This window comes from Abrus precatorius, unplaced genomic scaffold (genome assembly GCF_003935025.1).
Source record: "Abrus precatorius isolate BTA unplaced genomic scaffold, Abrus_2018 Scaffold9, whole genome shotgun sequence".
Classification (NCBI taxonomy): Eukaryota; Viridiplantae; Streptophyta; class Magnoliopsida; order Fabales; family Fabaceae; genus Abrus; species Abrus precatorius.
In genome coordinates, this window is record NW_020874439.1 from 16,372,572 (window position 1) to 16,444,660 (window position 72,089).

Sequence of the window (72,089 nt, forward strand, 5' to 3'; positions counted from 1 at the left end):
TTTAGGTTAGAAGATTATATTGAGATTGTAGGAGTTGGGCTGAGTCCGAAGGTGTCCGACCTTCGACATATTATACTGATTGTATGGTGTGATATTGTGTGGTAATCTCTGTGCTAAGTTTAATGAATTGTATTGATTGCATGATGTGATATTGTATGATAACTTTATATGTTGGACTGGCATGATGCAACAAGTATATATATGATTTGATAGCTAAAATGTATACAATATGAGCAGAATCATAGGAATGATTGAAGTGTTGGTAGATTTTGAAAGCATGTAATATATGAATGAGTAATGGGAATATGACTGAGAAAGAATATGATGCATGATTATAATGCATGAGTCCAAGTAACTTGAAACAGGGTGATTACGATATAAATTATAGCACATTGAAGGGCGTGTTATCATATATGTTGTAATCCATGAATTTGTATAAATTGTGACTCATGAATCATCACATGCTGATTGATAGAAAGAATGGGAAATGAGAAATATTGAGAAAGAGAAAGAGAACAAATATAGATAGTACAGTGATACACTGAGGTATAGAGTTAAGGAGAAGATTTAGAAAATCTTGTAGAAATGAGGATGGTGAATGTTAACAATAAAAAGGGTGCATAATAAATTATTGAAAATAAACATTTACAGGCCACACTCTAAATAGGGATTTATGTGAAATGTTATATTTGAATGTGTGTATATATACGTATGTGAACAATAGGCTTGCTAACATATGTATGTGTTTATCTAGATAAGAAAATGACGAGTAGAGATAGATCAGTTGAAGCCACTGCTAAGTCTCTGGCGAATGTAGCTCAAGTGTTAGAACCCTTAATGTATGATCAGAATGTAGAAGTAGCTAAAGTCATGGATTACCGACGTTTATGAAGCATCGTCCTTCAAAGTTTGAAGAAGAGTTTGACCTAGAAGGAACCTGGAAATGGATTGCAGAGATGGAACGAGTCTTTAGTACAATGGATTGTCGAGAAGAACATAAAGTTGACTGTGCTACATTTATGCTTATTGGAAAGACGGAAGATTGGTGGAAGATCATAAGTGAAACTTTGCCAAAAGAAGGTGGATTCATCACTTGGGATGCATTTAAGACAAGTTTCTTGGAGAACCATTTCCCAGGAGATCTGAAGAAACAAGAGGAAAGGGAATTTCTTAGATTAAAGTAGGGAGAGATGTCAGTTAAAGAGTATGCCATAAAATTTCATGAACTGATGAAATATTAGATTTAATTTCAGCAAGAGAATGATGACAGAGATTGGTGTAAACGATTTGAGAATGGACTAAGGAGTGACCTTCGCAAAATAATCAATATCTTTCAACTAACGGATTTACCAACATTAGTGAGCAATTGTATAATGTTGGAAGATAGCTAGAAAGAGGAGTTAGTAAATGATAAAACCGAAGAGTTACTTGAACAAGGAAAGAAGTTTGTTAGATTTCAGAAAGAGTCTTACTCGAATACCACTGAATAATGGGTAGGGAGAAAGACACCTTATATTAGCAATCACAATAACTCTAAGAACACTTATAGCAAGGCTAGATGTTTCCGATGCAAGGGACCTCATATAGTCAAAGATTACCCACAACCACCTGCTAAGTGTAATTATTGTGGAAGAATGAGGCATAAGGAAAGTGTTTGTTGGCGTGCACCTCAAAGAAGTGGAAGCATTGGTGAAATTAAGAAATCCACATCTAAGGACACGAATCCCTTAGATTCAATAAAATGTTTTAGATGTAGAGGATCACATTGAGTAAGGAGTTGTACACAACCACCTGTAACGTGCAACCATTGTGGAAAGACAGGACATTCAACGGATGCTTGTCGATTTGCATCATGAAGAAATGAAGGTACAAGCAGAGGCAACAAGCTAGTGTCCAAAAGTCAATAATTCTCTAGGTTCAGGAAATGCTATCCTTGTAGAAAATCTCGTTTAATGGAGCAAGGTACAAAATGAAATTGTGTTGCTACATCAAGAGAAGTAGGGACGTGTAATTTAGTCACTATGTATGTATCGACGTTATTAGAATCCTGTCGTTTTGTTGTAACTCTAAATTCTGTATATAAACTCCTTCATGGCACAAGAACTTTTCTTTTGTCTGTAACTTGTGACCATATAATATCCTTGTAATTATCCTCCTCAATGAATCAATTGATGTTTAAACTCCTGATCAATTATTCTACATCCTTTCAAAGTGAATCTTTACTGCTAATTTAGATCGCCAACCTTTTTCTATTAAATCTTCATGTAAGGAATGAATCAGTTTCGTTCAATCATGTCCTTTGATACAAGGATAAATCCTAAATTCTAGATACTTATGTATCAGTAGCTTACAAACTTTTGTTTAAGAGTTATTTCAAAGAAATATATGAAAGATCGGAATATTTGTAACCTGTTTCTTCTTAAGGATGAAATCTTTCAGAATAAAAGTACTTTGATATAAGAGAAATTTCTAAGGTTGTTTTGGGAAAAGTAATGGAGCTATTGTATAAGGATAACTCGAACTCGTTATTGATTTTATGATAGGATTTAGTCCGATGATGACAGCATAACCTCGTATTTCAACTGTGAAGCATTTAAAGTAAGAAAATAAGAGGGAAGCATTCTTATTGGAATGGTTAATGGTAGTGATGTTCAACATTGGACTTGCCTAAACTTTTTAGTTAAAATGAATGGAAATATGTCATATCCCTTTACCGATGAATTGGTCAAAATGTGTTCCAGTAAGTGAATAACATAAATTGAAGTCTCTGGTTAGAAGGAAATTGTCTACATAAATGTCAATTTTGAACCTTACTGGACTTGGAAATAGAAGTGTTAAGACAAGAAGTCATTAAGTATGTTTTGGGTAAATAAAACAACATGAGGAAAATCTACTGATGCATAATTGAGATTTAGTGATAACAAGGCTTGTACCAAGGTTCATGGGCGTTGCATTGATAGAAGAGATCGATAATCATAACAGTCTAAGTATATGTGGGTAATACAAGATTGAAGGAATGGTGAAATAAGTGAATAAAATTTTGGGAACAATTATGACTTAGAATAATCGTATCAATCTGATAAGGCAAAGGTTGTAAAGGTGATGAGAAACGAGAAGTGAATATATGTCTAAGTAATGGCACCAAAGGAAGTGTTAACTGAGGAAGAATTTGAAAGTTTGAATCTAACAATAGGAGTGTGGTATGTTTTTCCTTGAAGTTACATAGGTAAGTAAAATCATTTCAGTGCAGTTGGAAATATATGTATGATGTTAGGTGGTATGAAAGGAAAATAAAGGACATAAGGTCCTAGTATAATGTTAGTCGACTCATCAAATTCACCGGTAGAATATGTAGTCTTTGGTGTGGAAGAAAAAGGATAAGTACAATGTTGGAAAAAGTTTAATAAATAAACTGGAATTTGGTATTTCAAGAAAGGTCTTATTAATTATTGGATATGTTAAAGTTTTGAAATTTTGAGAAAATTCGGAAATATGGGTATTAGTAAGTGAATTTCAAGGATGAAATTCCTAAAAGGGTGGAAGAATTATAATACCCTCAATTTTATTACTCTTGGATAAAGGATATCTCACTTAAGTGATATAGATCTCGCTCAAGCGATGTAGGATTCCCTAATATAGAATGATCTGGAATCCCTCGCTCAAATGAGATGAGTCTCGCTTAAGTGAGAATGAGATAACGTTGCCCTAACGGTCCTCTCGCTCAGGCTGGGAACAGCTCGCCCAGGTGAGATAGAGCTCACTCAGGCAAGATTGTATCTCGTTTAAGTGAGAGTGTTCTCACTCAAGCGAGAATATCAGAAAAATGGGTAATCTCACTGTCTGGTTGTCTCGCTCAGGCGAGGAAGGCTCGCCCAAGAGAGGATAAGAGCTCGCTCAAGCAAGAATTTTATTGCTCAAGTGAGATTGTGCGAGTTTAGAAGGATATTTAAGGAACCTCGGCCTCAGAAACGTTCATTTTCTCACCAAACAATCTTCTCTCTTCATTTTCTTTGTCTTCTCTCCTTCCTCTCTCTAAAGAGAACTCTCTAGGACTTTGAATCTCTTAGAGATTCGAGCTCAAACATCGATTTCATTCGAATCTAAGAAACTTCATCTTTCGGACGATATCTTTGTGGATACCATAGAACCTCTCCGTAAATCTCTTAGAAAAACTAGTTTTGAGGAACTGCTATCAGGTAAGGGGAGTATTCTCGAGTTTTAATTTTATATATACATATATATATATATATATATATGGTGAGCTTAAGAGAATCTAAATAACCTATTTTGGTAATAATCTATAATTTTTACGAAATCATATGGTGAAAATGTATTTTTGGTATAAAGAAAGGTTTTGGGTTCATTTGAAAATAATGAAATCAGATTCATAGAAAAAGATATGGGTTAGAATAGCTTTAATAAGTTTTAGAACTAAGTTCCTTAGAATGATGATGAGTTAAGTAATAAAGGATATAAAATAATGAACTTTAAGTTAGAAGACTATATTGAAATTGTACGAGTTGGACTGAGTCCGAAAGTGTTTGACCTTCGACATATTCTACTGATTGTATGGTGTGATATTGTGTGATAATTTATGTGCTAAGATTGATATACTGTATTGATTGTATGGTGCGATATTTATGGTAGTTTCTATGATAGACTGACATGATGCAATAAGTATAGATATGATATTGATAGCTGAAATGTATCCAAATTGGATAAATTCACATGAATAATTGAAGTGTTGATTGATTTTGAAAGTATGTGATATATGAAAGAGAAAAGAAAATATGTTTGAGAAAGAATGAAAGGCATGATTATGATACGTGGGTTAAAGTAACTTGAAAAGGGTGATTATGATATATATTATAGCACAATGAAGGGTGTATTATAATATCTATTGTGATGCATGAACTTATATCAATTGTAACTCACGTATTATGACATGTTAATCAGTAAAAAGGATATGGAAATGAAAAATAATGAGAAAGAGAAAGAGAATAAGTATAGATAGTACAATGATACACTGGGGGAATAGAGTCCAGAGAAGATTTGAAAAATCTTAGGGAAATGAGGATGGTGAATGCTAATGATAAAAGGGTGCACGATAATTTATTGAAAAATAGACATTCACAAGCCACACCCTCATTTCCTGACAAAGCTCTTGACTATACCTTTGCTAAAAGAGGTTGAGGCGGCACACGTGTATCTGTGATGTTGCAGCCCACCAGCAGCTATCTATGCTATGAAGTCCTCAAAAGATCCCAGGGACAATTATTATGAAAGTGTTATAGATATGAAATGGTATAGAATTTGTATGATTATAATATATGTATTCGTAACAGATTGATTTATGTTGTTATGATATGTGTGTTGCAGTACATCGACGAGTGTGACTGGAACACATGTATTATGACATATTAATTAAGATGATATGATACATGTATTATAACATACAGGTCAACATAGAAATGTATGTATAATGAATGGATTGTTGTATATGCTCTGATTGATGGTTATCTTATTATATGTGCTTAAATATTATGAGTATAAATGTGAATTCGGTACTATTTATAATGAATTAGATTAGGATATTAGGTAATAACTTTAGTTTCTTTTGAAATAATTTATAATAAAATAGATTTAGTAAGCAGGAAATAATCATTATTACTAATATATTTTAGGTAATGAAGAAAAAGAAATAGAGATGGTTGATCTGTTTTAGGGTCATACTCGTCTATAATTAATTTAATATATTAAATATACAATTTTATCTATGTAGTTATATTTCATCGACAACGAAATGTTAATTTGATAGATTTTGTAAATTTTACAAAATTTTATTAATGTGTATACTCGAATTGTATCAATTATTCAAAGTTGTACAATTTTTACAAATTTTTCTTAATCGTGTTTTTAATAATATAAGTTATTAAAGTAAATTATTTATATAAAGAGAAGGATGTTACATTGATCTCTGCTCCTACGTATTCCTTAGCACTCTAAGGAAATCAGAACTACTTTAGTTCTGAAGAGAATATATATATATATATATATATATATACACACACACACCTTTCTTTCTAAAAGGTGTTTGAAAAATAAAAGTTATCCTTTGAGAGTGTTAAAAAAATTCAAAGAAAGACTTATTTATAGCTTTATAGAAATAAGTTGGAAATTTTTATTTTTATGTTCTTATGCCTTGTGAATGATAGAGTAATCTATACATCACTATGTTTAATTGTTGTATAATAAAAAAATTATTTTTAGAAAAAAATTATAAGAAAGGACAGGCATGCATTTATTATTTTAAGAATTATAATAATTCACATGTACAAAATACTATATAATGTAGCTAAACTTGTACTCTTACGATTTATAACATGCAAATGATAGAGTAGTCTATACATTGCTTATTGTAAATCATTAAGTGAATTAAAAAAATAGTAATATGTATTTTATTATTTCTAAAATAAAATATTGAAGAATTTATAATTGAAGACATTTATTTAAAACAAAATTTGTTTATTCCATTTTTGTTGTAAACATTTGAGAAGGAAAAAAAAATTACATGTTCAAATTTATAAAATATGAATGATGTGCTAATGTATATATAGGTACTAGGAATTAAAAAAAATAATTTTCCTTTAAAAATATTAGGAAATTATCTTCTTTTAAGTCAACTTTTGTAGGCTGTAAATGAATTCGGTATTTTAACGTTAGATTATGAATTTTAAACTCATCTATTAGATAACAATTTATAAACGAGAGATTAGAATAACAATTGTAATAGACTACATTGATTACCTATTTATTATTATCCTTTGCCAGAATTTGATTTCAACTTCCTTTTTTCTTTTTTATGAACAATAATAACTTTTGATCTATAAATTCCTAACTATGTAACATACTACCTTGTTATTGCGGTGTCTACCAACTAAGTCGTGAATTAGTTCGAATGGGCCAATGGAGGAGCAAATTAAGAGTAGTGGAAAAGATTTGATGCATCTAGACTCACTATAAAATTTGAATTCTCGATCATTCAATATTAACGTGGTTTACTTAGTGCTTATGCTAAGGGGATGACTTGGTTGCCCCTTTTTTATATGCCTCTAAAATTTTCAATAGATCCCGGAATCAATACAATAAAATGGTTTAGGTTTTATTTTATTTTCCTTTTAACTTAAGTTCGTATTTTAAATACCAAAGCAAGTTAACTTGTAGATCATTTTTAAAAATGATTTATATTTTCAAATATTAAAATTTCAATTTAACTTGTAAGAAAAATTAATTATTTTATGCTTTCCAAAAAGAAAATTAGAATAATTACTTACAGATTATTATTTAGAGATTATTTTGTACTTTCTAGAAATCGAATTATGTTACCTTATTTTCAGGTTTCTTTAAAAAAAAAATTACTTCTGAAAAGATATTGATCGCAATTTGAAAAATTAAATTCTTAAAGTTGTGTTTTAATACGATGATATGAGCAAGGAACCTTCAACTTTTTTTTTTTTTTTAAATCTTAAATCACATCCTTTAAAAGTATGAAAACAAAATAGTTAACCATGAATATAGTATAATAAAGACGGAGAAGATGCGTTCGCTCCCTGAAGCGTTTCTTGCAGAGATTTAAACAAGGGATTGTTCAAGTGCGAAAATTAATGTGATATTCTTCTGTGAAGGTTTTTTGAATAAGGTCACAACAATTGCAACAAACCCAAAATCAACATTGCAACAAAAGCTAGAGAAATCGCTACAATTACTTACTTAGATAACAGAGAACGGTGACTTTGTTAAGAAGAGCAAGAATCTTCTTCCCTTGCAAGTGTATTAGATGCGAAGTCCTAAAAGAATACCCAAGATCCCTCCATATCCGTGCAAGAAAAATAAGCCAGCCAAAAACCTCAAGAAAACCCCCCTTCTAATCCTCTCTCTTCAAGAAAATTCCTCTCAATGTAAAAAGCCTGCGAGACAAGAAAAGAAAATATTCCCAGATACCAGAAACCGTCTTCTTTTTTTTTTCTTAGGAAAGTCCTCAAAAGCTCTTTTATATAATTTTTTTATTTAAAAAATTATTTTTCTGTTATAAGATGAAGAATATATTATTCTATTATATTATAAATAAATTTATTAAACTCGATAGTACTGAATTATTTTTTAGAAGAGAATTTTTATTTCTATTTTATTTTTTATGTATTTTATTTAGTATTTTACTTATTGTAATTTTATTTTCTTTATTTTATGTCATTTTAAAAATTATTTATTTTACAAGTTTTATTTAAAAATATCATTTTTATTTTGGACTAACATACATATCTAAAAATTATATTTAAACATTTAAATTAATCAAATGGATAAAATAGTGTATTCACAACTCTATTGTTGTGACTAACATTAGAGATTGAATTTTAATTCTAATGACCTTTTAAAATTACAAATATTTTTGATAAGTCTTTAAACATAAAAGAAAGTCTATATCCTTAGGATAGACCTATAGATAACTCAAAATAAGACACAAACGGGGTGTATTTTTTTATCATTTTTTTTAGAAATGATGTGAATTATTAGTCCATAATTTTATATTCTTTTTAAAGAAGAGAGATTTTGCTATCAATTAGAATAATTTTAAAGGAGCCTATGATTCAAATGATTCTCTATGTCAACTATCATCACATACTATTACTTTCATTTCATACATCATTGCATAGTATTTTTCCAAGGGACTTGCTTAAAAGTAAAGTTAGGATAATGGTTCCCATATTTTTTACATTATCATATATTTATATGAATCTTTATCTTTTTAGGTATTAATTTTGGTTTTAAAAAAATGGATAATAATTTTCAACAAGACCATTAAAGAGGTAATGATTGATACTTTTCTTGCATCATTATGCATTCTTTTATATATTTTTTCATTGCTATAAGTGTCTTGTCAATTATTGATCAATTTACAATCAATGTTGATTGTTCATGGGCAAATATATCCGTCAAAAAGTAATAAAGTAGTTACAAAATAAGCATTGTTTCTAAATGTTAAAAATCTCTTAATTCAATTGTTTACACTTAAAAGATATGAAATCAAATAAAATAAGAATTCAAATATGAAAGTAATTAAAAAAGAATTAAAATAGTGCAACCTTTAATTAAAAAAAACTAATCGAGAATAACTAAGGGCATATGATTTCACTTTTACACTTTTCTATGTTTATTTTTAGATTAATTTTAATTTTGGTTTGTAACACCCTACTTTATAAACCATCAATTAGAGAATTAGTGATTTTTTTTATACTAATAATCTTCTCCTCTTACATAATATATCGCAAAAATAAACTTTAACAAGCAAATTTTCAATAACACATTTCAAAATTTTGTCATTGGACAAAGTACTTAAGGTAATCTTTCATAAGTGTTTAGATATCCTTTTATAGTAATACAAAGGGCAAAATGGTCAATAAGTTCCCCGCATTACACAGCACTGTATACTAGAGAACTCAATTACCATTTCACCTAACAACATAATTACATACAGATAAAATATTAGTTACAGTTCTTCAAAATAATAAGGGCGACACCGGGGATGACTTCCTACAGAGCAGCACAAGTATAAAGGCCTATGTACAACAAAAGAATGTCTATGACTAACCTTTGCCATTATACAAAAAAGAAAGTGTTATCAGTCCTACTTCGAATCTATATCTTCAGACTCAAGAGATGAATCTCCCTCATCTGACTCCATCTTCGAGTCGCTAGACTCATCAGTGTTTAAAGGATCATAATCCTCCAGAATATCAATATCCATTTCCTCCTCCTCAGCTGGAGGGGGAATTGGTGGTGGTATGGGCTTAAAAGGATTATGGTATGGGCTTAAAAGGATTATTATTATCTAAGTCAAGGGTTAGTCTAGTCCTTATGGAAATCCACCCACGGCATTGTTGAGACTCGCGCTCAAATATGAACCTAGTAGCTCACGGACCATGATATACGGTAAGAGCACAATCAGGTACAGGAGAGTTTGTACAGTGGGATCCTCGACGATAGGTAGCAAGCCTGAGTCTTTTAGGGCTTCCAACCACTACCCTTCTTATCCCCAAGTCCTCCCTCAGGGCCTCCCAATCGTATTCCCAGAGTCTATAGTCTCTTATTCTCCATTTTGCAAAAAATACCATTTTCGGATGAGTAATGTATGAGTTCCTAAGTGGTTTTTCTTAGAAAAGTCTCATATTCCCAAATTCCTAAATTTGTTTGAGAATGATTAAAAAATTTTCTAAGTCTGAATATTTTTCAAAATTTTAACAGTTTCCCCTGTAATACGAACTTTCCAAAATTTTCCAAATACCTATTACAATCAGAAAACTTCCCAATACAGTTTATAAAGGTTCTTAATCCATCATTCAATCATTTCAATTTATTTTCACTAAACTTCCCATGAAAAACTACCATGCACATAAATGCTCACTCAAAGACAATTCATATCATATAACACAATTTATTTCTTAATGAAGTATCAAACATATATTTCCACCACCAAACACATAGGCAAACCATTATCAAAATTAAGCATATAAGGAAATCACAATCATCAATCATAACAAAATTTAGACAATTTCAACAAATAAGGTTAAACAAGTTTATGATGTAATCCTTACTACATAGCCCACCCCTTACCTGTTACGTCCACGTTTATTCTCTCCAACGCTTTAAGTTGATTTTTGACGAAATCTATACACGTAATGAAAAGCTAGTTAGAACCTTATAATTCTCTGATTTTATCTCGTGGGAATTTAAACTCATTTTGTTTTGTTAGTCCATTTTTGGTAATATGTTAAGCTCACATTCACCTTGCACTTAACTTAAAAAAATCATCCTAGGTGGTACACACTTAGAGTAGGAAGAATCCTAATGGCGAACATAGACAAGGTTCAGTATTTTTGAATTTTTGAGAGTTATATAGACTGTTTTGGCATGAATTCAAAGCCCAAATTTTAATAACGTAATTATCTACAATATTGATGAGAGGTCAAAGACTAATTCGAGATAGATTGTACAATAAAGTTGGTCAAAGTCATCACAGGAAAATTTTCAAGTAAATTGCACATGGTTCAGTGTTTTTGACATAACTCAAGATATACTTAATATTTTAACATGAGACTAGTTTCTAAATTTCAAGGATTCATTTATCTACAACTTTTATGAAGGAATTAAGTTCAAATACCCTATAGGATAGTGTCAGTTTTCAGTGGCTGTTTCTGACAGGGCTCAACTACACTAACACTCTGACCATACCTTAGTAATTCGACCATATCTCATGCTACACATAAGCTATTGACATGAAACCAATTTATAAATTTCAGGCATACAATTTCCTACAACTTTTATAGAGGAGTCAAGTCCTAATTTTACACTCATCAGTCCCAATAAATCAAAATCCGTGACTGTTGGAACAGGGCAACAGCCTAAGGTGACAGCTAGAACACCTGTTAGTAAAATGGACATAACTTGAGTTATAAATATCCGTTTGAGGTGAAACTAGTGGCTAAATTTCAAGTATTAAAAGGGCTACAACTTTCATGAAGACATAAACTCCCAATTTGTAACATCCTACACTTTGATTTAAATAAAATGAGATTTATTAAAGTATAATTGGAATAGATTTGGATGAAATTTACAAAAAAAAAAAAAGTATGATGTCATCAGTAACGCACCCTGATGTCATGCTGATGTCACATACGCATATAGTACATGTACAATCCGTGTACACTACGCGTGCAATATTTCTGGTATGAACAGTAAGGCGGTAAACAGTGTTTCTGACGTGAACAGTAAATTTTAAAAAATTTCTATAAAAAAGGGGATTCATATGAAATTTTCATTTCTTCACTCCTATCCAAGGTTCTCAAAGGTTCTAAGGCTATATCTCACCATTTTCTCTCATACTAAACCCTTCTAAACTTAGATTACCCTTCAGATCTGTGATTCTACGTTCGTTCTAAAAGGTTTCAAGTAATTTTCTCTAAGTTTGAAGTTAGATTTACCGTTCGTTTTTCCTTTTCTTCTTTTTCTTATAGATGTTCATGGTGTTCTTAGAAAAAACTTCGTTCTAGAGTTAAATCTTCGGTTAAATCTTTGTAAAAGCTTTATTTTGAGGTAAGAGGGCTCTACTTTATCATTTTCCTATGTGAACTACTTGTTTTGTGGTAGATCTGGTTGTATTCTAGAAGATCTGGGTGTGTTCTTATAAATCTGGATATATTTGAGGTTGTATATGAAATACTTGTTGATTTGATGAGATTTTAATCGATAAAATATGATTTTAATCGATGAAATATGATTATATTTGATATAGTTGATGATGTTGTATTGTTTCCTTCAAAATAAACGGTGAAAAATATTATTAATCACTGGAATATGTGTTATTTATCTTGTTGTGATTATTGTGATGAGTTTGATGAAAATAAAAGATGATAACAAGATATACGTGTGATTTGCTATGGTTAATGAGATTTGTTATAATAATATTGAGATATGTTATTGAAATGATGAAAGAAAGTATAAATATTCCATGGTTAATATGAATATGATGAGAAATATATGTGAAAAATGGGGTATGGCATATGTAATTGTTATTGTGATTGAAAAGAGTTGAGCTATGAATAGTTATAGAGATACACTGGGGTGTAGAAGATGAGGGCAATGTGAAACATCTTAGGGAAAAGATGGGTGGCAGTGACATCAACAGTGAGCGTGGGTGCACCATACGGCCACACACACTTTTCCTGACTCGGCCTCTGACCATTACCTTTGCTAAGGGAGTCATGACTGCACACATTGTATCCATGATGTGGGGCCCAACTAGCAACTATTTACAGGATTGAAACTGTGTAAGACCCGAGGTTGGGGCATCAGTGAAACTGTGATCATAGTGTCACAGTGAACGTGGCTAAACGTGCAGTGAGCGCACGTGTGTGAATTAAATGTGCAGTGAGCGTACATGTGATGGAATTTGTGATATAAATATTTATGATGAAAGTTGTTATATTATATATATACACGTTGCAACATGTGAGAAACTGTGATAAGATGCAGAGATTTATGATAAAATGATAAGTATTCTATCGTAAAAAAATATGTGTTATGTGCCAAGGTAATTGTATGTGATGTATGTGTGGTAGGGTAGAGACTCACCCTTACATAATATTTTCAGGGAACGAGGATGATCAACACTCAACTCTGTGAGTTGTAATAGATGGAGAACTTCTATAGGACTTAGCTGTGTTTGAAATATGTATTTATTGAAAGTTCTATAGCATTCATTTTGAGTAATATTTTGTAATCGTATTTATTACTTGAATCTTTAGTAAAAGCATTAGAAATATTATTTATGAAAGCTTTTTATAATGATACTTTGTATTTTTAAACTGAGTTATTTTTCAATTATTCTGCATTTGAAAATATTTTCAAGATTCTTTCATTCTTTTCCCTTATTATTTTCAAAATTGTTGTATAAATAGAATATAAAAATAAAGTGTTACACAATTCAGTCCATACAAGTCCCATAATTTAGTGAACAGTGACATGCAAATTTGGGTTCTTAGGTTTTAGCTCAAACACTTCTAATCCTCCATTTCAAGCATGATTCTAGTATCCTAGGTGTAAAACCACAACAATAAAAGCAAGATAACACCATTCTCATTCCTATCCAAGTTCATCCAAGTAAGAAGAGAAAAATTAAATAAGCACCATTTTGAAAAATAAAACCATACAAGTGTAGAGGAGAATCAGGGTAACTGACAACCACGTCGTAATAGTTTCAAACAAAACTAGATTCCTCAAACAAGCATGCAATATAAGGAGCAAACCTAGGTCATCTCACAAGGACACAAATTCATTCTATTTCTAATTTTGAACATGCAACGGTGATTAATTTAGAGGTTTGTGATTTAACGATGAATTAAAAACAAAAGTAATTCAAATGAAAGCGGATCAAGACAATGAAAACAAATCTAAAAATAAATTTGAAAAATGAATTTGAATTTAAAATTTGGAAAGAAATCTAAAATGAATAATTGAGAACAAAAATTGAAAAACAAAAATTGAAAATGAAAATTGAAACAAGAACAATTAGAACTAACACGAATTAAACTCACGAACCACAGACGCAAACTAAGATTACTATACTGAATTTATCCAAAACTCAAATGCAATAGAAAACAATCTATCGATATTACATTCAAGAACAAAAACCAAATTCAATCAAATTATGCATGCACAAATCTTAATCAAGAATTGCGGAAGGTAAAAAGACAAACTCAGAGCGCTCAATCGATATAGCAATCCACGCTTGAGACGAAATGATTTGCGATACCAAATAATTAAGAACACAGCAGGATCCGAAGAGCGCAAGCGAATGGAATAAAACAAATTTACTCTAAAAAATGAAAAATTGTCTTTACAGAAAAACAAAATTATTAAAAGGATACAAAGAAGGGTCCAAAATAAACCTTTTGACCCCTATATATACTGATCTTAAATGAAAACAAAATTAAATGAGCCAAGGCCTCTGCGAAAAAAAAAAAAGCCCTTAGTAGAAACCCTAAATATAAAAGGTAAATTTTAAGTCTGAACTTCAAAAATTAATAGAAAATAGCTCTGAACTATAAACAGCATGATCCATATGTCCAAATTGAAGTCCAAAAAGTCAGGAATCTATTGCAAAAAGAATCATCCAAAAATAAGGTCTGTAGAAAAAGTTATGACCAAAATAGTGGACAAAGGTCATAATAGAAAAAAATACGAAATATAAAGTAAAGATGACAAGTATTCATAAAAACTCTAATTTAATGCAAGAAATGCAAAAACATGCTAAATGCAATAATTAAAGAGAGAAAATGTATTTTAGAAGATGTCATAAGGCTATAAATGTGAGTATAAAATACGAATCATCAATAACAAATTTACCTCTTGAAGCTTCTCAAGAAAATCAAAGTTTGACCCTTAAAATCAAGCTTGAAAGTGAGCGTATTTGAGAGAAAAATAGAGGAAAGAACTTGCGGGAAGCTTGTTGGAGAAGAAGATTATTTTCCATGCATCTTCTCTCTCTTAATCACTTTATAAAGTCAAAATTTAATTACTTTATCAAATTTTTTAACTTAAAAATTACACTTTCGTAAATGTAAATTTTTTTTTCAGTTTAATAGGTAGGGAAAATTTTTAAAATAAGGTAGTAGAATATTTACAATAATACTAGGATGGTCACTAAAATTTTAAGTCACTCAAATTGCTCTCGGATCGGTTCGTTTCTTGTCTGCTAATTAGACATGCTGCAAAATAGAATTTTGAAATTTATCAAATTTCATTGTAAAAATTTACTTTCCAAGATCTTTTTAAGATTATTAGGCTCTTGTAAAATTTTCAAAATTTTACGGCTTTGTTTGTTATATAATCAGATTCAATTTGAAATTTATTTATTTTTTTCGCTATGATGCCCGCAAAATAGGCCAATTTTGAGTATTTCCTAAAAAATTCCTGAAAAATTCCTGAAAATCACAAATTATCTAATGAATATAAAACTCTAAAGTCACTTTAACTAATTCCTAATAATTTATTTTTAAAAAAAATTTTGACAAAAGTTTTGTCAAAATTCAGCAGATCAGGGGTACTGAGAATTAGGATATTACAACTCTCCCCCCTCAAATAAATTTCGTCCTAAAAATTTACATATTTGATGTAAACAACTGAGGATGATATTCCTTCATCTTTTTCTCTAATTCCCAAGTAGTATTCCCATCTCCCACTCCATTCCAAATAACCTTAACCAAAGCAATTTCTTTTCCACAGAGTTGTTTAATTCTTCGATCAGAGATTTGGATAGGCTGTGCTTCATAAGTAAGATTGTCTCTAATTTGTACAATGTCTGGCTCAAGTATATGAGAAGGGTCTGAAATGTATTTTCATAATTGTGACACATCGAAGACATTGTGGATGTTGGAAAGAAAAGGGGGTAGAGCCACTTAGTAGGCTATTGGACCAATCCTCTTCAATATTTGTTAGGGGCCAACGAACTTGGACGTGAGTTTTTTTAACTTCATTTCCCGTCCAACTCCAGTTGTAGGTGTGACTCACAAAAACACGTGATCTCCTTCTTAGAACTCCATAGGCTTTCTCCTTTTGTCATAGTAGCTTTTCTGTCGACTTTGAGTTGATCTCAGTTTCTCTTGAACTAATTTAATCTTCTTCGTGGTCTGTTGTACCAATTATGGACCTAGGAGTAAGTTTTCACCTGTCTCAAACCAACACAATGGTGTCTGACATTTCCTCCCATAAAGAGCTTCAAATAGGGCCATCCCAATGCTAGCATGAAAACTATTGTTATATGTAAATTCAATTAGTGGCAAGAACTTATCCCAGCTTCCTTTGTGATCCAACACACAAGCCCGCAATAAGTCCTCCAAAGACTGGATGATTTGTTTTGATTGTCCATTAGTCTGAGTATGATAAGCAGAGCTTAGCCGAAGCTTTGTTCCAAGGGGTTGATGTAAACTTATCTAGAACCTTAAGGTAAAACGAGGGTCTCTATCTGATACAATACTAGCAGGTATGCCATGCAATCTTACCACTTCCTTAATGTACAACTGAGTTAGCTTCTCCAAGGAATAATGAACGTTGATGGTAATAAATGAGCACATTTTGTCAATCTGTCAATTATTACCCACACAGAATCATGACCAGTTGGTGTTCGAGGAAATGAAGTTACAAAGTCCATAGCTATGCTATCTCATTTCCATTATGGCACATCTAATGATTGTAACATCCCTAAAGGTCTTTGATGTTCTACTTTCGCTTTTTGACACACCAAGCAGGCTGCAACATACTTTGCCACTTCCTTTTTCATTTCAGGCTACCAGAATAGTTTCTTCAAATCTTGATACATTTTTGTTGCTCCGGGATGAATGCTCATGTTACTCTTATGTGCTTCCTCCAAAATGGTCTTTCGTAATTCCTTACGAGAAGGAATACAAAATCTTCTTTTAAAACTCAAAATTTCATCTATTCCTTCCACAAATTCTATTTCCTTCTCTTGTTTAGTTAATTCTTTCTTCTCACAGAGAAAAATGTCCTCAGATTGAGCTTCTTGTACTTGTCGTAGAAAATCATTAGTGATAGTGAGAGTACCACACACAACACTTTTGGGACAGAACTTCATTGCTAAATTTAGACTTTGGAATTCTTCTATCAATTTCATTTATCCTATCATCATAAATGCTGCATGTAAAGATTTCCGACTAAGTACATTCGTAATTCAAACTCAGTCCTTCAAGAATTCCATTCACCGTCTTTGACGCATATTCCATTCCTTTTGATCAAAGAGATATTTCAAGCTCTTGTGGTCACTATACATTATGAATCGTGCTCTATACAAATAGTGTCTCCAAATCTTCAGAGCAAACACTACTGCGGCTAATTCTAAATCATAGGTGAGATAATTTATCTCATGTAGTCGTAGTTGTCGAGAGGCATACGCAACTACTTTTCTATCTTGCATCAGTACGCAACCCAATCGTAATTTAGATGCATCACAATACACTTCAACGTTCTTGTTAGGTTCTGGCAAAATTAACACTGGTGAGGAAGTAAGACGACTCTTCAATTCTTGAAAGCTAGACTCACATTGTGGGGTCCCTTTCGTGTTAACTTGGTAAACGGGTAGGCCAATCAAGAAAAACCTTCAATAAACCTTGAATAATATCCTGCTAATCTCAGAAAAATCCTTATTTCAGTGACTGTCTTTGGTTGTTCCTACTTCAAAACTGCCTCAACCTTAGCTGGATCAACAGTTATTCCTCCTTCATTAATGCCATGTCTAAGAAAATTCACTTTATTTAGCCAAAACTCATACTTGGACAATTTTACGTACAATTGCTTTTCCTTCAAGATTTGTAGCACAATTCTTAAGTGCTCAACATGCTCCTCTGTGCTCTTGGAGTATATAAGGATTTCATCAATGAATACAACCACAAACTTATCCAGAAAAGGATGAAAATTCTGATTCATATAATCCATAAACACAACTAGGGCATTGGTCACTCCAAAAGGCATAACCAAATACTCGTAGTGTCTGTAGCGTGTTCTAAAAGCAGTCTTTGGTATATCCTCATATCGTACTCTAATCTGATGATACCCTGATCTTAAATCGATCTTTGAAAATATTGTTGCCTCGCGTACTTGATCCATCAAATCGTCTATTCTTAGCAATGGATATTTATTCTTAATCATCACTTTATTTAGTTGTCTGTAGTCAACACATAGTTGCATGCTCTCATCCTTCTTTTTCACCAACAGTACTGCTGCTCCCCATGGTGACACACTCGGCCTAACAAATTGCTTCTCCAAGAGTTCTTTTAGTTGCTTTTTAAGTTCTGATAGTTCCAACGGGGATATTCTATATGGGGCTATAGAAATAGGTCTCACTCCTGGTACCAAATCAATGCTGAATTCTAATTCTCATTCTGGAGGTAATCCTGGAATATCATCAGGAAAAACATCAGGAAATTCTCTCAATACTGGCAAATCATCTAACTTTTCTCTCTTTCCTTCTATCAGTAAGGACATTACAAATCCCCGAACTTCTTCCTTTAAGGAAAAATCTTTGTAGTTGGCACTTTGAATCCTTAACTGCTCAGAATTGTCGTGTTCAAAATCTCTAAACACAACAGTCTACCTATAACAATCTATGATGACATGGTTGTCAAATAACCAGTCCAATCCCAAAATAACCTTCAATCCTTTTAAAGGAAGACAGAAGAGATTCACTACAAAGTTTCTACCATCTATACTAATAGGACACTCCCAGCATGCTTTGGCAGTCATAACAGGGTCATTACTCAGGGTATGAACAGACAAATCAAATGGCAATGCTATGGTAGACAATCTCAAACGTTCCACACAACTACTAGAAATAAATAAATGTGATGTGCCTGAATCAAACACCACAAATAAAGGGGTGTCTCAGATGATACATGTACCTCCAATCATCGTGTCAGAGTAAGATACTTCTTTTCCGCTCATTGCGAAAACGTTACCATGAGCCTTTGGCCTGCTAGCTACCCGTCCACTAGGATTTCGATTGTGATAGTTTCGATTGCCTCCATCCCCTTCCTTCTTCACCATTGGGTGGTCACGAGACATATGCCCAGGCTTGTTACAACTAAAAGCATATTAACAGTTTTACTGGGCAATCTTTCCTGTAGTGTTCTTGTTTGGAGGGCAAGTGTACCCATCGAGAAGTAATAAAGGGTTCTTAAACTAAGTTCCGAAAATATCGTCCCACAAGGATTATTTTTCAATTACTAAGAATTTCCTAATTCAATTGTTTAAGCTTCAAAGATATGATATTAATTAAAACAAGAATTTATAAAATTAATTATAAACTAAGAGTAAGGAATACAATGCACGTCTTGGTTAAACTTATCGGAGAGAACCTAGAGCATATGAATTTTCTCATTTAATCCTTTATGTTATTCTTCTATTTAACTCTAAATTTGATTTCCTTGTGATTACCAATCATTCATATGAATACTATGAATATCCAATGGTCATGCAATATTAATATTCTTTTCTCTAAATTAACATCTCCAATGGTCATGCAAGACATCAATTTAAGAAAACTTAAGGAACCTATGAACTTGTTAATTTAATAACGATTAGAAGAGAAATATTGGTTTGGTCCACCTAATCCTTTGTCTCGTTTTACCCTATAAATCTATTAATTTACCAAGGTACGATCGCCTAACGATATAATCAATTAGGATTAAGAAAGGAGCGCAATAGGATAAAATCTAATCACAAAACGGAAATCAAATTTAGATTTAAACATCAAAATTTCATAAATTCATGAACAATAGTTCCCATAGCCTTAGCTATGAACTCAGTTACTCATGCTAAGAAAAGAACTAAAACAATCATAAACAAAGTCATAATCAAAAGAAATAGCAAACTAGAGTGTGAGATGTGTTCCCGGTCTTCAAGTACGATCGCTTGAAGCTCCAAGTGTCGCCAAGCATGTGCCAAGGATCCCGTGCAAGAGAGACGAGATCAAATGTATTCTAGAGCCAAAGCGAAGATGTAAAAACGGTTCCCTTTTACGATGCTTGAGATCTCCTTTCAATAGAGTTTGAAAACCCTAAAGACTCTTAATAATAGGGTTTCTCGCAGATGAGCACAGCCTTGAGCACGACCGTGCATGGACTCGAAGCACCCCGTGCTTGTTGGAAGGGTCTAGGCGTGCTGGTTGCTGTGAAACTCTAATCTTTTATTAATTTGGGCCCAAAATCCACTTGCGGCCTCTTTATACCAAACTACACAATTAATAAATTAGTGTAAAACTCAAATAAAATAAAGGTCAAATATGACTATATGGGCTGTAAAAGAGGGCCTAATTACAAACTTATCAACTCCCTACACTTATCTATTTGTTTGTCCTCAAGCAAAGTGCTGGTTAAGCGAATAACATAATAACTTTAAACATAATACCACACATGGAACCCGAAACAACGAAGATAGAGAGAGCAACAAGAGTAATATCAATGAGGCTAAGCAATAAAAGGATTCCCAATTAGAATCTTACAATTCTATACTTTTCACTCAAACGTCAAACTAAGGTACTCTAATTCTGTCTCTCACTAAGGGACAAAATGAGATATCACTCAGTTCTCCTAAAGAAAGTGTACTACCATAGGCTTGACTATAAACCAACTTTCTACTAAATAAATTAAATGCAACTTAAAATCATGAGGTCTTTTTTAGGTTATAATGTGGTCAAGGAGTTATAATAATTGAGGTGAGATAAATGAAAGGAAGGGGATATACAAAGGGGTAATAAATTATAAAAATTATAAACATCCCCTAAGTTTACAAATAAAGCTCTTGGAGTAATTTTTATATTTTTGTATATAAACAATATCTTTACTCCTCTCTCCTTTCAATCATATATAACCCTTTTTCTTTTCTTTTCTTTTTTTCTATTTTTCATTTTCTTTTTCATACTTTCTTTCTTTCATTTTGCACATGAGAGATATAGAGGAGAATTAATCAAACAATTTAATAACTCAATTGCTCCATTCATAAACTCAAGGTCATCAAAATATTTTATAAATTTAATGCAAGGGACCAAGAAAATCAATAAAGCTCAAAGTGGACAACTAGTTGTATCTCAAACATGCTGAAGGCCAAGAATAAAAATCCTATTATGCCTCAATCATATTAAAAACTGTTGTTAGCAATCTACACTAGCAAATGCACTAGGATTGCAGCAAGTGATGAGTAAATTTAAGATCCAAATATCGTCTCCACAGGGAATTTAGATTCAAGTATCACTTCATAGAATTATAACCATTTAAGCTTTTTCGAAATTGTAAAGAGAGTGGTAACATCTAATAACAGCAAACTGGAACAATTAAAAGTAAAATGAACTTGCAGAAAACAAAACAATGAACACACAGTTATGTGATAACAGAGGGAGAAACCATAGCTAGGGAATTGCTTCACCAAAACTCCAATGTTTAATCAATAAAGTTCTGAATTAACAAGCAATTGGAAAGAATGACAATCAGTTTCACATTATAATATTCAGAGGTTAATTCCTTAGCTCAATGAACCTAACATTCAATTAAACCATTCTAATTCCTTAGATCTAATTCAATTCAATGTTGCTTTAAGTGTAAGAAACCAAAAGATTGCAAGATCAAAGTTCCTTATCCCTAAGAAAACTAAAATCTCGGTGATTGGTTTAGATCTGAAGAACAAATTCAATTTCCATTGACAAAGGTTCCTCTGAATTTAGTTAATCAAATTTCCATTCAATTCACACGTGAAGTTCAGAATCAATCACTCAATCTATTCCAAAGCTTGAAATCCAGATCCAAATCAATTCAACATGTTCATTTCAGATCTACAATCCCTAACTATGAATGAATTACACAACCATGGCAGCAGAAGAAGAAAAAGAAAGAGAAGAAGAGAAGAAGAAACTCAGAAACGCCATGGAAGCTTGCTCCACTCCAATTCCTCTTCGTGAAGCTCCAAGATCTGAATCCCCACTCCTCTCTCTCACTTCCTCTAACCAGAAACTAACTAAAAAAATTGAAAATGAACAGAATCCCCTTTTTCCGGATCGCTTCTGGTATTTATAAAATTTCCCAAATCTTCACGTCATCACTTTTATGAGAAATAGTAGTTACGCAGAGAGTTTTTGGTTGCGCGTTAACACTTTTCCCAGAAATAGTGGCCACGCGCATTTTCCTGATATTGAGAGCTCTCTGGAACTATCACTCTTGATGATAAAAGTGACAACGCAGAGCCAAGGTAGTTGCGCGTTATCACTTTTTCTGATAAAAGTGACTACGCGCAGCTCGCCAAGTTGAAGACTCTCTGGAACGATCACTTTTGATGACAATAGTGGTTACGCAGAGCTTTCTTGATATTTTGCCTCTATGGAACTATCACTTTTAATGATAAAAGTGGTAATGCCCAGGCTTCACTTCTTCTTTGAGCTCTGAAGTGATCACTTTCACTGACAATAGTGATCACTTCCAGTCTGCAATTTCTTATTCTTGAGTTTTTGGAGTCCAGACTTGCTTCTTTCCTCTTCCTTGTCATCAAACCTCCATGAATATGATCCTTGCTCAATTTATTCCTACAAAAACAAGATTAAAAACTTAATTCCTAAGCAAAAATTTTACAATTGCTAAAATAACTACATATGTAAACAAAATTCAATTCCTTCTCTTTTTCTCAGTTTTTCTGCTTCCTTTATACATTTTTCTTATCATTTGTGTTAGAATTATGCTAAAATATCAGTCAAAATATGGATTCATCACTACCCCAAACTTGAATTTTTGCTTGTCCTCAAGCAAATCAAATTAAACCAAGGGTAATTCTTCCACTTTCAGAAACCATTTCATAACTGCTATATCAGAATTTTTCAATTTGTAATTCTGTGTTTTCTGCAAAATTTTCAATCAAGATATTCATCCAATTACTCATCATTGCAACCACAATGCATTCATCAAATTTTAAGCAAGAATTGCTATCTAAGTGAATATATCAGCCAAGTTCATGTGAGAAACATTAAAATCATGATCACTTCTCACTGGACAGTGTTTCCCTCAATTCTCATCAGTGTTTAAGTACTGTTTTCTCTCTTTAATCATCAATTCAGCTACACTCTACCATATGCTTGCCCAATTTCTCTATCTCCTCTGCTTAGTACAGTCAATCACACATCAAGAGGACTTTTTACAGTTTATAACAGGGCTTAGGTTAAGGTAGATACTGAACAAAATAAGAAACAAGTTGCAATTTTAAAAGATCAGAAGCATTTTGAGTGAATGACTTTAAAACTAGTCTGGTTTAGCATCAATTCACATTAAATTCCTCAGTTATGTAGCAGACTAATCGTTTTTGTGCAGCAGAATTTTTATTTTCCTTTTTCTTCTTCTCTGCAACAGTTTACTGCTAATTTCTTCTGTTTGATCTCCATTTTGCTCTTTTCAACTCAGATTCTATTTTTGGACTCATGTTTAACTCTTCCATAGTTTTGCTGCATAATTTTTAATGTTTCTGCAGCACTTTTGTTCTTTTGTTCTGACTTTTTGAACTCAACTTAGATAGCTTGCTACTCCCTTACCCCAAACTTAAAATTTTGCTTGTCCTCAAGCAACTTAATTTGATGCTACCCCAAACTTAGTTTTAAAACTCATTCTTGATTAAACTCACAATGCCTTTGATCAATTTGAATGGTAAAATTGGTTTTTCAGCAAGGCGTGTAAGGAAGTTAACTCAAGAAAAGGGAATATTAAGCTCAAAAGGGGTAAACTAGGGCAATTAATCATAAGGGAAGGCATTTTAGGCTAACTAAGTATATCAAACATGGCCTCTATCATGTGTGTGAGAACTATAACATGCATATTCAATTAAGAACAAGGGCAAGTTCTAGAGAATGCAGTAAAATCTGATTAATCACACAAGGAAAGAAGTAGGTAGCTCAAGTCTCACTAGGCCTTTATAAGTGATCATGTGAATTAATGAAAACACAATGCACTTTTCAGAAATATATGCACCTAGTGGCAACTGCCTCATTTTTGAAAATACAAGTGTGATCTCATTTTGAGAATGGGAAAAACAACTTAAAAAGAAATTCACACTGAATTCACAGCCAGCAGTTTATTATCTATTCTAGTATTTTGGTGTTTTTCAACAACAATTCAGTGTAATGTGAGGCTACACATGAATAAGAGGTAGAGAATGAAACCCCCCTTTCATGGCAGCTTGTGCAAGAGTCACCATCCAATGTGTGTGAGTGTTGTGTGTGATATTCTCTGCACAAAAACACCAGATTTCCATTAACTCGCAGCAAGATAAAGGTAATTAGTTAAGAAGCTAATATAATTGCAAAATAGGTAAGTGAAAATTAAACCAAAGTGTACCAATTAGTGATTACAACCCAAAAAGTTTAAACTACCAGAAATTTACAAGAATCTAATAACAGAATTTAAATTCCTAGACTAATCTTCTGCTGCATCTTCTACCTCTGAGCTTTCCTCTTCAGAACCTTCTTCTTCTTCTTCTTCTTCTTCCACTACCTCTTCAAATGGTGGCTGAGGAAAGTGGGTTCTGTATATTGGCATATTCTTGAAAATAGAAGAACGAAGGCACTAGGCATTCTCTGCTAAGTCTGGAGTATGATACATTTCTTCTTTGGTCATTCCTAATTTCTGACCAATATTCAGCATAATACATTCCATTAGCATGACTCCAGCTTTAAGGCTATTATGCAGCTCAGTCTGCCTTTCAGCAAGTTGATTCTGCCCTTCAGCTAGCTGCTTCAGAGTGTCCTTCATCATCATTGGTTTCTCTTTCTTGAATTGTGAAGGAATTGGGGCTGCAGAAGTGCAGGAAATAGTTGCATAAATCTCTTTGATCAGAGCTGCAGAAATGGATGGTGCAGCTCTGATTTTCTCTTGATAATCACCAAACTCTACTCCTGCGTCTTCACAAAGTAGTGTAATTACTGAAGGAAAGGCTAATGAATCCCTTTTTGTCTTCAGTATTCCCAAGATACATTCACTTATTACCTCTCCCACATTTATGTAGATGTTGGAGACTATGGCAAAAAGCAGAGCAGCCCTCTTCACAGCTAGTGTGGAGCTATGTTTGACAGGCATGAACGAATTTAAAATAAACATGCTCCATCCCATGTGGTGCCTGATCTCCCAATCCTTTCCAGAATTTGCACAAAATCAATATCTGGACTTTCTTTAAATGTTTTGAAGTCCAGCTGTGCAGCATGTTGTGCAGAATTAATTTCTAGCACCCTGTTGATATTTACTGGTGAGAAGTCAATTCTCATGCCCTTGACCATGGAGCTGAACTTAGGGGTTCCTTTCCCTTTAAACTTCATGGCATTGGCATAGAATTCTTGAGTTATTTCCCTCCAACCCAGGCCAGCTGTTGCACAGAAGAATTCCCAGCCTCTTTTCTGGATTTCCTCTTTAAATTCAGGATAGTTGTTCCCAGCTATTTGGAATGCTCTGTCAGGAACAATTTTTCTTCTTAGAATATTGGCTCTGAAAAAGTTTTCATGAGCCAAACTTCTGAATCTCAGATCATGTGTGGCTGGTGGTGAGGATCCTGAAGGTACAACTGTTCTTGGTGGGGGTGATGGTGTAGGTGAGGGTGCAGGTGCAGGAGATCTTGTTGAAGATGGTGGAGAAGGTGAAAGTTCAGATATAGGTGCAGATGATCTTGTCTGAGGTGAGGGGGAAGGTGAGGGTTCAGAGATCTGAATAGGTGAAGAGCTTGAGACACCATCAGTTTTGGCCCTCTTTGATGCAGCAGCTTGGAGATTTCGGCTGGATCTTCTTGTTGGGGTTGTGGAATATACAGCTCGTTTCTTCTTAGGAGTGGTAGAAGATGCAGCTTGCCTCTTCTTAGAAGTGGTAGAAGATGCAGCTTGCTTCTTCTTAGGAGGACCTACAGGTGTGTTGAATGAAGTCCTAACCATTTTGGAATTTTCTTGGTTGAGATGCAGAAATGATATTCGAACAAGGAAGAAGAAGCTTCTGAATCGCAATGCAGAGGTTGATAAGTGGAGAGCTCTTAGAGAGGGAAGGGATTTTTGATTTAAAAACGTATGTGCGTATTCACCCTTAGCAATATTTATAGGCACGCCCAAGCACGTGACTACTTTGGAGAATAAAAGTGAGTTTTATGTTATTAAAATTCCCAGCGTGATCACTATTATTCGTAAGAGTGAATGTTCCAGAGAGTGAATTTTTCAGGGTGAGGCGCGCGTTATCACTATTGCTGAACAAAGTGATAACGCGCAGCAAAGTGATAACTTTTTTCAATAAAAGTACTAACGCAGAGATATTAGAAGTTTACTTACCTGTGCGTAGTCACTCTTGACAGAAAAAGAAAGCGTTCCAGAGAGTTCATTTTCCCATCTGTCTCTGCGTGATCACTTTTATCAGTAAAAGTGATTGTTTCAGCAGAAAACCTCAAATTGCATTCTCTGCGTAGCTTCTTTTCTGCAATAAAGTGACTCCTCTCATTAATCAATTACCTCTAAAACCTCAATTAATTAAATTTTCACTCTTGAATCCATCAAATACACACTCTTCACATTGAATCTCAGTTCAAGTATCTCAATTATGCCTCAGAAAATCAGATTCAGTGGACTATTCACATACATTATGCAGAAACTTCCAGAAATTGGTAAAATCAGATTATGCAGAATCTTAAACTCTTAACTACACATTCACCTCATCAATTCTCAGATTAAGCAACCAAATGCACCTCAGAAACTCAGATTCAGCAATATTTGTGTAGAATTTTTGCAGCATATCAGAAATTTACAGAACAATAGTATGCAAAATTCTAAAAACACTATAGAAAGCTTAAACTAGGTTAGAAATGTGAGTTGCCTCTCACAAAGCGCTTCTTTAATGTCACTAGCTTGACATTAGTTGTTCCTCACTCGAGAGGAACCAATTTCAAGCATGATATGTTTCTTGTAAACTCTTCTCCATGATAGATCTTCAGTCTTTGGCCATTGACCTTGAATTCCCTCCCTGTTTTCTGATCTTCTATAAGAATTGCTTCAAAGGGAGAGGTTTCCTTTATTAAAAATGGTCCAGACCATCTAGATTTCAATTTCCCTGGGAACAATTTTAACCTTGAATTGAATAACAGCACTTGTTGGCCAGGTCTGAAATCTTTTTGCAGAATGAACTTGTCATGGATTCTCTTGGTTCTTTCTTTGTACAACTTTGCATTCTCATATGCTTGCTGTCTGAATTCCGCCAATTCATGCAGCTGCAGAACTCTCTTCCTTCCAGCACTTGACAGATCAAAATTAAGCCATTTTGTAGTCCAATATGCTCTATGTTCCAGCTCAAGGGGTAGGTAACAGGCCTTTCCAAATACTAACTGATATGGAGACATACCAATTGGAGTTTTAAAAGCAGTTTTGTATGCCCACAATGAATCATCCAGCCTCTTTGACCAATCCTTCCTTGAGTTGTTCACTACCTTCTCCAGAATTTGCTTGATTTCTCTATTTGAAACCTCCACTTGTCCACTTGTTTTTGGATGGTAAGGAGTAGCAACCTTATGCTTCACACCATATTTCATTAATACAGCTTCAAGATACTTGTTGCAAAAGTGAGTACCTCCATCACTTATTAGCACTCTAGGCACACCAAATCTTGAAAAAATGTTCTTTTTTATAAAAGAAATCACTACCTTTGCATCATTTGATCTGGTGGGAATTGCTTCTACCCATTTAGACACATAATCCACTGCCACTAGAATGTATTCGTGTGAAAATGATGGGGGAAATGGTCCCATGAAATCAATCCCCCATACATCAAACAATTCCACTTCTAAGATGTTGGTTAATGGCAGCTCATGTCTTCTTGATATATTTTCAGTTCTTTGACATTTGTCACAGTTTTCTACATACCTTTTGGCATCTTTGAAGAGTGTAGGCCAAAAGAAACCTGCTTGCAACACTTTTGCAGCAGTTCTTGAACTTGCATGGTGGCCCCCATATTCTGAATTATGACAATGCCATAATATCTCAGCTTGCTCACTTTGTGGAATGCATCTTCTAAGTAACCCATCTACTCCAATTTTGAATAAGTATGGGTCTTCCCACACATAGAATTTGCTGTCATGTAGGAACTTCTTCTTTTACTGCCAAGTAAACCTCTTTGGTATGAATTGAGTGGCTTTAAAATTTGCAATGTCAGCAAACCAAGGTATGTTATCCACTGCGAACAACTTTTCATCTGGAAACTCTTCATTTATTTCCAATGATTCAGTGGTTGAACTCTCCAAAGGTAATCTGGATAGGTGGTCAGCAACACTGTTTTCTTTTCCTTTCTTGTCTTTGATTTCTAGCTCAAATTCTTGGAGGAGTAGAATCCATCTTAATAATCTGGTCTTTGCATCCTGTTTTGTCAAAAGATATTTAAGAGCAGCATGATCAGTGTATACAATCACTTTTGAACCCATTAAATATGATCTGAACTTATCAAAAGCATATACAACAGCTAAAAGTTCTTTTTCTGTTGTTGTGTAATTCACTTGTGCAGGATTTAACACTTTGCTTGAATAATAGATAGCATGTAATTTCCTGTCTTTCCTCTGTCCTAAAACAGCACCCACTGCACTATCACTTGCATCACACATGAGTTCAAAAGGTAATTTCCAATCTGGTTTTGCAAGAATAGGTGCAGAAATCAGTTTCTCTTTTAAAACAGAAAATGCATGCAAACAATTATCATCAAATATGAAATCTGCATCTTTTACAAGTAAATTACTCAAGAGTTTAGCAATCTTGGAAAAATCTTTTATGAATCTTCTATAAAAACCAGCATGTCCTAAAAAACTTCTAACTCCCTTAACATTGATAGGTGGAGGCAATTTACTAATGACGTCTATTTTAGCTTGGTCCACCTCCATTCCTTTCTCTGAAATTTTGTGACCAAGGACAATGCCTTCTTGTACCATGAAATGGCACTTTTCCCAATTTAACACAAGATTAGTGTCTTGACATCTCTGCAAAACAGTGGATAGATTAGCTAAACAATCATCAAAAGAATCACCAAAAACAGAGAAATCATCCATGAACACTTCTATGATGTTTTCTACCAAATCAGAAAAAATAGAAAGCATGCATCTTTGGAAAGTGGCAGGGGCATTACACAAACCAAATGACATTCTCCTATATGCAAAGACTCCAAATGGACATGTAAATGCATTTTTCTCTTGATCTAAAGGATCTACAGCTATTTGATTATATCCTGAATACCCATCAAGAAAACAATAAAATGAATGTCCAGCAAGTCTTTCTAGCATTTGATCTGCAAATGGTAGTGGGAAATGATCTTTTCTGGTTGCATCATTTAATTTCCTATAGTCTATGCACATTCTCCATCCAGTCACAGTCCTAGTAGGGACAAGTTCATTCTTTTCATTAGGTACAACTGTCATACCACCTTTCTTTGGAACAACTTGGACTGGACTTACCCAATTGCTGTCAGAAATTGGGTATATTATTCCTGCATCTAACAGCTTTATGACCTCTTTTTTAACTACCTCTTTCATGGCTGGGTTTAACCTCCTTTGTGGCTGCTTCAAATAAAATTCTGTGCTTACAAAATGAGGGATTTATACCTTTCAGATCTGCAATACTCCAGCCAATTGCAGATTTGTGTTCTCTCAAAATTCTGAGCAATTTTTCCACTTGTTCTTCCTTAAGTTCATTATTGATGATGACTGGATTTTCATGTTTCTCATCCAGAAATGCATACCGCAGGTGTGAAGGGAGTTGTTTCAGTTCTAGCCTTTGCTTTTCCTTTTCTTTATCATCCTTTTCTAGCTTCTCCTTCACTGAATTTTCTGCAGATTTTCGAATTGGCAGAGCTTCTAGTTACTGCTGCACTTCCTTAATGTATTCTTCATACAGAAGTTCAGATTTATTGCTCCCTGCAGATATTATTTCTTCTAACACAGCAAGTTCATCAATTTCATTAATATGGCGTTGTGTAATGAAAGCATCCAGTATATCTATCTTCATACATGTGCTATCTTCAATTGGATATTTTAAAGCTTCAAACACATTAAACACTACCTTCTCATCTTGAACTCTAAGCATAAGTTCACCTTTCTGTACATCTATTAAAGCTCTCCCTGTTGCAAGAAATGGTCTCCCTAGGATCAAAGGAATGTTAGAATCCACCTCCATGTCCAGAATTACAAATCTGCAGGAAAAATGAACTTGTCAACTTTAACTAATAAATCTTCAACAACTCCATATGGATAAGTATATGATCTATCAGCTAGCTGCAGTGTAATGTTGGTGGGCTTCACTTCCTCTATGCCAAGTTTCTGCAGAACAACAATGGCATCAGATTTATGCTTGCTCCCAAGTCACACAATGCTCTTCCCACAGTGCAGTTTCCTATTTCACAAGGAATGCTAAATGATCCAGGATCTTTCAGCTTTTGAGGAAGCTTTCTCTTGAGAATGGCACTGCACTCCTCTGTCAAAGGTACTATTTTTTCATGCTCTAGCTTTCTTTTTCTGGAAAGTAGTTCTTTCATAAACTTTACATATGAGGGCATTTGCTCCAAAGCTTCTGCAAAAGGAATGTTAATTTGTAATTTCTTAAAGACATTCATAAACCTTTCAAATTGTTCCTCTTGTTTAGGATTTTGGACTCTTTGAGGATAGGGTAGCCTCTTGTATTTTTCTGGGTCTATTGGCTTACAAGCTTCCTCAAAGAGTTGCTTTTTGGTTTTCCTTTCAGAATTCATGGGAACTTTTTCTTTTTCTTCTGAATGGTCTTTCTTCAATAGCTTAAAATTTCCTTGTTGCAGATCTTGTTCACTATTTCTTTCTACTGCATCATTCACTTTCTTTTCTGCTGGTTTAGGGCTTGCAACTACAGCTCCACTCCTTGTAGTTATGGCTTGACATTGCTCTTTAGGATTGATTACTGTATTGCTTAGAAATCTTCCTTCATCCCTGCTGGATAATTGTTCAGCTAATTGTCCGATCTGTGTCTCTAGTTTCTTCATGGAGGCTTCTTGGTTTTTGAAGCTTGTTTGAGTCACCTTTATGAATTGCAGCATAGTCTCTTCCATCTCAGTCAACCTCTCATTCATAGGTCTGGAAAATTTTTGATTTCCTTGAGGTTGAGTGGATGAATTCCTCTGAAAATAAGGCTGTTGTGTTGCTGGACCTGCATTAGAAAAAGGCAAATTTGAATTAGAATTCTTTGCAGCAGAATATTGATTATTCCAATTAGAATATTGCTGAGTTCTATTATTCGAAAATTGAAATCCAGGGGGATATGATGGCTGTTGTCTCTGAAAATTATTCATATAATTCACTTGCTCTTATGGTTCACTTGTGGATGCCTCACATGCACCATTTGCATGGTTTCCTCCACAAAAATCACAACTTAGCTGACTGGTACGCATACTCCCTGTTTGCAGATTGTTGATTTGTTGTGTTAAGGCAGCTAATTGTTCTGAAAACAATTGATTTTGTAGCTGATTTTGTGCAAGAAAAGTTTCCAGAACTTTAGTTTCATGACCAGAGTTTCTTCCTTGGTTTCTTGAGTTTGAATTCTGATACATTGAAGATGCCATCATGTCAATAATCCTTTGAGCTTCTTCCAAGGACTTTGTATTTAATGAACCTCCAGCAGCAGCATCAACCATTGTTCTTGTTACTGCATTCATCCAATTATAAAAAGTCTCTAATTGCATCCAATCTGGAATACAATGATGTGGACACCTTCTAAGTAGTTCTTTGTATCTTTCCCATGCTTCATACAATGATTCTCCTTCTTGCTGCACAAAGGATGTAATTTCTCCTCTCAACTTAGCAGCTTTGGATGGAGGGAAGTACTTAGTTAAAAACTTATTCACAAGTTCTGTCCAGGTTGTGATGCTTCCTTGTGGTTAAGCTTGTAACCAACATTTTGCTCTATCTCTCAAGGAAAAAGGAAAAAGTCTTAATCTGATAGCTTCTTCACTAACTCCATTCATTCTTATGGTGTCACATAGCTGCAGAAAATTTGAAATATGCAGGTTAGGATCATCAGAATTTCCTCCAGCAAAATGATTCTGTTGGACTAAATGTAGTAGGGCAGGTTTAATCTCAAAATGGTTGGCTTGAATAGTTGGCCTAATTATAGAAGAGTTAAAACCTTGCATGTTACGAATAGCATAGTCCCCTAATGTTCTAAATCTGTTCTGTTCTGCCATTTCTATTGCTGGATTTGGTTGTCTCAAAGGTGTAGATGTTCCTTTCACTCTAGGATTACTCTGAGATTCTGGAGAATGGACAGCTTCTAACTCACTATCACTCCCTATGGCTTTTTCTGCTCTAGACTCTTTTCTCAATCTTCTCAAAGTTATGTCTATGTCAGGATCAAAGACCAGAATTGATTTATTCTTGTTTTTACCATGCATATACAAATCAGTTTGAAGCAAAATTAGACTACAATTGATACTCAGAAATGCACAACAGAAATCATGCAAAATCTATCAGTAAAAGCATATAGAAACTTAAATCTAGCAGTTGCAGAATTGTAAAATTATGTACAAATATGCAGAATGACAATTACAACTATGAAGAACAATGAAAACTGAAATTATGCAGATAACAAAGATGTAAAAATTCTATGCAGCAGACAGAATTATTATGCAGAATATTACACAAGGTGCAGTAAAATTATGCAGAAAGCAATTTGAAAGCAAAGCAACAAATTAAATGCTCAATCTAGTTACTTTTCTGCTACTAATGATATTGAAATGCAAAATTCCCCGGCAACGGCGCCAAAAACTTGTTGTTAGCAATCTACACTAGCAAGTGATGAGTAAATTTAAGATCCAAATATCGTCTCCACAGGGAATTTAGATTCAAGTATCACTTCATAGAATTATAACCATTTAAGCTTTTTCAAAATTGTAAGGAGAGTGGTAACATCTAATAACAGCAAACTGGAACAATTAAAAGTAAAATGAACTTGCAGAAAACAAAACAATGAACACACAGTTATGTGATAACAGAGGGAGAAACCATAGCTAGAGAATTGCTTCACCAAAACTCCAATGTTTAATCAATAAAGTTCTAAATTAACAAGCAATTGGAAAGAATGACAATCAGTTTCACATTATAATATTCAGAGGTTAATTCCTTAACTCAATTAACCTAACATTCAATTAAACCATTCTAATTCCTTAGATCTAATTCAATTCAATGTTGCTTTAAGTGTAAGAAACCAAAAGATTGCAAGATCAAAGTTCCTTATCCCTAAGAAAACTAAAATCTCGGTGATTGGTTTAGATCTGAAGAACAAATTCAATTTCCATTGACAAAGGTTCCTCTGAATTTAGTTAATCAAATTTCCATTCAATTCACACGTGAAGTTCAGAATCAATCACTCAATCTATTCCAAAGCTTGAAATCCAGATCCAAATCAATTCAACATGTTCATTTCAGATCTACAATCCCTAACTATGAACGAATTACACAGCCATGGCAGCAGAAGAAGAAAAAGAAAGAGAAGAAGAGAAGAAGAAACTCAGAAACGCCATGGAAGCTTGCTCCACTCCAATTCCTCTTCGTGAAGCTCCAAGATCTGAATCCCCACTCCTCTCTCTCACTTCCTCTAACCAGAAACTAACTAAAAAAATTGAAAATGAACAGAATCCCCTTTTTCTGGATCGCTTCTGGTATTTATAAAATTTCCCAGATCTTCACGTCATCACTTTTATGAGAAATAGTAGTTACGCAGAGAGTTTTTGGTTGCGCGTTAACACTTTTCCCAGAAATAGTGGCCACGCGCATTTTCCTGATATTGAGAGCTCTCTGGAACTATCACTCTTGATGATAAAAGTGACAACGCAGAGCCAAGGTAGTTGCGCGTTATCACTTTCTCTGATAAAAGTGACTACGCGCAGCTCGCCAAGTTGAAGACTCTCTGGAATGATCACTTTTGATGACAATAGTGGTTACGCAGAGCTTTCCTGATATTTTGCCTCTTTGGAACTATCACTTTTAATGATAAAAGTGATAATGCCCAGGCTTCACTTCTTCTTTGAGCTCTGAAGTGATCACTTTCACTGACAATAGTGATCACTTCCAGTCTGCAATTTCTTATTCTTGAGTTTTTGGAGTCCAGACTTGCTTCTTTCCTCTTCCTTGTCATCAAACCACCATGAATATGATCCTTGCTCAATTTATTCCTACAAAAACAAGATTAAAAACTTAATTCCTAAGCAAAAATTTTACAATTGCTAAAATAACTACATATGTAAACAAAATTCAATTCCTTCTCTTTTTCTCAGCTTTTCTGCTTCCTTTATACATTTTTCTTATCATTTGTGTTAGAATTATGCTAAAATATCAGTCAAAATATGGATTCATCAAAAACATGTAATTAAAAAGAGAAGTCTTAAGTTGATTCCAAGTCAAGTTCTAGAGCATAAATCTTAAGGAGATAATCACACAAAACAATGAGGAAAGGGGTACAATTAATTAAATTAAGATAGAAATCCCCTTTAAGGCTCAAAACTCACATCTATTTAAAGTTTAATGTAGAGCATAAAAGTAAGGAACTTAGCTAATTATTAGTTTCCAAATGAAAGTATAATGCTAATAATAATCACTCAACATGCTTTTCTATCTGGAAAAATTGGGTTCAATGAGAGAAAAAGTTTTAAATTATCATAAAAAAAAATAGCATAGACACTTTACTCAAGAACATGCAATAACAATTATATAATCAGGAATTACTCCCTCATATTTAAAGCAAAACATTGTCCTTAATGTTTGAAAGCAATCAAATTAAAAGCATGCAAAGAGGGCAATTGAATAAAAAAGAAAGAGGTTCTCTGAAAATTCTTGGCGCGATGGGTTCAGGTGAGGGAGCACGGCCATGCTGAAATCTTAAGCACGTCCATGCTTATGATGTAAAGCTTCTCTCACAATTGCGACTGAATGCCGTGTATGGGATGAGCACGGGCATGCTTTCAGATCAGAGCTCAAAAGTGTGTGCGAAAACAATCAACTTCATTCTTGCAATCTTTCAATATGCTTATTCTTTATTCTAAAAATAAAATAACAATAGAAAAATTAAAATAAACAAAAAGAAATAAAATTTAAAAAGAATAAAAGATATAGGTTGCCTCCAAGGAGCGCTTGTTTAACGTTATGAGCCTGACGTTCCTATTAAATCAAGGTGGGAAGAAGGCATGAGTCTCAGAGGTGACTCTCTTGATATGTGATTGTCTCCCCAGCAGCTTTGCCTCTCCAACACCTATTACATCAAAAAAAGTATTCATAAGATGGGGATTAGAATAAAGAGAAGAAAATTTAAGCTTCGAATTAGGAGGCTTATTAATGGATGGTTTAAGCTTTTGTCTTTTCTTCTTCTTATAATGCTTCCTCCTTGGCCTTCTTCTTGTGCTTCCATGCTTCACATAAATTGGAGGAGGAGAAGCAACATTCACAGTGCTCACAAAGTGACAAGACTCTTGGCTAGAAGGGTACTTGAAAGAATTGAAAACTTGAAATACAACTTCTTCATCATCTAGCCTCACTGTGAGCTTTCCTTCTTGTATGTCTATGATGGCCCTAGTAGTGGCCAAGAACGGTCTCCCTAGTATGATGGGGACATCATCATCTTCCTCCATGTCAAGTACCACAAAGTCAGCAGGAAATATAAACTCCCCAACTTTTACAAGTACATTCTCCATTATGCCTTTGGGGTATGTGATCGACCTATCTGCCAACTGAAGTGACATGGAGGTTAGCTTAGGTTTATGCATTCCAAGCTTCCTGAAAACAGAATAAGGCATAAGATTAATACTTGCCCCTAAATCACATAAAGCCTTATCAATATGAGTTTTTCCAATTGTGCAAGGAATAGTAAAACTCTCTGGGTCCTTAAGCTTAGGTGGAAGCTTTTTAAGGACTATAGCTGAACACTCTTGGGTGAGCTTCACAGTTTCATGTGCTCTCAACTTTCTTTTATTGGTCAAAATCTCCTTTAAAAATTTAGCATATTTGAGCATTTTGGGGATAGCATCAATGAAAGGCATATTGATGTGCACTTTGCCCAATAAGTCTACGAACTTGTAGAACTCTTCATCATAAGGAGGGTGACCTTGCAGCCGCTGTGGGAAAGGTATCTTAGGCTCATAGGGCCTTGGTTGAACAATAGGCTCTTCCTTTTTTTTCCTTTTCAGGCTTTTCACTTGAAGCACAGTCTTGCTAATAGTGATGCACAGTTGTGCTTTGATCACTACATGGGCGTGCTTGTATAAGCACGGTCGTGCTTCTGTTGTAACAGGGGCGTGCTCATCAGTAAGCACGAGTGTGCATGTAGAATCAGCATGGGCGTGCTTCTCTATAAGCATGGGCGTGCATGTGCCTATGTTCTGCAATTCTTGTAGTTTCTTCCCACTTCTAAGGGTGATGGCATTGCATTGCTCCCTTGGATCAAGCTCAAGCTGAGATGGCAGTGTTCCCATCACTTTTTGACTCAGAAGGTTCGTAATTTGCTCTAATTATGCACTCATCTTAGATGAGTTGGCTTTATTTCGGATTTAACCTCTGCTAACCTCTTATAAGTTCTCTCAATATGTTGGTCCAACTTGGATTCAAGCTCTATCATCCTCTTATCAGAGTAATGCACATATTGCATCATCTGTTCTTGAAAGTTAGACTAAGATCTAGGGGCTTCTTTCCCTTCTGGTCTTGCTCCTTGATTTTGCATATAGGGAGGGCGATAAACACTTGAATTTTGACTTCCAAAGCCATTCCCCCAAGAGTTAGGAAGATTACTCGTCCATCCTGAACTGTGATTGCCCATGAAATTTACCTCCTCTTGCTTAGATTCTGGGCTTGCAGGAGCTCTTATAGGTTGGTCTTGAGCCTTCATTAAAGATTCTAGTTGCTTTGCAAGGGCTGCCATTTGGTTCATTGGTGGGCTGCTGCTTTCTGCTTGGTAGACTGGAGCAGTCTCTTTCCTCTTGATGTCGTAAGAGTCAGCGGTGTGCCATTGAAAGCTAGAAGATGTCATCTCATCTATTAGTTTGTATGCATCATCTAGATCTTTTCTTATGAAGGACCCTTCTGTTGCAGCATCAATTGTAACCCTGGTAGTGATTGACAGGCCACTGTAAAAGATTTGCACCTGCCTCCAAGTCAAAAAATCATGATGAGGACATCTCCTTAAAAGCTCTCCAAATCGCTCCCATGCCTCGAATAAGGATTCTGCTTCATGTTGTTGGAAGCAACATATCTCCATCATAAGCTTAGAGGACCTTGATGGAGGAAAGTACTTTCCCAAGAATTGTTGAGTGAGATCCTCCTAAGTTCTGATGGAATTGGCAGGGAGTGAGGAAAACCATGCATTCACCCTTTCAGATACTGAGAAGCGAAAAAGTCAGAGTTGAATAGCATCGTTGGAGACTCCATTGTACTTTATGGTATCTGTCAATCGAAGAAACTTTGTCATATGCAGATTGGGGTCTTCGTTAGGCATGCCCCTAAACTATATAGAGTTCTGAACCATGGTTATGAGTGCTGGTTTCAACTCAAAATTGTTTGCCTCCATATTTGGTGCCGCGATGCTTCCAGGAGTGCCTCTAGCAGTAGGTGTCATGTAATCTTAGATCGATCTCCTTCCCTCTGCCAGTCTTTGCTCTCTCACTTCTTTTCTTTGTCTACAAACAGTTCTTTCAATCTCCGGATCAAATAAACAAATTGTAGAGTACTTAGAACGAGTGAGCATACATTAAAATAAATTGTGAAAAAAAAAATAAAAAATAGAAATTATAAAATATAAAAAAAAATTAACAATAAACAAAACAGAATTAAAATAAAATAAAACACAAATTGCTTAAATCAATTAAATTTGAGATTTTCTTAATATTGAAAAAGCAATACCCGGCAACGGCGCCAAAAACTTGTTTGGAGAGCAAGTGTACCCATCGAGAAGTAATAAAGGGTTCTTAAATTAAGTTCCCGAAATATCGTCCTACAAAGATTGTTTTTCAATTACTAAGAATTTCCTAATTCAATTGTTTAAGCTTCAAAGATATGAGATTAATTAAAACAAGAATTTATAAAATTAATACTAAGAACAAGGAATACAATGCACGTCTTGGTTAAACTTATCGGAGAGAACCTAGGGCATATGGATTTTCTCATTCAATCCTTTATGTTATTCTTCTATTTAACTCTAAATTCAATTTTCTTGTGATTACAAATCATTCATACGAATACTATTGATATCCAATGGTCATGGAATATTAATATTCTTTTCTCTAAATTAACATCTCCAATGGTCATGCAAGACATCAATTTAAGAAAGCTTAAGGAACCTATGAACTTGTTAATTTAATAACAATTAGAAGAGAAAGATTGGTTTGGTCCACCTAATCCTTTGTCTCGTTTTACCCTATAGATCTATTAATTAACCGAGGTACGGTCGCCTAACGATATAATTAATTAGGATTAAGAAAGGAGCGCAATAGGATAAAATCTAATCACAAAATGGAAATCAAATTTAGATTCAAACATCAAAATTTCATAAATTCATGGATAATAGTTCTCATAGCCCTAGCTATGGACTTAGTTACTCATGCTAAAGAAAAGAACTAAAACAATCATAAACAAAGTCATAATCAAAAGAAATAGCAAACTGGAGTGTGAGATGTGTTCCCGGTCTTCAAGTACGATCGCTTGAAGCTCCAAGTGTCGCCAAGCATGTGCCATGGATCCCGTGCAAGAGAGACGAGATTAGAGGTATTCTAGAGCCAAAGCGAAGATGTAAAATGATGAATCCATATTTTGACTGATATTTTAGCATAATTCTAACACAACTGATAAGAAAAATATATAAAGAAAGCAGAAAAACTTAGAAAAAGAGAAGGAATTGAATTTTGTTTACATATGTAGTTATTTTAGCAATTGTGAAATTTTTGCTTAGGAATTAAGTTTTTAATCTTGTTTTTGTAGGAATAAATTGAGCAAGGATTATATTCATGGAAGTTTGATGACAAGGAAGAGGAAAGAAGCAAGTCTGGACTCCAAAAACTCAAGAATAAGAAATTGCAGACTGGGCGTGATCACTATTGTCAGTGAAAGTGATCACTTCAGAGCTCAAAGAAGAAGTGAAGTCTGGGCGTTACCACTTTTATCATTAAAAGTGATAGTTCCAGAGAGGCAAAATATCAGGAAAGCTCTGCGTAACCACTATTGTCATCAAAAGTGATCGTTCCAGAGAGTCTTCAACTTGGCGAACTGCGCGTAGTCACTTTTATCAGAAAAAGTGATAACGCGCAACTACCTTGGCTCTGCGTGGTCACTTTTATCATCCAGAGTGATAGTTCCAGAGAGCTCTCAATATCAGAAAAATGCGCGTGGCCACTATTTCTGGGAAAAAGTGTTAACGCGCAACCAAAAACTCTCTGCGTAACTACTATTTCTCATAAAAGTGATAACGTGAAAATCTGAGAAATTTTATAAATACCAGAAGCGATCCGGAAAAAAGGGATTCTGTTCATTTTCAGTTTTTTTAGTTAGTTTCTGGTTAGAGGAAGTGAGAGAGAGGAGTGGGGATTCAGATCTTGGAGCTTCACGAAGAGGAATTGGAGTGGAGCAAGCTTCCATGGCGTTTCTGAGTTTCTTCTTCTCTTCTTTTCTTTCTTTTTCTTCTTCTGCTGCCATGGCTGTGTAATTCGTTCATAGTTAGGGATTGTAGATCTGAAATGAACATGTTGAATTGATTTGGATCTGGATTTCAAGCTTTGGAATAGATTGAGTGATTGATTCTGAACTTCACGTGTGAATTGAATGGAAATTTGATTAACTAAATCCAGAGGAACCTTTGTCAATGGAAATTGAATTTGTTCTTCAGATCTGAACCAATCACCGAGATTTTAGTTTTCTTAGGAATAAGGAACTTTGATCTTGCAATCTTTTGGTTTCTTACACTTAAAGCAACATTGAATTGAATTAGATCTAAGGAATTAGAATGGTTTAATTGAATGTTAGGTTCACTGAGTTAAGGAATTAACCTCTGAATAGTATAAAGTGAAACTGATTGTCATTCTTTCCAATTGCTTGTTAATTCAGAACTTTATTGATTAAACATTGGAGTTTTGGTGAAACAATTCCCTAGCTATGGTTTCTCCCTCTGTTATCACATAACTGTGTGTTCATTGTCTTATTTTCTGCAAGTTCATTTTACTTTTAATTGTTCCAGTTTGCTGCTGTTATATGTTACAAATCTCATTCCAAAATTCGTATGGCTCAAATGGTTATAATTCTGTGAAGTGGTACTTGAAACCTAAATTCCCTGTGGAGACGATATTTGGATCTTAAATTTACTTATCACTTGCTGCAATCCTAGTGCACTTGCTAGTATAGATTGCTAACAACAAGTTTTTGGCGCCGTTGCCGGGGAATTTTGTTGTTTAATATCATTAGTAGTAGAAAAGTAACTAGATTGAGCATTTATTTTGTCCCCTGGATTTCAATTTCGAATAATAGAACTCAGCAGTATTCTAATTGGAATAATCAATATCTGCTGCAAAGAATTCTAATTCCAATTTTCCTTTTCTAATGCAGTCAGCAAACAACAGCCTTACTTTTAGAGAAATTCGTCCACTCAACCTCAAGGAAATCAGAAATTTCCAAGCTATGAATGAGAGGTTGACTGAGATGGAAGAAACTATGCTGCAATTCATGAAGGTTACTCAAACAAGCTTCAAAAACCAAGAAGCTTCCATGAAGAAACTAGAGACACAGATTGGACAATTAGCTGAACAATTATCTAGCAGGGATGAAGGAAGATTTCCAAGCAATACAGTAATCAATCCTAAAGAGCAATGTCAAGCCATAACTACAAGGAGTGGAGCTGTAGTTGCAAGCCCTAAACCAGCAGAAAAGAAAGTGAATGATGCAGTAGAAAGAAATAGTGAACAAGATCTGCAACAAGGAAATTTTAAGCTATTGAAGAAAGACCATTCAGAAGAAAAAGAAAAAGTTCCCATGAATTCTGAAAGGAAAACTAAAAAGCAACTCTTTGAGGAAGCTTGTAAGCCAATAGACCCAAAAAAATACAAGAGGCTACCCTATCCTCAAAGAGTCCAAAATCCTAAACAAGAGGAACAATTTGAAAGGTTTATGAATGTCTTTAAGAAATTACAAATTAACATTCCTTTTGCAGAAGCTTTGGAGCAAATGCCTTCATATGCAAAGTTCATGAAAGAACTACTTTCCAGAAAAAGGAAGCTAGAGCATGACAAAACAGTACCTTTGACAGAGGAGTGCAGTGTCATTCTCAAGAGAAAGCTTCCTCAAAAGTTGAAAGATCCTGGATCATTTAGCATTCCTTGTGAAATAGGAAACTGCACTGTGGGAAGAGCATTGTGTGACTTGGGAGCAAGCATAAATCTGATGCCATTAGTTGTTCTACAGAAACTTGGCATAGAGGAAGTGAAGCCTACCAACATTACACTGCAACTAGCTGATAGATCATACACTTATCCATATGGAGTTGTTGAAGATTTATTAGTTAAAGTTGATAAGTTTATTTTTCCTGCAGATTTTGTAATTCTGGACATGGAGGTGGATTCTAACATTCCTTTGATCCTAGGGAGACCATTTCTTGCAACAGGGAGAGCTTTGATAGATGTGCAAAAAGGTGAACTTATGCTTCGAGTTCAAGATGAGAAGGTAATATTTAATGTGTTTGAAGCTTTAAAATATCCAGTTGAAGATAATACATGTATGAAGATAGATATACTGGATACTTTTATTACACAACACCATATGAAAGAATTTGATGAAACTGCTGTGTTAGAAGAAATAATATCTGCACGGAACGACAAATCTGAAACTCTGAATGAAGAAGATATCATGGAAGTGCAGCAGCAACTAGAAGCTCTGCCAATCCAAAAACCTGCAGAAAATTTAGTGAAAGAAGAGCTGAAAAAGGATGATAAAGAAGAGGAAAGGCAAAGGCTAGAACTGAAACAACTCCCTTCACACTTGCGGTATGCATTTTTGGATGAGAATCATGAAAATCCAGTCATCATCAATAATGAACTTAAGGAAGAACAAGAGGAAAAATTGCTCAGAATTTTGAGAGAACACAAATCTGCAATTGGATGGAGTATTGCAGATCTGAAAGATATAAATCCCTCATTTTGTAAGCACAGAATTTTATTTGAAGAGAATTTTAAGCCTGTTGTGCAGCCACAAAGGAGGTTAAACCCAGCCATGAAAGAGGTAGTTAAAAAAGAGGTCATAAAGCTGTTAGATGCAGGAATAATATACCCAATTTCTGACAGCAATTGGGTAAGTCCAGTCCAAGTTGTTCCAAAGAAAGGTGGTATGACAGTTGTACCTAATGAAAAGAATGAACTTGTCCCTACTAGGACTGTGACTGGATGGAGAATGTGCATAGACTATAGAAAATTAAATGATGCAACCAGAAAAGACCATTTCCCACTACCATTTGCAGATCAAATGTTAGAAAGACTTGCTGGATATTCATTTTATTGTTTTCTTGATGGGTATTCAGGATATAATCAAATAGTTGTAGATCATTTAGATCAAGAGAAAACTGCATTTACATGTCCATTTGGAGTCTTTGCATATAGGAGAATGCCATTTGATTTGTGTAATGCCCCTGCCACTTTCCAAAGATGCATGCTTTCTATTTTTTCTGATTTGGTAGAAAACATCATAGAAGTGTTCATGGATGATTTCTCTGTTTTTGGTGATTCTTTTGATGATTGTTTAGCTAATCTATCCACTATTTTGCAGAGATGTCAAGACACTAATCTTGTGTTAAATTGGGAAAAGTGTCATTTCATGGTACAAGAAGGCATTGTCCTTGGTCACAAAATTTCAGAGAAAGGAATGGAGGTGGACCAAGCTAAAATAGAAGTCATTAGTAAATTGCCTCCACCTGTCAATGTTAAGGGAGTTAGAAGTTTTTTAGGACATGCTGGTTTTTATAGAAGATTCATAAAAGATTTTTCCAAGATTGCTAAACTCTTGAGTAATTTACTTGTAAAAGATGCAGATTTCATATTTGATGATAATTGTTTGCATGCATTTTCTGTTTTAAAAGAGAAATTGATTTCTGCACCTATTCTTGCAAAACCAGATTGGAAATTACCTTTTGAACTCATGTGTGATGCAAGTGATAGTGCAGTGGGTGCTGTTTTAGGACAGAGGAAAGACAGGAAATTACATGCTATATATTATTCAAGCAAAGTGTTAAATCCTGCACAAGTGAATTACACAACAACAGAAAAAGAACTTTTAGCTGTTGTATATGCTTTTGATAAGTTCAGATCATATTTAATGGGTTCAAAAGTGATTGTATACACTGATCATGCTGCTCTTAAATATCTTTTGACAAAACAGGATGCAAAGACCAGATTATTAAGATGGATTCTACTCCTCCAAGAATTTGAGCTAGAAATCAAAGACAAGAAAGGAAAAGAAAACAGTGTTGCTGACCACCTATCCAGATTACCCTTGGAGAGTTCAACCACTGAATCATTGGAAATAAATGAAGAGTTTCCAGATGAAAAGCTGTTCGCAGTGGATAACATACCTTGGTTTGCTGACATTGCAAATTTTAAAGCCACTCAATTCATACCAAAGAGGTTTACTTGGCAGCAAAAGAAGAAGTTCCTACATGACAGCAAATTCTATGTGTGGGAAGACCCATACTTGTTCAAAATTGGAGTAGATGGGTTACTTAGAAGATGCATTCCACAAAGTGAGCAAGCTGAGATATTATGGCATTGTCATAATTCAGAATATGGGGGCCACCATGCAAGTTCAAGAATTGCTGCAAAAGTGTTGCAAGCAGGTTTCTTTTGGCCTACACTCTTCAAAGATGCCAAAAGGTATGTAGAAAACTGTGACAAATGTCAAAGAACTGGAAATATCTCAAGAAGACATGAGCTGCCATTAACCAACATCTTAGAAGTGGAATTGTTTGATGTATGGGGGATTGATTTCATGGGACCATTTCCCCCAACATTTTCACATGAATACATTCTAGTGGCAGTGGATTATGTGTCTAAATGGGTAGAAGCAATTCCCACCAGATCAAATGATGCAAAGATAGTGATTTCTTTTATAAGAAAGAACATTTTTTCAAGATTTGGTGTGCCTAGAGTGCTAATAAGTGATGGAGGTACTCACTTCTGCAACAAGTATCTTGAAGCTGTATTAATGAAATATGGTGTGAAGCATAAGGTTGCTACTCCTTACCATCCACAAACAAGTGGACAAGTGGAGGTTTCAAATAGAGAAATCAAGCAAATTCTGGAGAAGGTAGTGAACAGCTCAAGGAAGGATTGGTCAAAGAGGCTGGATGATTCATTGTGGGCATACAGAACTGCTTTTAAAACTCCAATTGGTATGTCTCCATATCAGTTAGTATTTGGAAAGGCCTGTCACCTACCCCTAGAGTTGGAACATAGAGCATATTGGACTACAAAATGGCTTAATTTCGATCTGTCAAATGCTCCAGGAAGAGAGTTCTGCAGCTGCATGAATTGGAGGAATTCAGACAGCAAGCATATGAGAATGTAAAGTTGTACAAAGAAAGAACCAAGAGAATTCATGACAAATTCATTCTGCAAAAAGATTTCAGACCTGGCCAGCAAGTGCTGTTATTCAATTCAAGATTAAAATTGTTCCCAGGGAAATTGAAATCTAGATGGTTTGAACCATTTTTAATAAAGGAAACCTCTCCCTTTGGAGCAATTCTTATAGAAGATCAGAAAATAGGGAGGGAATTCAAGGTCAATGGCCAAAGACTGAAGATCTATCATGGAGAAGAGTTTGCAAGAAAAATATCGTGCTTGAAATTGGTTCCTCTTGAGTGAGGAACAACTAATGTCAAGCTAGTGACATTAAAGAAGCGCTTTATGAGAGGCAACTCACATTTCTAACCCAGTTTAAGCTTTCTATAGTGTTTTTAGAATTTTGCATATTATTGTTTTGTAAATTTCTGATATGCTGCAAAAAAAAAAAAAAATTCTACACAAATATTGCTGAATCTGAGTTTCTGAGGTGCATTTGGTTGCTTAATCTGAGAATTGATGAGGTAAATGTGTAGTTAAGAGTTTAGTATTCTGCATAGTCTGATGTTACCAACTTCTGGAAGTTTCTGCATAATGTATGTGAATATCGTACTGAATCTGATTTTCTGAGACATAATTGAGATACTTGAATTGAGATTCAATGTGGAGAGTGTGTATTTGATGGATTCAAGAGTGAAAATTTAATTAATTAAGGTTTTAGAGGTATTTGATTAATGAAAGGAGTCACTTTATTGTAGGAAAGAAGCTACGCAGAGAATACATTTTGAGGATCTCTGTTGGAACAATCACTTTTACTGATAAAAGTGATTACTCAGAGACAGATGGGAAAATGAGCTCTCTGGAATGCCTCCTTTTTCTGTCAAGAGTGACTACGCACAGGTAAGTAACTTTTAATATTTCTGCGTTAGTACTTTTACTGAAAAAAGTTATCACTTTGCTGCGCGTTATCACTTTGTTCAGCAATAGTGATAACGCGCGCCTCACTCTGAAAAAAAAAACCACTCTCTGGAACATTTACTCTTACGAATAATAGTGATCACGCTGGGAATTTTAATAACATAAAAGTCACTTTTATTCTCCAAAGTAGTCACGTGCTTGGGCGTGCCTATAAATATTGCTAAGGGTGAATACGCACATACGTTTTTAAATCAAAAATCCCTTCCCTCTCTGAGAGCTCTCCACTTATCAACCTCTGCATTGCGATTCAGAAGCTTCTTCTTTCTTATTCGAATATCATTTCTGCATCTCAACCAAGGTACACTTCCCTCACTTCTAAAATCTGTGATTGGGGTTTCTGTATTTGTATACCTATTTTGGGGAAGTTGCTAAAAAGGGATAACTAAGAATGTTCAAGGCAATTAAATCAATTTGGGGATAGAAAATACTGAGATTAGGTTTTGCTGTAATGAGAGTTCTCTGAGAAAATTCAATTCTGCATTGCACTTTTCACATTAACAAATTTCTGCAGAAATTGATTTGACCTAAAAGACTTTAATAACAATGTTCTGATTGAAAGATATTGAATTTGAAAGTCTGAAATTATCTATTGTAATGTGTTCTGCATGTACTGTTTTGGAAAATGTCGAGATGAGTGTTGGGAAACTATTTTGATAGTATTTGCTTCAAGAATGGACAATACTTTGGAGCGATCTTTCCCTGTCAACTATGACATTTCTGCTGGGATAATTGAAACTGCATTGCATATTATATGTATCACAGTCTGCAGCATTTTAATTGACTTAAATTGAAGTATGTGAATTGGTTGATTGGAAATTTCTGAATATGACTAATTGAAATTACCTGTTGTGATGGTTGAGCATCTATTCTGTGCATATGTATAATACATGTTCTGACAGCAAACTTAATTTCAAATTCTGAGGCTATTTGGTTCAAAATAGAATGGATAATACTTCAGATAGTTGTTCTCTGTCATGTATGTTAGTTTGATGGGATAATTGAAATTACATTGCATATTATATGAAACATATTTCTGCAGAATCTGAACTGATAGCAACAGAACTTTCTGAAACTGTAGAATTGAAAATTAGAATACATAGCTGTGGTGAAATTGAGTTAGACATTAAATTGGGATTATCTGAAATGTATACTTGATTGCGAAATGAATACAACTTGGGAATTTTAGTCAAGGCATGTAATTATCTTTCTGCGTTACCTTGTTAATTGATAAGAGTGTGCACTCTGAAATTTTACTGTTAGATTTTGCATGTTTTGAATAAGTTATGCAATTGGGTGTTGGTTCTATTAGCAGATTGCATGATGAGAAGTATTAGAAAATTTTAATTTCTGCAAACTGCTTGATTAAATTTTCTGCAGCATAGGATTATTCTTGATTCTAAAATTTTTAACTGACAATTACTCCTTCAATGCAGAAAATTCCAAAATGGTTAGGACTTCATTCAACACACCTGTGGGTCCTCCTAAGAAGAAGCAAGCTGCATCTTCTACCACCCCTAAGAAGAAGCGAACTGCATATTCCATGACCCCAACAAGAAGATCCAGCAGAAATCTCCAAGCTGCAGCATCAAAAAGGGCCAGAACTGATGGTGTCTCAAGCTCTTCACCTATTCAGATATCTGAACCCTCACCTTCTCCCTCACCTCAGACAAGATCATCTGCACCTACATCTTCACCCTCACCTTCTCCACCACCTTCAACCAGATCACATGCACCTGCACCCTCACCTACACCATCACCTCCACCAAGAACAGCTGTACCTTCAGGATCCTCACCACCAGCCCCACATGATCCGAGATTCAGAAGTTTGGCTCATGAAAACTTTTTCAGAGCCAATATTCTAAGAAGAAAAATTGTTCCCGACAGAGCATTCCAAATAGCTGGGAACAACTATCCTGAAATTAAAGAGGAAATCCAGAAAAGAGGCTGGGAATTCTTCTGTGCAACAGCTGGCCTGGGTTGGAGGGAAATAACTCAGGAATTCTATGCCAATGCCATGAAGTTTAAAGGGAAAGGAACCCCTAAGTTCAGCTCCATGGTCAAAGGCATGAGAATTGACTTCTCACCAGCAAATATCAACAGGGTGCTGGAAATTAATTCTGCACAACATGCTGCACAGCTGGACTTCAAAACATTTAAAGGAAAGTCCAGATATTGATTTTGTGCAAATTCTGGAAAGGATTGGGAAACCAGGCACCACATGGGAGCTCAACCAATCTAAGAAGCCAAAGCATATTGTCACCAAGAATCTTTTGCCCTTTGCCAAAGTATGGAGCATGTTTATTTTAAATTCGTTCATGCCTGTCAAACATAGCTCCACACTAGCTGTGAAGAGGGCTGCTCTACTTTTTGCAATAGTCTCCAACATCTACATAGATGTGGGAGAGGTAATAAGCGATTGTATCTTGGGAATACTGAAGACAAAAAGGGATTCATTAGCCTTCCCTTCAGTAATTACACTACTTTGTGAAGACGCAGGAGTAGAGTTTGGTGATTATCAAGAGAAAATCAGAGCTGCACCATCCATTTCTGCAGTTCTGATCAAAGAGATTTATGCAACTGTTTCCTGCACTTTTGCAGCCCCAATTCCTTCACAATTCAAGAAAGAGAAACCAATAATGATGAAGGACACTCTGAAGCAGCTAGCTGAAGGGCAGAACCAACTTGCTGAAAGGCAGACTGAGCTGCATAATAGCCTCAAAGCTGGAATCATGCTAATGGAATGTATTATGCTGAATATTGGTCAGAAATTGGGAATGACCAAAGAAGAAATGTATCATACTCCAGACTTAGCAGAGAATGCCCAGTGCCTTCGTTCTTCTGTTTTCAAGAATATGCCAATATACAGAACCCACTTTCCTCAGCCACCATTTGAAGAGGTAGTGGAAGAAGAAGAAGAAGAAGAAGAAGGTTCTGAAGAGGAAAGCTCAGAGGAAGAAGATGCAGCAGAAGATTAGTCTAGGAATTTAAATTCTGTTATTAGATTTTGTAAATTTCTGGTAGTTTAAACTTTTTGGGTTGTAATCACTAATTGGTACACTTTGGTTTAATTCTCACTTACCTATTTTGCAATTATATTAGCTTCTTAACTAATCACCTTTCTCTTGATGCGAGTTAATGGAATTCTGGTGTTTTTGTGCAGAGAATATCACACACACAACACTCACACACATTGGATAGTGACTCTTGCACAAGCTGCCATGAAAGGGGGGTTTCATTCTCTACCTCTTATTCATGTGTAGCCTCACATTACACTGAATTGTTGTTGAAAAACACCAAAATACTAGAATAAATAATAAACTGCTGGCTGTGAATTCTGTGTGAAAATTTTTTTTAAGTTGTTTTTCCCATTCTCAAAATGAGATCACACTTGTATTTTCAAAAATGAGGCAGTTGCCACTAGGTGCATATATTTCTGAAAAGTGCATTGTGTTTTCATTAATCCACATGATCACTTATAAATGCCTAGTGAGACTTGAGCTACCTACTTCTTTCCTTGTGTGATTAATCAGATTTTACTGCATTCTCTAGAACTTGCCCTTGTTCTTAATTAAATATGCATGTTACAGTTCTCACACACATGATAGAGGCCATGTTTGATTTACTTAGTTAGCCTAAAATGCCTTCCCTTATGATTAATTGCCCTAGTTTACCCCTTTTGAGCTTAATATTCCCTTTTCTTGAGTTAACTTCCTTACACGCCTTGCTGAAAAACCAATTTTACCATTCAAATTGATCAAAGGCATTGTGAGTTTAATCAAGAATGAGTTTTAAAACTAAGTTTGGGGTAGCATCAAATTAAGTTGCTTGAGGACAAGCAAAATTTTAAGTTTGGGGTAGGGGAGTAGCAAGCTATCTAGTTTGAGTTCAAAAAGTCAGAACGAAAGAACAAAAGTGCTACAGAAAAATTAAAAAAATTATGCAGCAAAACTATGGAAGAGTTAAACATGAGTTCAAAAATAGAATCTGAGTTGAAAAGAGCAAAATGGAGATCAAAAAGAAGAAATTAGCAGTAAACTGTTGCAGAGAAAAAGAAAAAGAAATTCAACGAAAAGAAAAGAGTAAATGGAAGTAAGAGAAGAAAAAGGAAAATAAAAATTATGCTGCACAAAAATGATTAGTCTGCTGCATAACTGAGGAATTTAATGTGAATTGATGCTAAACTAGACTAGTTTTAAAGTCATTCACTCAAAATCCTTCTGATCTTTTGAAATTGCAACTTGTTTCTTATTTTGTTCAGTATCTACCTTAACCTAAGCCCTGTTATAAACTGTAAAAAGTCCTCTTGATGTGTGATTGGCTGTACTAAGCAGAGGAGATAGAGAAATTGGGCAAGCATATGGTAGAGTGCAGTGAAATTGATGATTTAGAGTGAAAACAGCACCCAAACACTGTTGAGTGATGAGAGAAACACTGTCCAGTGAGAAGTGATCATGATTTTAATGTTTCTCACATGAACTTGGCTGATATATTCACTTAGATAGCAATTCTTGCTTAAAATTTGATGAATGCATTGAGATTGCAATGATGAGTAATTGGATGAATATCTTGATTAAAATTTTTGCAGAAAACACAGAATTGCAAATTGAAAAATTCTGATTTAGCAGTTGTGAAATGGTTTCTGAAAAGTGGAAGAATTACCCTTGGTTTAATTTGATTTGCTTGAGGACAAGCAAAAATTCAAGTTTGGGGTAGTGATGAATCCATATTTTGACTGATATTTTAGCATAATTCTAACACAAATGATAAGAAAAATATATAAAGAAAGCAGAAAAACTTAGAAAAAGAGAAGGAATTGAATTTTGTTTACATATGTAGTTATTTTAGCAATTGTGAAATTTTTGCTTAGGAATTAAGTTTTTAATCTTGTTTTTATAGGAATAAATTGAGCAAGGATCATATTCATGGAAGTTTGATGACAAGGAAGAGGAAAGAAGCAAGTCTGGACTCCAAAAACTCAAGAATAAGAAATTGCAGACTGGGCGTGATCACTATTGTCAGTGAAAGTGATCACTTCAGAGCTCAAAGAAGAAGTGAAGTCTGGGCGTTACCACTTTTATCATTAAAAGTGATAGTTCCAGAGAGGCAAAATATCAGGAAAGCTCTGCGTAACCACTATTGTCATCAAAAGTGATCGTTCCAGAGAGTCTTCAACTTGGCGAACTGCGCGTAGTCACTTTTATCAGAAAAAGTGATAACGCGCAACTACCTTGGCTCTGCGTGGTCACTTTTATCATCCAGAGTGATAGTTCCAGAGAGCTCTCAATATCAGAAAAATGCGCGTGGCCACTATTTCTGGGAAAAAGTGTTAACGCGCAACCAAAAACTCTCTGCGTAACTACTATTTCTCATAAAAGTGATAACGTGAAAATCTGAGAAATTTTATAAATACCAGAAGCGATCCGGAAAAAAGGGATTCTGTTCATTTTCAGTTTTTTTAGTTAGTTTCTGGTTAGAGGAAGTGAGAGAGAGGAGTGGGGATTCAGATCTTGGAGCTTCACGAAGAGGAATTGGAGTGGAGCAAGCTTCCATGGCGTTTCTGAGTTTCTTCTTCTCTTCTTTTCTTTCTTTTTCTTCTTCTGCTGCCATGGCTGTGTAATTCGTTCATAGTTAGGGATTGTAGATCTGAAATGAACATGTTGAATTGATTTGGATCTGGATTTCAAGCTTTGGAATAGATTGAGTGATTGATTCTGAACTTCACGTGTGAATTGAATGGAAATTTGATTAACTAAATCCAGAGGAACCTTTGTCAATGGAAATTGAATTTGTTCTTCAGATCTGAACCAATCACCGAGATTTTAGTTTTCTTAGGAATAAGGAACTTTGATCTTGCAATCTTTTGGTTTCTTACACTTAAAGCAACATTGAATTGAATTAGATCTAAGGAATTAGAATGGTTTAATTGAATGTTAGGTTCACTGAGTTAAGGAATTAACCTCTGAATAGTATAAAGTGAAACTGATTGTCATTCTTTCCAATTGCTTGTTAATTCAGAACTTTATTGATTAAACATTGGAGTTTTGGTGAAGCAATTCCCTAGCTATGGTTTCTCCCTCTGTTATCACATAATTGTGTGTTCATTGTCTTGTTTTCTGCAAGTTCATTTTACTTTTAATTGTTCCAGTTTGCTGCTGTTATATGTTACAAATCTCATTCCAAAATTCGTATGGCTCAAATGGTTATAATTCTGTGAAGTGGTACTTGAAACCTAAATTCCCTGTGGAGACGATATTTGGATCTTAAATTTACTTATCACTTGCTGCAATCCTAGTGCACTTGCTAGTATAGATTGCTAACAACATAAAAACGGTTCCATTTTCCGATGCTTGAGATCTCCTTTTAATAGAGTTTGAAAACCCTAAAGACTCTTGATAATAGGGTTTCTCGCAGATGAGCATGGCCTTGAGCACGACCGTGCATGGGCTCGAAGCACCCTTGTGCTTGTTGGAAGGGTATGGGCGTGCTGGCTGCTGCGAAGCTCTAATCTTCTATTAATTTGGGTCCAAAATCCACTTGCTGCCTCTTTGTACCAAACTACACAATTAATATATAAATTAGTGTAAAACCCAAATAAAATAAAGGTCAAATATGAATATATGGGCTATAAAAGAGGGCCTAATTACAGACTTATCGGTTCTCCTCCACGAGCAAAACATCTTCCTCTAGGTGGGGCTGACATATAGTTTCCACTATTACCACTATTCTGAAGAAGCTCAGTTGTGGGTCCCCTTTGACGTTGTTGCCTCTAATATGGTTGTCCTCTTCCAAACCCTCTCCTTTGATTATGTTGAGGCCCATAGTTCTTCGTCCCTGAAGACTCAGAACGGTGTTCTCTGAACTTGGAAATCCTTGCTTTATGGTCTTCTTAAAAAATCCTACATTTGTTCACTAATGTAGAAAACTCTTGAATCTCTTGCATTCTTATGGCTTTCTTAATTTCAGGGCGAAGCCCATTGACAAACTTCACACACCTAGGCCTCTCATTGATGGCATTGTGATAGTGGGGGTGATACCATGAAAGTTCTTCAAATTTTGCTGCATACTCTCCTACATTCATAGATCCTTGCATCAAAGCTAAGAACTCCATCTCTTTCTTCTCTCGAACATCTTCTGAAAAGCACTTCTCTAAAAATCTCTCTTGAAACAAGGTCCAAGTAATCATTACGCCTTCCCTCTCCAATCTTTGTCTCACTCCGTCCCACTAATACTTAGCATCTTCCGTTAGTGCATAAGCAGAAAACACAACCTTGTCATTGTCTATGCATCGTAGGGCACAAAAGATCTTCTCTATTTCTCTGAGCCAAACTTGTGAACCTTCTAGATCATATCCTCCCTTTAATCAGGGAGGGTTCCTCTTCTTGAATATGTCCAATCTTGTCAAGGCATCATCACCTTGAGGTACACGGTCCTGTTACATTCGAGCTTGTTGGTCTTGCTCCATTGTAGCAATTAGTCTCTCCACTAAAGCAGCCAGTCGACCACCTCGTCCAGCCATTGTTTTCTATTCATCGAATCGAATTTGACTAAGTCATCAGGAAATCATCATTGATGTTAAATCATGGTAATTTCCTACACACTATTCACTACAAAAAGTGCACAACAACTTAAGTAGACCTTTCCCCAGGCCCAAAGGGCCGAACTGCTCTGACACCATTAATTTAACACCCTACTTTATAAACCCTCAATTAGAGAATTAGTGATTTTTTTTATCCTAATAATCTTCCCCTTTTACATAATATATCGTAAAAATAAACTTTAACAAGCAAATTTTTGATAACACATTTTAGAATTTTGTCATTGCATAAAGTACTTAAGGTAAACTTTCATAAGTGTTTAGATATCCTTTTACAGTAATACAAAGGGCAAAATGGTCAATAAGTTCCCCGCATTACATAGCACTGTATACTGAAGAACTCAATTACCATTTCACCTAGCAACATCATTACATACAGATAAAATATTAGTTACAGTTCTTCAAAATAATAAGGGTAACACTGGGGATGACTTCCTACAGAGCAGCACAACTAAACAAAAAGAGTGGCTTTTACCCGATACCATAAAGGCCTATGTACAACAAAAGAATGCCTATGACTAACCTTTGCCACTATACAAAAAAAAAAAAGTAGTATCAGTCCTACTCTAAATCTATATCTTCAGACTCAAGAGATGAATCTCCCTCATCTGAATTCATCTCTAAGTCGCTAGACTCATCGATGTTTAAAGGATCATAATCCTCCAGAATATCAATATCTATTTCCTCCTCCTCAGTTGGAGGGGGAATTAGTGGTGGTATAAGCTGAAAAGGATTATTATTACCTAAGTCAAAGGTTAGTCTAGTCCATATGGTAATAAGGACACCACCTTCGGAGTCCTGGTGCCGCTCTCCTCAAAAATATAGTAAGTATGCCCGCAAAAGTATAGGTGTGTCTATCCCAATCGTGCTGCCATTGATGTGGCTTCGGGCTAATGAGCCTAATCATCATATTCATTTGGTGTGGAATCTGGGCCATCTCCCTCTGTTACAGGTGGTAGCGGATCAAGTCCAATGAGTACTGCAATTACAAAGAAAAAAGAGAAAATATAAAAATGATAGGGTGAGCCACAGTTCATACATCAAGTTAAAATCAAACATCATAAACATTTATAGATTAATCGCATTCCAAATGAATGATGATGATGGTGCATGATCCTTGTTTGTTTTCCTAAAATGTCTATCCATGTGGGCTCGAATCATTTCTTCAATCAGTGCTGGGATAGCCAGGAGTTGACACTACTAGGTATGGAAATCCACCCACAAGATTGTTGAGACTCGCGCTCAACTATGAACCTAGTAGCTCACTGACCATGATATACAGCAAGAGCACAGTCAGGTACAAGAGAGTTTGTACAGTGGAATCCCTGATGACAGCTAGCAAGCCTGAGTCTTTTAGGGCTTCCAACCACTATCCTTCCTATCCCCAAGTCCTCCCTCAAGGCCTCCCGATCGTATTCCTAGAGTCCATTGTCTCTAATTCGCCATTTTGCACAAAATACCATTTTCGAATGAGTAATGTATAAGTTCTTAAGTGGTTTTTCTTAGAAAAGTCCCATATTCCCAAATTCCTTAATTTGTTCAAGAATGATTAAAAAAATTTCTAAGTTTGAATATTTTTCAAAATTTTGACAGAGTTTCCCCTGTAATATGGACTTTCCAAAATTTTCTATCAGAAAACTTCCCAATACAGTTTATAAGGGTTCTCAATCCATCATTCAATCATTTCAATTTATTTTCACTAAATTTCTCATGAAAAACCACGATGCACATAAATGCTCACTCAAAGACAATTCATATCATATAACACAATTTATGTCTTAATGAAATATCAAACATATATTTTCACCACCAAACACATAGGCAAACCATTATCAAAATTAAGCATATAAGGAAATCACAATCATCAATCATAAAAAAATTTAGACAATTTCAACAAATAAGGTTAAACAAGTTTATGATGTAATCCTTACTACATAGCCCACCCCTTACCTGTTACGTCCATATTTGTTCTCTCCAATGCTTGAAGTTGATTTCTGACGAAATCTATACACGTAATGAAACGCTAATTAGAACCTTATAGTTCTTTGATTTTATCTCATGGGAATTTAAAGTCATTTTGTTTTGTTAATCCATTTTTGGTAATATGTTAAGCTCACATTCACCTTAAACTTAACATAAAAAAATCATCCTAGTTGGTACACACTTAAAGTAGGAAGAATCCTAATGGCGAACATGAATAAGGTTTAGTATTTTGGAATTTTCTAGAGTTATATAGACTTTTTGGCATGAGGTCAAAGATCAAATTTCAATAACATAATTATCTACAATATTGATGAGAGGTTAAAGTCTAATTCGAGATAGATTGTACAATAAAGTTGGTCAAAGTCATAACAAGGAAATTTTCGAGCAGATTGCACAAGGTTCAGAGTTTTTGCCATAACTTAAGATATACTTAATATTTTAACATGAGACCAGTTTCTAAATTTCAAGGATTCATTTATCTACAACTTTTATAGGAATTAAGTTCAAATACCCTATAGAATAGTTCCAGTTTTCAGTTTACAGTGGTTGTTTCTGACAGGACTCAACTACACTAACACTCTGAACATACCTTAGTAATTTGACTATATCTCATGCTACACATAAGCTATTGACATGAAACCAATTTATAAATTTCAGACATACAATTTCCTACAACTTTTGTGCAGGAGTCAAGTCCTAATTTTACACTCATCAATCTCAGTAAATCAAAATTTGTGACTATTGGAACAGGCAACCTCCTAAGGTGACAGCTAGAACACCTGTTAGTAAAATGGACATAACATGAGTTATAAATATCCATTTGAGGTGAAACCAGTGGCTAAATTTCAAGTATTTAGAGATACAACTTTCATGAAGACATAAACTCCCAATTCAGTCCATACAAGTCCTAGAATTTAGTGAACAGTGACCTGCAAATTTGGGTTCTTAGGTTTTTAGCTCAACCACGGATGATTCTAGTATCCTAGGTGTAAAACCACAACAACAAAGCAAGATAACACCTTCCCATTCCTATTCAAGTTCATCCAAGTAAGAAAAGAAAATTAAATAAGCACTATTTTGAAAAATAAAATCTTACAAGTGTAGAGGAAGATGAGGGTAACAAATTTACCTCTTGAAGCTTCTCAAGAAAATCAAAGTTTGGCCCTCAAAATCAAGCTTGAAAGTGAGAGTATTTGAGAGAAAAATAGAGGAAAGAACTTACAGGAAGCTTGTTAGAGAAGAAGATTATTTTTCATGCATCTTCTCTATCTTAATCACTTTTAAAAGTCAAAATTTAATTACTTTATCAATTTTTTTTAACTTAGAAATTACACTTTTACAAATGTAAATTTTTTTTTAGTTTAACAGGTAGGGAAAATTTTTAAACAAGGTAGTATAATATTTAGAATATTACTGGGATGGTCACTAAGATTTTAGTTCACTCAAATTGCTCTCGGATCGGTTTGTTTCTTGTTTGCTAATTAGACGTGCTGCAAAATTAGAATTTTTGAAATTTATCAAATTTCATTGTAAAAATTTACTTTCCAAAATCTTTCTAATATTATTAGGCTCTTGTAAAATTTTCAAAATTTTATGACTTTGTTTGCTATATAATTAGATTCAATTTGAATTATTATTTTTTTTGCTAAGATGCCTGCAAAATAGGTCAATTTTGAGTATTTTCTAAAAATTATAAAAAAATTCGTGAAAATCACAAATTATCTAATGAATATAAAACTCTAAAGTCACTTTAACTAATTCTTAATAATTTAATTTTTTAAAATTTTGACAAAAATTTTGTCAAAATTAAACAGATCAGGGGTACTAAGAATTAGGATGTTATACGGTTTCCTTATGATTGTTAACCACTCATACTAAATTTATTAATACCCAATAGTCATGCAATGTTAACAATCTTTTCCCTAAGTTATTACTCATAATGGTCATTCAAGATAGAAAGAAGAGAAAGCGTAAAGAGTTTATGAGCTGTTAATTTAATAATGATTGAAAGAGAAAAATTAAACTTGATCCACCTAATCCTTTGTCTTTTTTTACCTTATAGATTCATTAACTTTGTGTAGTATTGTTGCTTATGATATAATTAATTATGGTATGTTTAAAAGTTATCAATTCTGAATATACAAATATAGCATAATAGGATAAATATCAATCAAGAAAAGAAACATGAAATTATTAACCATAATAGTTCTAGCTTATGAATTTAGATAGACATAATATATTAGAAAACCACAACAATAATAAACCAATTTATGATTATTCAAAAAGTAAATGCAAACTAGAGGAGTCTCCGATGGAAAAGAGACAAAGAAAGCTCTTGATCTCATAACATGCTCCTAAAGCTCCAATAATCATTAGCAGCTAGTCAAAACCAAGATATCTAATTTGCTGGTCTCAAGGTTCTTTAAATAAGGTTTAGAATCTATTGGAGATGAGTGTTGTTGCTTTCAAAAGATGTGTTTTATTTCTAATAAAAATATAACATATCAAGATAGAAAGGTATGATTTTCTACTGCTAGATTTAAAATTTGAATCCTTTTTGTAGATTCCTTAGAAAATTCTAAGTTAGTTGCATCAGAAGAGGAGCATGGTTGTGCATATGCCTCAAAGCATGAGTGTGTTGGCTACAGAAACATAAACATGCCATTACAGCAAGTTCCTATTTTCCATCCAATTTGAGCTTAAAATATACCCAAAACTCAATTGTGACTTTCTTATATCAAACTACACAATTAATATAGAATTCAGTATAAAATCCTAATAAAATAATAGTCCCGCATTTAGATATAGGCTATAAAAATATGTCAAAATATAGACTTATCATTGATTCTTAAGTTTTATGGATAATTCATCCATTTAGAATCAACATTGATCCTAATTGCTACAGCAATCTTATTATATTAGTAGGATCATATATCAATGAGGCAAAAACAAGATTTTGAATAATTTCCCATCCTTTTTATTTTCATTTATAGGTCAAGAATTATAAATTTGTTTAAGTATTTGAAGAAAATAAAAATTAATGTATAATCAAGTAGCAGTGGGATAAAATCAATTGAACTAAAAAGAAAAGTTCCTGTGAAAATTAAAAAGGTTAACATTATTAGTTTATGATAACTTTGCAGATTTAGCTAACATAGATGCATTTCTCGTAAGCAAAAATTGGTTTGAAAGCCCTGTCACTACTATACTAGCTGATGTCTATTGTACACTAAATTTTTTCAATGAGAGTAAGAGGAAAATGATTATACATTTTTTGCCTATGCCTTATATATAGGTCACAACCTATCTTTTCAAAAGGTCAAGTGCTATTAAATGTCTGATTATTGATTTATTGAGGTTTTAGATTAGGCTAAAAAATAGTCAAGAATGGCTAACCACCTAATTAGCTTGAATGAGTGACACATTAGGTGATACACTTCATGGCAATAGTTGACATTTTCATTTACCATTATGAAAATTTGTCAAATATTCCTCTCAAAGGTACTTAGAGTTGTATAAATTATAATATAGTTATGGGGCATGTGAATACTCAATTTTGTCCATTATAAATAATTAATCTAACCAATTTAAATTAAAAAACATTTGATGTGTGTGAGAGTCCAAAATGAGAATAATATTTTAGAATAGGATTTGTAAAAATATATAAAAATATTTTAAAAGTGACATAAAAGTAAAGGAAAGTAAAAAAAAAACTATAATAATTCAAATATTAAAATAAAATGCATATAAAATAATAAAAAATAGAAATAAAGGTTCTCTTCAGTAACAATCAATTAAGTTTGTTTTAACAAAAAAATCCTTTAATAACATAATTTTAAAATAAATGTACCATTTTAGAGAAAATCAACCAAAAAAAATTATTTTATTTTATTTTATTTTATCTATCATACCACTGTTAGAGACAAGACCTCTTTTATAGGAAAATTTTCTCTACTTCAAGGGAATTTTTTTTTAGAACAAACATTCTCTCTCCGACATTCTTAAAGAGGAGAGATTTCTTTAGGATTGCTATTGAAGATGGGCCTTCACTTTTCTCTCTCTCTCTCTTTTTCACACACATATGATTCTCTCACATTTTTCTTTATTTGCTATAACACAATAAATCAATTTGGGTTGGATTGCAGAGGTTAATGCCTCTAAACACAGGGGATTACTTAGTTGATTTGGGAGGAAAGATAAACCAAGTGAAGGATCATCAAATAATTTTTTATCATTTTTATCTTATTGATTTCTTTTTAATAATAAGTTTTTGTTTTCATATATTCATCATCCTTTTGGCTATCTTACATTGATTACTTTTCATAGTTCTTTATTTCGTTTGTATTCCAATGACATTTTTGTTTCTATATTTTTTATTCATATAAGAATTGGTCACATATTCCTTCAACTAACAAGAAATAGTTAATATATTTAAACCAATAGCAAATAAAAAAATATAAAAATCAATAAGAGAAAGAAAATATTCAAAAAAAGATTGTCAGATATCAATGAAAAGGGTTTCTCTTTCTTTTAGTTTGTTTATTATTTTATGTATTTTTATCGTTTTTCTTGTTGGAAATTAATGTTATATCGGTAAAAGCTTTCTTTCTTTCATTTTTCTTCTTCTATTCTCTTGCATACTTTTGAATACCCTACTACTAAGCATCCTTATCATTGAGTTATACATTAATATTTCTAGACTATAAAATGATAGACCCTATTTCTCATTTACTCACCATGATTTGATGTCAAATTGAGGTTCTAAAATCATTGGATTATTATTATTATTATTCTAAGAAAATATGCAAATAAAATTAGAACAAGGATAACTAATTTTGGTTGGACCAATTGAATGTCCCAAATATATTGCACTAACTATTGCTTATATAATACTATATATAAAAAATAAAATGAAAGCTTAAGAAAAAGTTTGAGTAATAAATTTTACATTTGTTGGATCTAAATTAACTTGACAAATGTATTTGAAATTGTTTCTAAAAGCATGATAGAAACGAAATATGATAAAATAATTACGTACTTATTCAATTGACATAATTAATTGGTTAGAATTATGGTATTGGGCACTTCCAAATTGATATAATGCAATAATGAGATCTCAAAAGAAGGTTTATGTTATGCAAGGATTTTTTTTCTTTTTTTCTTAAACCTAGGCCAGTGATCTATGAATCATTTGAGACATTTTGTGAATAGTGGTACCATATGCATGCATAAGTAATGTTATAGAGTGTATAAGATCTCAATCATATAAATATTGCTTTTAACAATACATGATTATTTGAAGTTCTTAATATCTTCATGTAGGTTTTTACACTAATCCATATTGTATATACAATTAAATATCTTTTAAAAAAAGGATTAAATTAAAGAAGATATATACGCGTATTTTCATTCTTGATATTTTGTTATTCCTTTGAAAGAAAATAAAATATATATTCAATTGAGCCCTAAAATAGGTCTCTCACAACCAAAAGGATGAGAGTTGGTGTTTTTAAGACCAAGATCTCCTTAGGATTCAGAGAGAAGTGCAATATTTTGAAGAAGATATTGTCCAATGACCAAGTTTTTCCTATATATTACAAAGTAAAGTACTTTTAAGAAATGAGAAAATAGAGAAATAGAAGTGAGATTGAAATATTAAACTCCAAGGAACTTATGTGGGATCATGAGGAAAGGACGTTAGAGCTCAGATTTGGAAAAGACTCAAGATTCAACCTTTTTCTGATGTTCTTTTTTTAGCGAGAATGGGTCCAGAGAGCTCTTCATTCACCCTGTGTCTTTTTGCTTAAGCAAGACCCATCTCACCTAGGAGAAAAGATAGTTAGAGCAACATTATCCTTTCTCGCTTAAGTGAGACTCATCTTGCTTGAGATAAAAGGAATATTCATTTTTTTTTTTAGAAAACTCTTTCATTTTTTAAAATAAGGAAATGCAAATAAAAATTAGGATGTTGAATATTTGATGAGAATTTGGCACTAATTTTGTTATTATTTGTTTCATTTAACATGAGAATATCACTAGTGAATTGAGGAAGTATTTTGGTCACAATTAAAGAAAATTTGATAGAAAGCAGGGCTACACCCAAGACGAAGCACAACTATGCTTCCTTCCTGGTGTACACTTGCCAACGAACAATCACTTACCAAGGAATTACTAGCTCCTTTTGTCTTTTATTACAAAGATGAAACTTCACTGAATTAATCCCAAAAGCAAGGATTTCTTGGCCAAAGGTCTTTCAAAAAGGAAAAAAGTTGGGTGTGAAGAGTTGCACAGCAAAAGCAAGTTACTACCAATAGGTCAAAGAAAAAGTTAAAGAGATTAAGTTACCATTCAAGGCTTCAAAAACTTCCTAAGAAGGCAAATCATCTAATCCTAAAAATGTTGAGGATGAACTAAAAGAACTGAAGGCTAGCCTAGTTAAGATGATTGAGAAAAAGATAACTTCAAGAGAGTTGTCAAACTTGTGCAATTTTGAAGAGAGAATACAATGAAAAGCAACATGCTTGTGAAAAAAATTCTAAGAAACAAAAATACGTGTAAAGTAATATAACTATGGTCCAATGATGCCTTGAAACTATAAGCAAGGAGCTGGGGTTAAGGATGAAAGAACGAAATACAACAGCATATGGAAAGCAACAATTGAAACATCCTCACTATAATTCAGATAATTTTCCTTAATATTATATAATGTTTTGAAATAAACCTGATAAAATTCGTAAAAGTTCTGAATAGTTTTGTAAAAATTTTCGCAGATACATGAATATAAATTGATGAAAGTCAGTAAACTCTAAAAATTGACTAGAGTAAAAGTCTTATTTATAATAAAGTAAAGATACATTTTCATAACTTGGATTTATAATGTAAATAGTACTGTTTTACAATAAACTAAAACTTAAATTGATTTACTACTAAATATTCCACATACATCTTAATCAACACTTACAATAAGGCTTATTAATGAACATAAATTTTAAATAGAAATGTAATTAATATTATTACATTTTTCAAAATAAATTAATCCTAATAAAGCAGTTCTTTTCCCATAATTCTTTATGAGTATGACCCTAGACCAGATCTGTCTTTATTAAATTTTTCTTTTACCTAAAATGTTTGTAAGGATGAGTTTCCTTTTGCCCATTAAACTATCAGTTAACAAAATAATTAAAACATTATAGAAAACATTTGCTAATACATTGTGCATCACATTTGAATTAATTTATAAAACAAATGTAATCAAACAAAGAACATTCAAATACACCATTTATCACTCAATTACATACAACCCAATTCTTCTTTATCCAATATACTCATTTAATTCTCAACTTATGTCACCTTATCCATTTTAATAGTGAAATATTCATCAAACAAGAGTACTCTAAGTACTCACAAGCCCCTAAATCGCTACCAACATACTCTTCCTAGTAATGATGGACTTACGCCAGCATGGATAGTCATCATCCAATGTCACACACAGATACAACATGTGCTTTATTTGGCATTCATAGCAAAGGTATAGTCAGGAGAATCAGTCATGAAATGAGCATGAGGCCTATGAATGCTTTCACTGTCAATCGTATACACATAAGCTATTAGCATTCAGCACTCTCATTTCTCTAAGACTTTCTCAAATCACCTCCAAACTCTATACCCTCGACGTATCTCTGAACTATCCATAAGGTAACTCAAATGTGGCACATCATAATCATATTGTTCCAATACACCTTTTACAATTACACTAATTAATGTATTACAACATATGTGTTATAATCTCACCCGTCAATGGATAACAACACATATACTATAATCATGTTAATCAGTGTCTTTGTGACACATATATCAGTTACTTTATTTTCTCTTTTTCTTGCACTTTCTTAGCAATTTCCATCAATCTCTGTAATTCCTCTTACCTTATTCATTTCATTTACTCATGTCCAAGGTACATGCATTCAAACTTAATTCAATTTATGCATATCAAATAAAATATCTATTATTATTCAACTATAGTAAATTATTTGCATTAACTTATCCGACATAATTCCTATTCATTGTCATATGACATTCTAAGTCAATCAATCATATATCAACTTTTCATGACAGTTCAAATTTTATTGAAGCATATATTGGTAAAACAAAGAAAACATATCACCACACAGTTCAATACACTATGTCGAAGGCCGGACATCTCTGAACTTAGAATAATCACACAGTTCAAACACATTTTGCCGGAGATCATATTCTCTTAGTCTTCAATAGGTCTTCTATCCCAAAGTGTGGCATCATATAATATTTAAAATATATCTATTACCTAAAATATCAGATAGAATCTTTGCTATACACAAGTAATATTCAATAATAAGTTATAATACTTCTTAAAACAACCCAGTCCAGAACTCTTAGTGTAAAATTATATTTAGATAGTTATAAAATTTATCATAGATTTTTCATGCAAAAATCCATTTCTAACGTTATATTTCCAAGAAAATACTTCAAACTTATTAATCAAACAGAACTTAGGGTTTGATGTCAACTCTCTTTACCTGCAAATAGGTCTCCAACTAAGTTTTTCATGAGCTTTAGAGAAAACTTCACATTTTGATCAAAAATACTATCCAAAGACTAGACTTTTTCCTAATGTTGCAGAGTAAAGTACTATTATAGAGAGAGGAAACAGAGAAATAGAAACGAGATTCAAGAGCTGAGATCAAGAAACTTACTTAGATCCGAGTGAAATAGATGTTTGAGCTCAGATTCGAGAAAGATTCAGTGTTATTGGAGGCTTTCTCTAGGAAGAGAGAGAGAGAGAGAGAGAACAAAAAGAATCAAGAGTGAGAAATAGTTTTGGAGAAAAATAAAATTTCTCAATGTGAACTCCCTTAAATACCTTTAAACATGCATGTTCTCGCTTGAGCAAGCTCCTTCTCACTTGAGCGAGAAAATCATATAATAGTTTTTCAGCCTTTTTTTTATATGCTCGCCTGAGTGAGAGGTATTCTTGCTTGAGCGAGAATGGTTCCAGAGAGTTCCCAGATTTTTTTTGTGACTCCTCGTCTGACGAGCTCATCGTGCTTAGGTGAGGTCACTTCTCACTTAAGCGAGATTCCTTCTCGCTTAGGTGAAAGGACAGTTAGGCAGTATTATCCTTTCTCAATTGAGCGAGACTCATCTCACTTGAGCGAGAATACTCCAAGACCTTGGTTCAAAATGATTCTATCTCGCTTTAGCAAAAAACTTTGCACCAAAAATCTCATTTTTCCTAAAAACAAGAGAATGAAAATAGAGGGTGTTACATATTGTATAAGGCTAACGAAGATCGATAAGAAACTTTGACTCAAGCAAATGAGCTTCAAGCATAAGTGCAAAATATAAAACAACAGATAAAAGAAATTATTTTAGCATGTGAGGCAAAAATTAATGTTGAGAAATGGGAAGTGATCAGAATAATGAAAGAAAATGAAGTTATTATACAAGAAGTGGACAAGCTCATGAAATATTAAATCAAAAATTTTATACAGTTAGCATATTTGGTAATGGAGTGATTGACGATATCTCGTGCTTGTTATTGAATAGTAAGGTGGGTACATTTTTCTACAAGACACCCTAAGAAATTAAAGACTTCCTGAGTTATTGCAACTAATTGATCTCAGAGATGAACAAAATGACAACTAAGTCTGGGAAATGGTGATGTAATGACTTGTAATATGGGTAGTTATGTAAGGGTAGGGAAAAAAGTGTATTTTAGATCAGACTATGATGTGCTTTAATATTTTGAACAAAGTTAAAACTGCACTTTAATGTGCTTTATTTGATGATAATCCCACATTAATTTCCATTTTAAAAGAAAGAGTCAAATATACTCAAAAAGTGTGATGATTCTTTAAGCTCTCATTTTCCTCTTTTAATGATTTTAACTTCTTTTATTTATTGTATTACCTCCAAAAAAAATTAAACAAATATGAGGAAACATTTTCTAAAGTATCCTTATAGAACTCAAACTTAAAGGGGACCCTTACTCTAGCACTTTCAATACAACAACGATGTCAATCGTCTAAAGGAACAGATGACACAGATCTTGGAAGTATTGAAGTCTTTAGAGAGGAGAGCCACAGAGGACACCCTTACTTTAGAACCTCTAACACAACAACTCACTCCTACCTATCCACCTGATTTTACTCCTACACAAAGGCTATTTCAACACTTTCTCCCTCATGAAACATTTGTACCTTTGACCCTACGTGTGGAAAGGCCCTTACAACAAACTATTAATCAATAAGAGGTTTAATTTCTCCCTTATGATCTTCCCCTTGGTTATACACTACAAATGAGTAAGAACCCATCTAACACTAGCCAACCATTAAATCAACCCATTCTTGCACAACCTTCAAATCAACAAATTCAACCAATTTCAACATCCATTTTGTTATATGTTTATCCTTAAAACACTAATCCTTAAAAAACTCACATACCCTATATTATTATGCCTACCCCTAACCCACCAATTCATCATCTACTACAAATTACTAATCCTAGCATTGAAAGGAACTCAGCCACATCACCATTCCATTCATATAAGGTCTTGAGAAACAAATTACTAATCTTAGCATTGAAAGGAGCTCGGCCGCGTCACTATTCTATTCATATAAGATCTTGAGAAAACCTCAAATAAATTATTCAAAGAAAAAATTTCAATCTGAAGAAAAATTGTAAATATTAGAGGAAAGGTTGAGAGTTATTGAAGAGAGTAGCTACAACATTGGGGGCCCTAAGTTAGTATATGCACCTTGAATGTACTCATGTTTGTAGCTAAAAAGATTTAACTGATGCTTTCCTAAACAATATAGAGACAATATTGATATGGTCCTAGATAGGATCCAACTGTAGAATGTGTTGAAAAGAAAGAATTAGACTTTTAAGAAATATGCTCAAAGATGGTGAGAAGTTACAGTTCAACTAGAGTCTCCTATGTCTAAAAAAGAAATATAGCAATATTTATCGATACTCTACAATCACCTTTCCATGATAGGATGATTGGAAATGTTTCATCAAACTTCTCTAATATTGTAATTATTAGAGATAGTATAAGGAGGAATAAGTGTTAAGATATTCCACAATTATGTCATATCTTTCAATATAAAGAAATTTACAAATGGTCAAGGAAAGAAGAAAGAAGAAAGAAGGGAAAAGTAATGTCATCATTTTTCACCCAATAGGAGTTTACTTACCTAACCATGTACCCCCTCAGTTTCAACATGTATTCCTTACCCCTTAAATGTCTTATCCATATAACATTGCCATTTCACAAAACTTCAACTCTTAATCTTATCAATCACGACCTTACCAACAAGCTCCACCCATTTTTCCTATAGCACCTACCATGATACCACCCCAACCTAATCAATGGAACCAAAAATCGAGTGTTAACCAAACAAAAGCACCAAACAAGCAAGAAAGGAAACATATTTAATTTGACCCTATCCCCGTGTCTTACACAAAATTACTATTTTGCCTATTTCAAAGTTCATTAGTTGTACCATGGCCAATGAAACTTATAGAATCATCATATCCAAGCAGATATAATTCAAATGCTAAGTATGAATACCATGTTAGTGTCATTAGTCATTCAACAAAGAAATGAAAAGTGTTAAAATTAAAAGTGTAAGATTTAATTAATGCCATATGATTGAATTTCAAGGAGGATGGTCCCAACATTGAGAGTAATCCTCTGCTAGGACATGAAGGATCGTTAGTAAATGTCATTAAAGAAAACTTATCCCACATTTGAAAGAGGAAAATTGGATAGTACAACTCTTCTCAAGGTTATTTTTGCTTAATTGTATAAGGCTGACTTGATCGAGGCTCAAGGGTTTTGTCTATAAAGAAAGCACGTGTGATTTGTATCCTGATACAAATCACTCCACTGGAAATTATGGATAATTTGAGCATATTTTGTAGAACTTGATGGACAAACAATTTATCCAAATTTAGTATCTTAAAGAAAAAAGAATGAAGTTTCAACAATCAATAGGCAATCCCTAACCTTCCTAAAACTATTGGTCATTCATTATACTAAAGGTAGGACTACTTCAGTTTCTGATGGACCAAGGCCCATTACTATACATATACTAACTTTGTTTAAGTGGTACTTTGGAGATATGATGCAAAGATTTATGTTAACAATATAAAGGAAGACCAAACACAAGGTGTTAGCTTTGATACCCTTGTTGTCTCAAACATTGCTAGTGTTTGAAGGATGACTCAAAGTGGTTATATATACACACCTAAGGAGTTGAGAAAAGAGCGAACAAGAGAGGCTGAGAGATCTTTGAAATGAAGACTAAACAAAGCAAGTCTGACTTAATTTTGATACCTTTGTCATCTCAAACATTGCTGGTGTTGGAAGGATGACTCAAAGTGGTCATATATACACACTTGAGGAATTGAGAAAAGAGCAAACAAAAGAGGTTGAGAGATCTTTGAAGGAAAGACTAGAACAAAAGAGGTTGAGAGATCTTTGAAGGAAAGACTAAAGAAAGCAAATCTAAAAATACTAATGAAGAGAAAACCCTAAATTCAAGAAGGTATTGTCAGATGAAGAAGTTTATGAACTTTTTAAGTTCATTAGACAAAGTGAAAATTAGGTTGTGGAACAACTTAACTGCACTTTAGCCATGATATCACTATTGTTTCAAGTAATTATCTCAATTTCACCAATTATGAAGTACCTGCTGAAGAAATGGGCACAACAAAGCACTACATATTTTTGTAAAATGTCAAGATCATACTATTATTAGAGAACTTATTGATAAAGGTTTTCTTTGAATGTAATGCTATGAAGATGATATTGTCAAAATTATCCTATGATGGATTACATATAAAACTTAGTGCTATGAAATTCCAATCAAAATTGGTCCTTGTATCTTTGAGATTTTATTTCAACTAATGGACATTGCACTAGCCTACTACTACCTTTTAAGGAGGCCTTTGATTCATTATATGGGAGTTGTATCATCCACATTGTATCAAAAGTTAAAATGTATTGTTAACAATAAGTTAGTGATCATTTCTGGAGAAGAGGATGTGTTAGTGAGCCCCCGTCCACTTCTTATATTAAAACTATTGAAGAAGGTTTAGAGATGTCTTTTCAAGTTCTATAGATTGTCAATACCACATATGTTAGGAAAAAAAACTTTAATCGTAAAACTTTAGTTGTCTAATACATCCATAATAACAATTAAAATTATGCTTGACAGAGGTTATGAGTATAGATATGAGTTATGGTGAAATATGATGAAAACAGCAAAAATAATATCAGACCTATACAAAAATTTATTTTCAATTTCATCCATATCATTATAGTGACATTTTCATATTAGTGTCAATTGAGATTTTACCTTTATCTTTAAAGGAGTATTTTGAATTCTTTAAAGAAGTTTTATATTCTGCTTCATACATTTTTAATTCATGGTGTCAAGTTTCATTATACAAGCTAAAGTCTCTTTGTTTTAAACCTGTGTAAGAACTATTCCAAGAAGATTTTATGTCTTGATTCATCTTTATATGAGCATCATCTTCAGTATTTTCAACTCAAATATCACTACTTGTTTGCTCCATCATATTCTCGTAATAATATTTATCTCTTCTCCTATCATTTTTATCTGATCACGCTATGTTTTTTAAGATAGTCAATTTGTGGTTGCAAAGTTAAATAAAAATGATGATGATAATGATGATTTAAAAAGTAATTCTGATTTTCTTACAAATGTACTAAGGATACAAAGGAAGAAAGTTCTTGACTTTGACACGACTCAAGGGGACATGATTAAAATTCAAGATATTAGGATAAGGATATAAGAGAATGGGTGATAATTATGATGAGATATGATAAATCACACAAATAGTGATATTGAAGATGAAAATGTTGAAAGTGATGTTCATTGAAGACGAATCAAGACATGAAGTTATACGTGAAAAAGTATAAAGCATAATATGAGCATTATTTAAAAGGAAAAAAAATAATTTAAAGATGTCATGTTGGATAACTGTTTGGTATGTAAAAGAGGGAATTAACATTCTTATAACTTACCATAATAGTAGAGATGAAATTGAAGATAAATTTTTATATAGGTATTGATATACAAATTTTTTAATTATAGAAACTAAATTACAAAAATGAGTCATGTATTAAAAAAAGTATTTGTTTTTTATTTTTATTAATTATTTATAGAATTATATCATTTCTAATAAGAATACCACTATTGAATAGGAATAACTTTAAAAATAAATTATCATTATAGTTTGCATGATATTTTATTAATTAATTTATTTATTTATTTATCTTGTTTATTGGTATTATTATCTTAATTACTCTTTCATCTTTACATAAAGTAAATAAAATTTTATTTAAACATATGTTTTGCTTTTATTTCATGATTAATAAAAATATAATTATAATAGAAAATTATAAAATTTAAAAACATGTTTTATAAAATATTAAAATATTTTTTTACAAATGTTTTTTTTAAAAGTATTGATAATACATATTTTAAAAAAATATTTTATTAAAAATGTTCATATGTTTTTTTCAAAAAGTTTTAAAATATATATTTTTAAATAATTAGTTTTTAAAAAATATTAAAAAAGTATAAAATATGAAAAAAATATATTAAAAAATTAACATACTTTAATAATTCCTAACTCATTACCCTCCTAGGTGTAAAATTTTAAACAATAATCGGTAAGATAAATTATCATATATTATCTTCTTTTCTGATTATCAAAGGCCTTACTACGATCCATGATTCTCATTTCCGAGGAGATATTTAATATTTAATAATTTGCTTTAGAAACATGACATTGATAATTTGTTGACACTGTTGAGGTAAAAAGATCACTTGTTACAGCATTGGAACTCTGAACCGTCCCTTTTGGGGAATGGGAGCTGGAATTGCAGAACACATGGTGTCCACGTGGAGATGATGGGGATGAGCCCAACGGGTGAAACCCATAAGCGCATATTTCGTTAAATATCAGACTCGTTGCTATATTCCGCACAGCCCACGACTGCAAAATCCAAAATGTGGTTCTCATATTGCCAAAAACTATAGTACATAACTACACACTTCACAAATCCGGATCCGTGACTTGGACGGGGCAGTGATCATCCACAAAATTTCACAAATGTTAGTGCAGAACCTATCTTTAACAATTAAACTCAACACATGGTGAGGACCACCGAATCAAAACCCTCACCAATTCATATGTCATTCTCAAGAACCATTCTTCATCCATTTGCTCTCCACAATTTCTTAGCTGCTTTGAGATGCAAACATTAGAATTTATTTCCCTTAAATTATAAAACGTATAAAGTGAAAAAGTAAAACTTTATTTATTGTTAATTTATTAAAATGTTTTTATAAATATAATCAATGATGAATAAATTTTTATTTTCTTTTACAATTTTTCTCACTTTAAAAGAATGTCTGAAATAACGAGAACAAATATTGCTAGTAATATTTGATTCCTAATCTCATGCTCTGGCTCTTTCTTTATTTTCCTTTTTCTTGATATAAAAAGAAACATTTTTTTTCATATAGGCTTAACTTGTTAGATTTGACAATATATTAAAATTCCATGCTTAACAATGCTCCTTTCTTTCTCATTCTTTTTTCGAATGTAACCAATTCACTTAACCAGAAAAAAATTTGATTGTTGTTGTTCTTTAGCTTAGGCTAACACATGAAACACTTACATTGACGGTAAAAATACAAAAACTAGTAATTAAATTGGAAAAATTTATGAATCATGGTTCAAACTAATTTTTTTTCTTTTTTCTTTTTTACCAAATAGTATTTCAATAAGCTACAATTCAAAACCAATAAATGAATAAACTCCCAGATTAGTTTTAAATATTGTGAGTGTAAAATAATTCTTAAGATTTTAAAATGAGTTAATTAATTCTCAACTTGGTTTAACTAGTTGTTTTTGTCATAACTAAAACTAGGCAAAAATCTCAAACACAAAGACTTAATCCATAACCAAATCCAAACTAGTTTTAAAATCTAGAATTTTAATAAAATTGGATGCTTAGGGCCTGTTTGATTGAGTTTTATTTTTTAGTTTTTAAAATTTACTTTTTAAAACAATTTTATAAAACTGTTTTTAAGAAGAAAAAATTAAAAAACTTGTTTGATAAATTTGTTTTTAAAAATAAGTTTTAAAAACTAAAAAAATAAAATGTGTTTGGTTATATTTATTTTTATTTAGTATTTTAAATTAAATATATATATATATATATATATTTATTATTTAATTTTAGTATTTTTTATTTAATCAAATATATATTTTACATTTAAAAAATATTGAATTAAAAATGATTAAAATATTAAAATTTAATATTAAATTAAAATAATACTTATAATACCAAGAGTTTTGTAAATTATAAAATAAATTAATATTAAACTAAAATAATTATTAACTTTAATATTAAAATAAATTTTAATAAAAAATATAAATATTATGAATAAATAATATCACATAAAAAAGTAAATATCATCGATACAATAAAACAAATAAATATGTATATTAAAAATAAATCCTGCAATGTATGTATAACTATTTGTAACTATATATGTATAAACTAATACTAACTAGTTGTTATATCATGCTCATACAAAATAAATTAATGTCAAAATAAAAAATAATGATTAATTTTAATATTAAAATAATTTTTAATAAAAAATATATATAGTATGAATAGGTAAGGTAATATCACAAAAAAGGTAAATAACACTGATACAATAAAA

At 33.3% G+C, this 72,089-nt stretch overlaps 2 protein-coding genes and 2 non-coding genes across 4 annotated transcripts; 3 read left to right on the top strand and 1 right to left on the bottom strand.

Moving 5' to 3' along the window:
* Positions 1 to 18,501: 18,501 nt before the first annotated feature.
* LOC113850893 lies at positions 18,502 to 19,185 on the bottom strand. Its single transcript, XM_027481416.1, has 3 exons — positions 19,023 to 19,185; positions 18,775 to 18,974; positions 18,502 to 18,672 (listed from the first exon to the last, which is right to left on the bottom strand). The coding sequence occupies exons 1-3, from the start codon at positions 19,183 to 19,185 to the stop codon at positions 18,502 to 18,504; spliced, it is 534 nt and encodes a 177-aa protein (XP_027337217.1).
* A 1,601-nt stretch (positions 19,186 to 20,786) lies between these two features.
* Positions 20,787 to 44,813, top strand: LOC113850894 (the record flags this gene model as incomplete). The annotated part of the gene is given in 10 exon segments (XM_027481417.1): positions 20,787 to 20,791; positions 25,661 to 25,802; positions 36,333 to 36,404; positions 36,540 to 36,635; positions 42,552 to 42,664; positions 42,765 to 43,003; positions 43,109 to 43,822; positions 44,114 to 44,447; positions 44,481 to 44,613; positions 44,667 to 44,813. Coding segments are annotated over 10 exon segments (1,995 nt in total), but the record flags the coding sequence as incomplete, so codon positions are not given.
* LOC113851787 lies at positions 31,852 to 31,958 on the top strand. The gene has a single exon (XR_003502351.1). It is a non-coding gene; the product is annotated as a small nucleolar RNA R71 (small nucleolar RNA).
* On the top strand, positions 37,299 to 37,405 carry LOC113851766. Its single transcript, XR_003502331.1, has one exon. It is a non-coding gene; the product is annotated as a small nucleolar RNA R71 (small nucleolar RNA).
* Positions 44,814 to 72,089: the final 27,276 nt, after the last annotated feature.

What these genes read in the sequence shown, in the direction of transcription:
- LOC113850893 (XM_027481416.1), bottom strand. Translation starts at nt 19,185, where the DNA reads ATGTCTCGTGACCACCCAATGGTGAAGAAGGAAGGGGATGGAGGCAAT. An exon ending in CTCTGACACGATGATTGGAG is followed by an intron (nt 18,975 to 19,022) that starts GTACATGTATCA and finishes TGTTTGATTCAG; the next exon opens with GCACATCACATTTATTTATT. An exon ending in TTCCTTTAAAAGGATTGAAG is followed by an intron (nt 18,673 to 18,774) that starts GTTATTTTGGGA and finishes AATTCTGAGCAG; the next exon opens with TTAAGGATTCAAAGTGCCAA.